The sequence below is a fragment of the Liolophura sinensis genome, chromosome 11 (assembly GCF_032854445.1).
Source record: "Liolophura sinensis isolate JHLJ2023 chromosome 11, CUHK_Ljap_v2, whole genome shotgun sequence".
Classification (NCBI taxonomy): domain Eukaryota; kingdom Metazoa; phylum Mollusca; class Polyplacophora; order Chitonida; family Chitonidae; genus Liolophura; species Liolophura sinensis.
The window spans coordinates 5,764,493-5,825,815 of NC_088305.1; the positions used below are offsets into that span (position 1 = coordinate 5,764,493).

Here is a 61,323-nt window from a genome sequence, read left to right on the forward strand (position 1 = left end):
ATTCATTTGACGCTCGTATTTGATTTATGGTACACGTATGCATTGTTTTTACAGCCCTTTAGTTTTCGTGTGCCTTTGCTTGATTGCACCCTAATTTCTTACTCTATATACTGTCTTAGTTTTTTTTTTTTTGGTAGTTCTTGTAGATTTCTCTTGTAGAGCCTTCCGACCCGGAACGTCCATTTTGGTTGACGCCAAGATTCAGCACACTGAACGTATTTATGATGCTGCCTCATTAATATATCTACGGGACACAAAATTGTAAAAGTATGAGTGTGAGAACAAATGTCACAGAGAAAGGTTCTAAATGGCCGGTGTACGGCATGAAAGAGATAAGTGCCTAAATATATAACCGGTAAAGACAGTAACGGCTCACTGATTAGGTGTTGTCCGTGTAAAACGTCAAAAAAAAAATACCAGCAGCCTAATCTAAGATGGTGCACAGAACCGAACATGCCGTAATAGTGACAGAATAAAATAAAATATATGAGGGCAGACAAAGTAAAGACGCATACTGATAAACCAACGGCACTAAGTGTACAGCTGCATTTCCCTCGTCAATCTTGTGACTTACGCAGACGCCTACACATGGACCGATGACACTATGCGTACAGCCCCATTCCCATCCTCAGTCTTGTGACTTACGCAGACGCCTACACCTGGACCGATGACACTATACGTAGAGCTCCATTCCCATCCTCAGTGTTGTGACTCACAAAGACGCCTACACATGGACCCATGACACTATGCGTACAGCCCCATTCCCATCCTCAGTCTTGTGACTCACAGAGAGGTCTACATATTGTACTAAGTGTACAGCTCCTTTTCCCCTGTCTCTCCCCATCCCTCAAGTTTTGCGATTTACAAAGTTGAGCGCACAATCCCGTGTGATAATGTACATTCTATGTCGCGACGGGATGGCCTCGTTATACAACGCGTCTGCTTAAAAATTTAACATGTTTTGGCGACGTAAATTACGTCTGTAGATTGTCCACTGCCTACAGTTAGCTACATTTAGATTTCAGGCAGGAAATAGAAACTCTGAACTAAGCCCAGATCAGCACTCAGACTCACGGTACATTCACAAAGAACTGCCATTATTAATTTAATAAGACTTTTAACACACTTGCCATGCACTCGACCCGACAGTAACGTATATGACGGATATAATTAAGGACGTATAGCACAGAGAGTAATGCCAAGGCTGCGACGACCGTGTGTTAGCCGGCAAATAGTCACACGTAACTGGTGAAATATGGCTACAGCATAGAAAGTAAAACCAGAGCAGCGACGACAGTGTGACAGCTGGTAAATGGTCACGTGTACCCGGTGCATGAAATACGATCTCCTCGCAATATACCCCAGTGAGGGTTTTATTCTAACTGTTCATGTAAATGTATAAATAGTGTTAATTTACTCGCCCTCTAGCACTATGGCTTAAGCAGAAATAGGTACAAAAATGCAGTGGCGTTAATTGCAATTTATTATACGTCACTGGTATAGAAATACCCACAATGCTGGGTTGTCATTACAATTAACATACAATAACATTAAAACAATGCAAAGGGACCAGGGCCTGTACTTATCAAGCGCCTTCAGGCTCAAGTCGCAAATTAAAACACAGCTACAAATAATATGCTTTACTCTAGAAAGTTTGCACATTTGTGAACTTGTAAATTTGCATATTGATTCTGTACTGCAGGACATTGTGCTAACCACAATCTGGGTAGTCTCCTGTTCTCAATTTGGCTTTTACCGGCCCGGATAGCACAGTTGGTAGAGCGTCCGCTTCGGGACCGGTAGATCCAAGATCAATCCTTGATCGAGTCACACCTAAGACTTTAAAAGAGGAAGTTGTAACTTCCTCGCTTGGCGTTCAGCATGAAGGGGATAGTGCAACGACTGGTTGACCCGTATCAGTATAATGGCTCGGGCGGGGGCCGCTTACTTGCCTTCGGTAAATCGTCTCAGTGAAGCAGCACTAAATAAAAGAGCAGTGGAAATCCGTGCTGCAACAAGGAGGCACATTACACGTACATGCACCCTAATGATTCCTTCGTCGTCATATGACTGAAAAATTGTTGAGTACGACGTTAAACCCCAAGCACTCACTCACTCACTCATTTTGGCTTTTTAAAGCCTCACAATTTATGACACTTCAGTTTCTCGTTAAATACGGGCCCTCGGAATGCTTGGTCGTGGATTTGTCATGGTGGTATGTTACTTTACTGCTACATGTGTACATCGTTACGGGATCGTCTATGCTACTTTACTGCCACATGTGTACATCGTTACGGGATTGTCTATGCTACTTTACTGCCACATGTGTACATCGTTACGAGATTGTCTATGCTACTTTACTGCTACATGTGTACATCGTTACAGGATTGTATATGCTACTTTACTGCCACATGTGTACATCGTTACGGGATTGTCTATGCTACTTTACTTCTACATGTGTACATCGTTACGGGATTGTCTATGCTACTTTACTTCTACATGTGTACATCGTTACGGGATTGTCTATGCCACTTTACTGCTACATGTGAACATCGTTACGGGATTGTCTATGCTACTTTACTGCCACATGTGTACATCGTTACGGGATTGTCTATGCTACTTTACTTCTACATGTGTACATCGTTACGGGATTGTCTATGCTACTTTACTGCTACATGTGTACATCGTTACGGGATTGTATATGCTACTTTACTGCCTCATGTGTACATCGTTACGGGATCGTCTATGCTACTTTACTTCTACATGTGTACATCGTTACGGGATTGTCTATGCTACTTTATCGCTATATGTGTACATTGTTACGGGATTGTCTATGCTACTTCACCGCCACATGTGTACATCGTTACGGGATTGTCTATGCTACTTTATTGCTACATGTGTACATCGTTACGGGATTGTCTATGCTACTTTACTGCCACATGTGTACATCGTTACGGGATTGTCTATGTCACTTTACTGCTTCATGTGTACATCGTTACGGGATCGTCTATGCTACTTTACTTCTACATGTGTACATCGTTACGGGATTGTCTATGCTACTTTACTGCTTCATGTGTACATCGTCACGGGATTGTCTATGCTACTTTACTTCTACATGTGTACATCGTTACGGGATTGTCTATGCTACTTTACTTCTACATGTGTACATCGTTACGGGATCGTCTATGCCACTTTACTTCTACATGTGTACATCGTTACGGGATTGTATATGCTACTTTACTGCCACATGTGAACATCGTTACGGGATTGTCTATGCTACTTTACTTCTACATGTGTACATCGTTACGGGATTGTCTATGCTACTTTATCGCTACATGTGTACATTGTTACGGGATCGTCTATGCAATCTATGTCATGCGTTTTCTTGATACTTTTTTTTCACCACGTTTTGTTTATGGCTTCAAAGCACTCACGTGAGAGGTCATGTATAGACAATGTAATTATGATGAGTTTCCTTATAAAATGCATGATTATGAAAGGTTGCCAGTTCCATCAATGAACCCTAGTTATTCAAAACCGTTGAGCTTATATCAAACCATCTTCATGAACAGTTGCGGTATGGCCACTTAGCGAAGTTTCAAAAGTTGCTCATTCACATTGCCATCGAGCTGATACGCCATATTTATAATCTGTCTAGATCTGTCATTCACTTACGGATGATCGTGGGTTTCACCCGGGCTCCGGTTCTTCCACCTCAATGTTGGTCGTCGTCGTGTGAGTGAAACATTGAGCACACGGAATAAAACACCGGCTTGTTTCACATCAGGAGTTCACAGGCCATTAGACCCAACTGTAGTGCGGATAATACAGCAGTCTACGTAAAGCACTATATTTATTTATTTGACTAGTGTTTTACGCCGTACACAAGAATATTTCACTTATACGACGGCAGCCAGCATTATGGTGGGAGAAAACCGGGCAGAGCCCGGGGGAAAACCACGACCATCCGCAGGTTGTTGCCAGACCTTCCCACGTACTTAAAGCACTATAAGATAACGTATGTATGTTTGTATTTATATATGTATGTACCCATGCTTTAGTTTTTACCTCGCACTCAACACCTTTCCAGTGATATGGCCACGAGGAGTCATTAGGTGTGTGTACGTATATAGTGTCTTCTTAAGGTAGGGCGACTGCATGCTGCCAAAGTGCTGCGACCGTTGAAGCGTCATGCCGAAGACACAAGACATGACACCCCACCCAGTCACATTATTCTGACACCAGGAGAAACAGTCCTTTTTCCTTACTTTAGCCTCTTAGTTCTGAGCGCTAAGCGAGGCAGCGACAAGTACCATCGTCAAAGTCTTTGGTTTTTATCCGACCAGGGTTTAATCTCACGTCTCTCGACATAACATGGGAGTGACAAGAAAACTTGAAAATTGTAAAGAGATAGCTTAAAAGGATGCAGAATCTATTTGGATTGCCTGGTGTGAGAAATATGTGCTGAATTTTAGGCATGGTACATTTATTCAAGCGTGACCAGGTTTTCTAGGTTTTACCCAGTGAACCTATCTCCACTGTCGGCCCACCGTCGTCGATTCTGTGTCCCTTTAAAAATAAAGATATCAACTGGATGAAAACATACAGTAACATTTGTTGGCCCTTTTCATTGTTAATTCAGTGTTAACTGCAACCCAATATCATCTTTAAAAAATACTACGTAATTAAAAACACAAAACACAAACACAAGGAGTATGAAACAATTATAAATGGTTTACGAACAGATCAAGGTTACGTACAAGTTAAGGATTGGGATACGCGTTTGACCACGAGGAGTCTACGGTTTGTTAGACGTAATCAATGAACTGTGTCAGAGAATAGATGAAGCGTAAAGTACCGATAAAGAGGCGGTAGGCCTATATTGTCAAGGCTCATATTCCGGTGGCTCCGCAGGTTAGAGCGTCAAGATGCGTAAGTTCAAACTCTAACTGGGTAATGTTTTAAAATCAGCTGACAAAGAGCTGGCAAGTTTCCTAGCTTGGCATTTGAGATAAAGCAGCAAATTTAGTTAAAAAAAAACCTGCTGCAAACAGCCTGTCCTGATATAACAGAGATATTGTTTGAAGCACCAAATAAACAAAAACCCAATCGAAGCACTTGCAATGTATGGGGAGGCAAAAACGTACACAGTCGACAGGTTACAAGTTCAAACTCCAGTAGCGTTTGACGTGGAATGTCGTTGACATTTGGAGATATGACTTTATGGCAACGTTCCTTAGCGACATAACTTCGTCGCTTTATGGCACTGTACATGAGCCATATACGACCAATTTGCCATTTTTGCATAACATGGGGTTTTATGCAGGGCACAAAAAAGTAATCGAGTATAGGATTAAACCAAACTTCTGAATTACGTTCTTGGGTGAGCTTGGATGTAAAACATATTGCAAAAATACTTAATTTCTGTCTTTGGTTTTTAAACTGAGATGTCAGCCTGGCGTTGTCATGAGGTTACTCGAAAACCGGAGATTGGTTCTTGCCATATCTTGTAGGCACTTCCATTGATGGTTAGTGTACTAGCACAGAAAAATGACCCTGGAGCCTCTCACCAATGTGGTCGCTATGAATTCAAGTCCAAATACTGGCTTTCCCTCCGGTCCTAATTGGGAAGGACCACTGGCAACCTGCGGATGGTCGTGGGTGTCCTCTGGACATTCGAGTGTAGAAAACGGCACATGCGCTGTATAGAATATGCGCAGAAGAGCATTTTGTACGGAACTGCCCAGAGCTTATACTAGCAGTGACCAGTGAGAGTTTCTATAGCCGGATTTACTCTGTGGATCGTGCTGGGGTTTGAACACTGATGTCAGCTTATGTTACACTCGGTCTGGCTGTGCCACCAGTCTTGTCACGGCACCAATGTAATGGTACTAGGATTTACTCTGTGGGTCGTGCTGGGGTTTGAACACTGATGTCAGCTTATGTTACACTCGGTCTGGCTGTGCCACCAGTCTTGTCACGGCACCAATGTAATGGTACTAGGATTTACTCCGTGGGTCGTGCTGGGGTTTGAACTCTGATGTCAGCTTATGTTACACTCGGTCTGGCTGTGCCACCAGTCTTGTCACGGCACCAGTGTAATGGTACTAGGATTTACTCCGTGGGTCGTACTGAGGTTTGAACTCTGATGTCAGTTTATGTTACACTCGGTCTGGCTGTGCCACCAGTCTTGTCAAGGCACCAATGTAATGGTACTAGGATTTACTCCGTGGGTTGTACTGAGGTTTGAACACTGATGTCAGCTTATGTTACACTCGGTCTGGCTGTGCCGCCAGTCTTGTCACGGCACCAATGTAATGGTACTAGGATTTACTCCATGGGTCGTGCTGGGGTTTGAACTCTGATGTCAGCTTATGTTACACTCGGTCTGGCTGTGCCACCAGTCTTGTCACGGCACCAATGTAATGGTACTAGGATTTACTCTGTGGGTCGTACTGGGGTTTGAACACTGATGTCAGCTTATGTTACACTCGGTCTGGCTGTGCCACCAGTCTTGTCACGGCACCAATGTAATGGTACTAGGATTTACTCCGTGGGTCGTACTGAGGTTTGAACACTGATGTCAGTTTATGTTACACTCGGTCTGGCTGTGCCACCAGTCTTGTCACGGCACCAATGTAATGGTACTAGGATTTACTCTGTGGGTCGTGCTGGGGTTTGAACACTGATGTCAGCTTATGTTACACTCGGTCTGGCTGTGCCGCCAGTCTTGTCACGGCACCAATGTAATGGTACTAGGATTTACTCCGTGGGTCGTGCTGGGGTTTGAACTCTGATGTCAGCTTATGTTACACTCGGTCTGGCTGTGCCACCAGTCTTGTCACGGCACCAATGTAATGGTACTAGGATTTACTCCGTGGGTCGTACTGGGGTTTGAACTCTGATGTCAGCTTATGTTACACTCGGTCTGGCTGTGCCGCCAGTCTTGTCACGGCACCAATGTAATGGTACTAGGATTTACTCCATGGGTCGTGCTGGGGTTTGAACTCTGATGTCAGCTTATGTTACACTCGGTCTGGCTGTGCCACCAGTCTTGTCACGGCACCAATGTAATGGTACTAGGATTTACTCCGTGGGTCGTACTGAGGTTTGAACACTGATGTCAGCTTATGTTACACTCGGTCTGGCTGTGCCACCAGTCTTGTCACGGCACCAATGTAATGGTACTAGGATTTACTCCGTGGGTCGTACTGGGGTTTGAACACTGATGTCAGCTTATGTTACACTCGGTCTGGCTGTGCCACCAGTCTTGTCAAGGCACCAATGTAATGATACTAGGATTTACTCCGTGGGTCGTACTGAGGTTTGAACTCTGATGTCAGCTTATGTTACACTCGGTCTGGCTGTGCCACCAGTCTTGTCACGGCACCAATGTAATGGTACTAGGATTTACTCCGTGGGTCGTACTGAGGTTTGAACACTGATGTCAGCTTATGTTACACTCGGTCTGGCTGTGCCACCAGTCTTGTCACGGCACCAATGTAATGGTACTAGGATTTACTCGGTGTCATCACTATACCGTATACCAATATATGAATCAGTCAATCAATCAATCAGTCTCAACTGTCATTAATTATTGTTCTCAAACTGATCCTATATAGACCCTATATGTCAACAGGAGAGGTTGAGCCCAAAAGTCTTACTCGATGAACCCATGTTTGTTTCCTCCATTGGAAAAACGACCATGCACCTGAGCGGGAGTCCAGAAAAAGAAAAGGTCGTTAGACTTTGAAGAAAAGGAAAATTTGAGTGTACACAAAGTCAAATTTCAAATCTAATTTTAAAAAGAAACATGTTCTGCTTTATTTTTATCGATAAAGGCTCAACAGGTATTTCCTCCGAAAATAATAAATAATGTATGATAATGTTGATAAGATCAATTCCACCCGCAGGCGGCTCATTGGAATGGCGAAATTATTACTGTTTCCAGGAAACATACATGTACGTCATTTTGACCTCACAGACAATTTCTCACTGCCTTTAGACTACTGGTTTGCTTGGAAATAACAGGGGAAGAATTGCCTACTGAGCACTTTGCCAGATACTGAGAAAATATCTAAGCGGCACAGCGCCCTCTTGCGGCCATTCAGGGAAGCAGAAACAATCGCTCTTTGTTATTGTGGTGTCAGAGAAATGACGTGAACCACGTGTTCTCATTTACAGGCAAAGAAAACACTCATATGTAGTTTGTATCACGTGAGAGACAATTAAACAGTGACAAGCACAATAGTTTAGTTTATTTTTTTTTAAATTGTTCCATCCGAGTAAAATGGTTTTGAAAGATTTGCAAGGCTGAAAAAATTCGAAAAAAAAATTAAATCAAATTATTTTCATGAACATGTCTAATATAATTGCCGTTTGTGTTTTGTTTGCCTTTAGAGTAATACAGTGTCGTTATACACAAGTGGACGCACTCTATTTAGTTAAAATGTAGGTACAATGTAGACAAACTCCGAACACAATGGACAATAAGACCTTAACTTTGCGTTTTGGCTCGTTCGGTCAAATTATCGGTGTTTTTGTACACTTAGACATGTATCAATGGCTCTCTTGGTTTCTACTGGACTCTGAGTTAACTCTTAGTGTCTAGCTTTCGCAATGCTGAGTCGGTTCTTAGAACAGATATCTTTATTGAGACGGGGTAAAGTGTCGCGTCTGGTCTCAGGTATCTACAAGGACCGAGGTGTCCAATGTTATGAACAGTCTAATGTTCGAATCGTTGAAGTAATCAAGCAATCACTCAAGTCGACATTAAATTAATTAAACAGACGCAGAACTGCACCAAGAACGTTTAAAAGCAAGAAAAACACTAACCCAAAGCACTAGTGTATGTCGGATGAAAGAACAATACGCGCTGTGGAGTAAAATAGCTTGATTTATTTTTTCGAATCTTTCTGCACTCTGGTATTATGCATTTGAAACCTTGGGTTCTGCGGAGATCTTTTTTACCATATTGAGACCAAAGGTGAAATACGGTTCCCGTCAGTTTGACGGCTAAGTGAAGTAAAGCTTCCACCTGGTTGACGACTAAGTGAAGTAAGGTTCCCGCCAGTTTAACGGCTAAGTGAGGTAAGGTTCCCGTCCGGTTGATGACTGTGTAAAGGAAGGTCCCATGATTAAGTCAAGGAAGGTTACCGTCTGGTTCACAATTAAATGGAGTGAGGTTGTTGCCTGGTTCACTACTAAGTTAAGAAACGTTCCTGCCCAGTTCACGAATAAGTAAAGTGAAGTTTCCAACTCGTTCACGACTGTCAAGTCATGTTCCCGTCTGGTTCACGATTAAGTTAATAAGGTTCTCGCCTAGTACACGACTAAGTAGAGTATGGTTTTCTTCTGGTTCACGACTAAGTAAAGTAAGGCTAGCTGGCTTGGTTTATAAATAAGTAAAGCCAAGTTTCCGTCTGGTTCACATTTGTCCAAATCCAGGACCCGTTTTCTAAGTGACTACAACCCAGTACAAAAATGCTGAAGCAGTGATGCTATATTTTCTCGCCAAAACTTTATTTTACATTTTTGAAGGTAAACATCTCAAACAAATACGGGTACATTTTTGTCAACGTCAGTGTACAAAGAGCTACATAGAATAAAGTTTTTCCGTGGAACTACAGAATACTGTATCATTTCAATAGACGAACACTTAGCTACATGTGTTTTATAATAAGAAAGGTGATACTATTGATACAAGGTGATAAAAACACATCTCCATTTTTGCTATTATATGTATTTGCACATTACCCCTTGTAGCTGAAATACATACTCTGGAATCATCTTGCCAGATTTGAATAGATCGCGTCATTGTATTCAAAGAACAGCAAAGTGAATATAAATTGCACAACGTCGAGTTAACTTGAGACACACGATCGTCAATAAATAAGTGAAATAAAACGGTGATGCAAACAGATGTTCCAAACGGTAAGCTGCCTGGCGTAGTAATTTAATTTACTACCTCTTTTGAAGCGAAAATCGTCATAACCTTCTCATTTACGTGGAGTGGCCTTAAATGAAAATCCGCACTGGCTTATCAATGTAATTAGGAAACAACTGCGGTTAGATACAATAATGTGTTGGATACAATAACGATACAAATCCCTGTCCGTGCGAAAAACTCCCAAACTAATCCCAAGTCCCGAGGGCATTGTCGTAAAATCTGTAAGGGGTTCACTTTTCGGCGGAACGTTTACTTGTCTGAAAAAATAAAGAGAATATGGTATTGATCAGAACTTGTTTAGACAATTAAGTCACTTTCGTGAACGCCATTGACAATGATTAATTATAAGGAACTGACGCATGCAATGAGAACAACGACAACAATGGAACACACGTTAAGATGAGACAACCACAAAAAAGGAAATAAACAGTCAAAATTTAAAAAAAGAGAGAAATAATAACAAAGAAACGTGTCAACAATACTGATAAACTAAAACTGATATTATTAAAATTTAAAAATAATAATAAAGGAACGTGTAAAATAATATTGATAAACTAAAACTGATATTATTAAAAATTAATAATAATAAAGAAACGTGTAAAATAACGTTGATAAACTGAAACTGATTTTATTAAAATTAAAAAAATAAAGTTCAATGTAGAATGGACTGAAAAGAACGGCATGAATTATCTTAGGCATTACAATAGCAACAATAACAATGTTTTTAACAAACTTGACAAAGTTTACTCTGACTAATTACTGTAATCAAGCCAATGAATTAACCATTAGGCGCCGTTGCCAGCGAGTTCGACTGTCGTATTTAGAGTTAATATTTCATTAGTCATGATTAAAGACAATCGTTATACGACACATAATGAGGGGGAAGGATCATCGGAAAACGGGGATTACTAAACACTAGTACTGGGTAGGCCTTTTGACGAACACGGACGACAAAGCCTATCGGATCATGGAACCTTGTGATAAAAATCACCCGAACAGTAGTTCACACAAAACCAGTCATGCTGCCAATATAATGACAGCATGCCGATCACGCTGTGCTTGTAGAGACATGATCAGTTGTGAACTTGCCAAAACGAAATAAATTGGAGGAATAGTGGAAGTTGAAAAGAATATACCTGTACCCTTAATCCTAATATAAGTCACTTCTTACTGAATGTCTAAACATATATATACCATACACCTGGAATTGTCATTTGACTCTTCCTTACAGACACGCAAAATGATTTCGTAAATTTTCCCACAATTAATGTTAGTGCTCAGTCCCATGTTTCTCACCGGAAGTGATTGATGGATGTGTATTTGAAAAGTCATGTGTTATTACCCTCCACAAACGAGCTCTTCCAGAGAAAGCCAAAGTCGTAGATCTTGCCGCTTGAAGGACTTGAATGTTTAGATGACGAGAACAGTCCCAAAAGGACAAGCATGAAAAAATTCTAAAAAAAAATCGAACTATTTTTGTGGACGTAATTTATTAGAGAACCTTGTCTCTCCACGACAGACCTTTCGAAACTGTCTATTCTGTGCTCCGTCGAAAGACACCTGATTTTATGCTCCGAGTGAAAAGTGACGGCACCCATGTTAGTCAAAAAATAAAATACTTCGGCAAACCGGTACAAAGTCCAGTGGTCGAAGTGGAAGTAATATTGGAACTGAATAATATTCATATAGCTTATGCAGAGGCAGAGTGTGTCGGCTGCCGTGCTTCACATTTCCAGCCAAATATAATACACTTCATAATACACTTATAACATACATACCTAAAGCCCAATCTCAGTCAACGAATTTGGCAAAATTTGGCCAGTATTCACGTTCCGGATTCGTTCAGTCACAGCACGGAGGTTATATCCTATCTCCATGGTCACAGTAAGTTTACTTTATAACGAGCGTTAAATATTTGAGTTTTAGGACGATGTGGAACGGATTAAATGTATGGCAGCACTTAATCCGAAAGAAACACTCTTACCATGGTAAATCAATGGATCCTTACACAGACATATCCCTGACACAAACAATCTTACCATGGTAAATCAATGGATCCTTACACAGCCATATCCCTGACACAAACAATCTTACCATGGTAAATCAATGGATCCTTACACAGACATATCCCTGACACAAACACGCTTACCATGGTAAATCAGTGTATCCTTACACAGCCATATCCCTCTCACAAACACTTTTATAATGGTAAATCAGTGTATCCTTACACAGCCATATCCCTGTCACAAACACTCTTGCCATGGTAAATCAGTGGATCCTTACACAGCTATATACCTATCACAAACGCTCTTATAATGGTAAAGCAGTGGATCCTTACACAGCCATATCCCTGTCAGAAACACTCTTACCATGGTAAATCGGTGGATCCTTACACAGCCATATCCCTCTCACAAACACTTTTATAATGGTAAAGCAGTGTATCCTTACACAGCCATATCCCTCTCACAAACGCTCTTATAATGGTAAATCAGTGTATCCTTACACAGCAATAAACCTGTCACAAACACTCTTACCATGGTAAATCATTTTATCCTTACACAGCCATATCCCTGTCAGAAACACTCTTATCATGATAAATCAATGGATCCTTACACAGCCATATCCCTGTCATAAACACTCTTACCATGGTAAATCATTTTATCCTTACACAGCTATATCCCTGTTACAAACACTCTTACCATGATAAATCAGTGTATCCTTACACAGCTATATCCCTCTCACAAACACTCTTACCATGGTAAATCAATGGATCCTTACACAGTCATATCCATGTCACAAACACTTTTATCATGGTAAATCAATGGATCCTTACACAGACATATCCCTCTCACAAACACTCTTACCATGGTAAATCATTTTATCCTTACACAGCCATATCCCTGTTACAAACACTCTTACCATGATAAATCAGTGTATCCTTACACAGCTATATCCCTCTCACAAACACTCTTACCATGGTAAATCAATGGATCCTTACACAGCCATATCCCTGTTACAAACACTCTTACCATGATAAATCAGTGTATCCTTACACAGCTATATCCCTCTCACAAACACTCTTACCATGGTAAATCAATGGATCCTTACACAGCCATATCCCTGTTACAAACACTCTTACCATGATAAATCAGTGTATCCTTACACAGCTATATCCCTCTCACAAACACTCTTACCATGGTAAATCAATGGATCCTTACACAGTCATATCCATGTCACAAACACTTTTATCATGGTAAATCAATGGATCCTTACACAGACATATCCCTCTCACAAACACTCTTACCATGGTAAATCATTTTATCCTTACACAGCCATATCCCTGTTACAAACACTCTTACCATGATAAATCAGTGTATCCTTACACAGCTATATCCCTCTCACAAACACTCTTACCATGGTAAATCAATGGATCCTTACACAGCCATATCCCTGTTACAAACACTCTTACCATGGTAAATCAGTGTATCCTTACACAGTCATATCCATGTCACAAACACTTTTATCATGGTAAATCAGTGGATCCTTACACAGTCATATCCATGTCACAAACACTTTTATCATGGTAAATCATTGGATCCTTACACAGCAATATCCCTGTCAGAAACGCTCTTATCATGGTAAAGCAGTGGATCCTTACACAGCAATATCCCTCTCACAAACAATCTTATCATGGTAAATCATTGGATCTTTACACAGCTATATTCCTGTCATAAACACGCTTACCATGGTAAATCAATGGATCCTTACACAGACATATCCATGTCAGAAACACTCTAACCATGGTAAATCGGTGGATCCTTACACAGCCATATCCCTGTCACAATCACTCTTATCATGGTAAATCATTGGATCCTTACACAGACACATCCCTGTCACAAACAATCTTATCATGGTAAATCGGTGGATCCTTACACAGCCATATTCCTGTCATAAACACGCTTACCATGGTAAATCAATGGATCCTTACACAGACATATCCATGTCAGAAACACTCTAACCATGGTAAATCAATGGATCCTTACACAGCCATATCCATGTCACAAACACTTTTATCATGGTAAATCATTGGATCCTTACACAGCAATATCCCTGTCAGAAACACTCTTATCATGGTAAAGCAGTGAATCCTTACACAGCCATATCCCTGTCACAAACACTCTTACCATGGTAAATCAGTGTATCCTTACACAGCCATATCCCTCTCGCAAACACTCTTATCATGGTAAATCATTGGATCCTTACACAGCAATATCCCTGTCACAAACACTTTTATCATGGCAGACCAGTGCGTGGTTAAGCCGATGATAGTCTATGATGAACATACACGCCAAAACCCCACTTGTCTTTCTCTTTAAATTATGCGGTGTGTGAGATAAAAAGAAAAATGGGGTTAGTGAACAGAAAAGTTCTAGAGAAATGGTGTATGTGAACAGTTATAGAATATGTGTTGGAGACAAATGAAATAAGTGAGGAAAAAGTGTGCAAAAATGTACAGATCTTGGGATGAGACACTTGAAAGGAGTAAGGAAAATGTGTGAGCAACTGGTGTGGTGAGAGAATTGAAAGAATAAAAATAAAGTGTGCAAGAAAATGTAGGAGGTGAGACACTTTCAAGGAGCAAGGGAAAAGTGTTGAGCAAATGGTGTCGTGAGAGAATTGAAAGAATAAAAAAGTGTGCAAGAAAATGTAGGAAGTGAGACACTTTGAAGGAGCAAGGAAAAAGTGTGCAAGAAAATTTATGGACAGGTGTGGGGCGAGATACATGGAAGAAGTATCTAAAAGGTGTATGGAGAGGTGGGGTTAGAAGGAAAGTAGACGGAAAAGTGTGAAGTGATTGTAAAACAAGGATCAGGATAGGAAGAAAACATGTCTTTCTGACAACTGAAAAAATCTTCAAACTTCAAACCCAGCAATGGGTACACCGAAAATACGCATGGTACATGTACGCCCCCTTGCGCAAACCTGCATTCGTGCACACACAAATAAAAACTATAAGTTTCAGGTTTGCTGACGTTACTTTTCGTCTCTTTCATATTGCTAACAAGGTCTGAGTGTTTTAATTATATTACCTGCACACTTAGGTAACAAAAAGCTTGCAAAATGTCGGGTAAAATGTGTTTAACGTCATCAGATTTATTTTGTAACGATAGTATTATTACTTGGCGGAGTTTAATTGAGATGCAAATATCGAAATAAAAGACAAAAATCTTACACGCTAGCCTTTTCAATGGCCTCTCGGACGGTTGGGGTAACTTTGGGTCTACTTTTAATTACCATATTGTAAGCTAGTTTTAAAATCGGTGAGTTCAGAATTCATTCCAATAAAGCTCGGATACGGTTCGTTTTAATGTTTTTTGAAAAAACAATAAACGCCGGGGATTCCAAACGTATATTTATGATTTACTTTAAATGCTTTTCTTTAGTGTGATTTATTTCACTTTGTTTTTCATTTGAAGAAACAGTACCATATACATTTTAATAATTTATACTTTTACACTAAATAACGTTACATAACATTAAGAAATCGATATCTTTTTATCTAGGAATAAATATGTGGTGCTGTTTAAATGTAGGACTGCAGATATTCAATCCAAAAAAAAAATAATGTGCTCGTGTTTAAAAATATCTTGTGTGAAAGCATGCCAAATACACATGTGACGTCATAAACTGATGACGTCACCAGAGGTACTCACTGTTCTTCCAGCACACGTACGGCATGACGCGATTTTGTGAGATTCTCCTGTAGCAGAGTCCCTGAGACCCACGCTTAGCGTCAGAGGGAGGAGTGTCGTCTGGGTCAGAGAGAGAGAGCAGGAGAGTAGGGGAAGACAGACAAAGAGAAAGATAGAAGGGGAAAAGCTGCATTCTTCCTCAAAAACTGCCAAAAAACTAGGCGACGCTCTAATCGATGTTTTTCATACAAGGAGAAAACTCTCGCGGAGATGTTGGATCGCTTACCAAAACCTTGCATGCTCCAGTGCACATAACATGTAGCCAATTTCGTTTGTTTGAGGTCGAACATGAACGGGGAATGCAAGTCATGTACTGGTTTGGTTAGAATTTATAAACAAGCTGAAGAAGGCAGCGAAAGGATTTTTAAAATGATGTGGCTTCTCTTAAATGTCCTCCCATTCAACATTTTGCAGAAAAGGTCGGAAGTGGCTAAAACTTTTATCTTGTTCTGTCTGACAGGTTGTCCTACCACAGCAGAAAGAAGTGACACGTTCGTGGCAGTTATAAATGGAATCGGACAGAGCCGTATTCACAGCCTGGGAGGTGGATGAATTCCATCGGCGTAAAACTCCCGCTAAATAAATAAAGAAAATGAATTGAACACGCCAATCGTCTCTTGCAAGCATACGTCTACATCAAACGAATACAAATTGACCCCATCCAAGACAAAATTCTTACATATTGTTTCAAGCTATCCCTCACTTGGTTTATCAGAGACCCCATTGTCCACATACCTAACAGAAAACATCATGTTTTGGCCAAATTTTTGCAAATCTCCAATTTTAAACGTGAATGTGCTTAAAGTGATTTTAATTCCAGTCAGAAGTGGGTATTCAGCCGCATGAATCCGCCTGAGACAGACACATGTGAGCAGACTGCTAAAGCTAGATCAGAAAATAAATCTACCAACAGCTATCGGATTAAGAGTCGATTACGTCATATGCAAACTTCCTTTTAGTGCCGTGTTTGGAACACTGCAAAAGACGAACTCACAAAAGAGTTCGATGATCGAAGAGCTTAAGGAATAAAAGGGGCAGTCTTCCGAAGTTGTGAGGAAGGTACGTTATCCACCAATCTGAAAACGTCCATTTCCTCTTAGCTGCTGGGTCCCCTAGTCCAAGCTAAATCTGTATGCGTTTGTCATCAGATGGAGAATTCTTTCCATAATCAAACCTTACGTTTACTTCACCTAGGCCGCCTGTAAATAATGAATGCGAGTGGGACGTCTAGCGGTGAAGCGACAGCGGGCTCCGCAGAAATCGCACGGTGATACAACTCACTCTGTTAGGAGTTAATCAATGAAGGCCATTTCCGAGGAGTGCACAGTTAATGTCTTCAATTACTGACAGACGTTGTTTATCATTTAGCTAACGGGCTAGGGGCTGATTCAACGCAGATCACGAACGACGTTAGGGCAAATGGTGACGCTCCTCAGAGAGGGTCTCGTGACTTAAAACTGACAGAGCACTTCCTGCCCAGTCTGCTGATGTGATATGGTAGTGTGTTTTTTTTGTTGCATATTCCAAAGCTTTCGCGTCAGAATGTAGGACCCTACTAAATGCTGACCAGAACTGAGCTCATACTGAGGACTTTAAAGCATTCACGTTTAAAATTTGAATTTTGAACTTTTTGGGGGGTAAATTGTGACAAAGTGTCATTTTTATTCTGGGGTTTATAGACCGTGCAAATGTTGAAAGTATGGCGTGTGTAGGTGTAGGTACGTATTATGAACAAGGCGAACGGACTATTTATTTCATCTACACAAAGTGATTCGTATTTGTTTCATGGCTCCATCTCCGGTGGGGCGTGGGAAGGTCTGGCAAAAATCTACAGATGATCATGGGTTTTGAAAGCTTGAAAGTATCTCAGATCACCTCAGGCCAAGAATGTACTGAACAGTATGTTGTGAGGTAGACATTCATCATCATGCAATAAAAGTGTCTTATCTGAGAAGTGCACGGGATTCTGCTTAAGTCATGGTGCTAGAGTGTGCGCTATTTGTAACTATTCAAGCATTTACATGAACAGTTAGCATACCAACTATAACTGAGGTAAATTGACATGAGGGGATATTGCACAGGCTACGGGTGACCAGCTATCATACTTTTCTCTCTATGATGCTGTCTTTTATGGTTTGTTCGTTGTAATAAAGTATCATCTGGAGGCGATTTTGCTAGATCTTTCACAAAGCGGCGTACGACATTTTCTTATCGTACGTTTGTCGTATGATATTTTGTACGTCACTGTTACGAGTGACGCGTCATGCTGTGTCCGGTTTCTCTGACATGGCGTATGCCATGGCCTTGTACGAATTCCATATTGAAAGTTGCCTTACAGAATGACATCAGAACAAAATAACTGTGGCCGTTTACGTCTGTTTCCACTCACCTTTCAGATTAAATAATATATCTATTTATTCAATTGGTGTTATTCTACTCAAGAATATGTCGCTTATACGACGGCAGCCGAATTAAATAAAATAAAATTATTTGTTGTCTTTTCCTTTAACTACTGAGACATGCACAGGAAAGAGGGACGACATTTCCAAAACCCCAGAAAAGGTTTGAGTGTAACGACTGACAGTTACTTTGGGTAATCCACAATATCCAGGGCCACGCAAGATTCCTGTATATAGACGGAGTTCTCTGTCCGATGATGATGGAACTCTTCGACGGAAGTGCTAATGGCCATCACCCTTGCACACAGACAAATAATTTTGACAACGCGCAAGACATAACATTACGTAACAACATTTTAACGCTCTACGAGATAATGGCAAAACACGGCGCATGCGTGACAATATCTATCCCTGAGGAGAACTATCGCTGTTACCATTCGTGACAGGCTTTGTCCTTTAGATTCTTATAACTGCAACAGTAATTATGTATAAAAATATAGAAACAAATTCTAGTGATTAACAGCATAGAAATGCATTGCCAATCACACAGTAAGCGAAGGGATAACGGGATAAAGGAATTACCCTGATTTAGCTGCGGATGGATCGAGGAATAGTTCTGACTTCTCCGGAACTCATTTTCTTCTGTCAAAATCTACCGAGAAACTCAGTTAACGTTCTGACTAATTATGGTTTAAACAGCTTTCAGCTGATAAATCCTAAGTTGGGATTTTGAACATTTTTGCTCCCTGAAATTATTCTGTTGGTGTTAGTCTGAACACTTTTACGTACATTAAAAAAAAAAGAAAAAATGTGATAAGGAGCCTTACTTCCTCTCCAGCAGAAGAAAGGACGGACTTTGCCATTTGAACGGCGCCAGCACAGACCCTGTCGCCCCCGCTTGTCGGCCTTTACTTCTTTTGCTTCCTCATCGCTTGGCAAAATTTCGGAGTTAAGTTTTCCTTCCACAACCAGCTGAAAAGAAGATGATATCGCTTGAATTTGTATATCCATTTTATTAATTATTGTTCTATTAACACATTACTATAATACGAACTTGTCACTTGCACGACGGTGGTGAAGTGGATAAAATCCGAGGAAAACCATCGTGCTTTGACAAGTTACTGGTAAACTTTCTAAAGTGACGTTCAGATCTCCACACCATATTGGTGGAACACGAGTGGTATTTAACGAACTTTACACTGACACACCAGGATCGTCGACCGCTTATTGTAAACAAGAGGCTCCCGTAACACAGAAACCTGTCACCAATGCGGTTGCAGTGTGTTCAAGTCCAACTCATGCTGGCTTGCTCTCCGGTCGTACTTTAGAGGTCTGCCAGCAACCAGTCTGCCAGCATACTAATTAAACATACACACGAGCGACCATTTGCCAACTATCAAGCTGTCCTCGGTGCTCGGGCTGTACTCTTCCATGATGTATGTCTTTTATATTCTTTCCTTAACGCTGAACGTTGCTTTAGGAATTTATTTTGCTATTACTGACCGTACATCATGGTTGACGGCAGGTATACTAACGTCTGTTACAACGCCCTCAATTCATCACTACATGTGATCGTTGCATGTTCTACCGGGGTTCTTTAATAACCACTTTACAATGAGCTGGCTACGTTAGGAACACGTGTTTCAGTTAATGACATTATTTCATAACATAATTCTACTGCAGTTTTGGGGGCCCTCCGTGGCCGGAGAGTTAGCACGCCAGGGCAACACAATGACTCAGGAGCCTGTCACCAATGCGGTCGCTGTGAGTTCAAGTGCAGCTCATGCTGGCTTCCTCTCCAGCCGTAAGTGTGAAAGTATAGCAGCAACTTGCGGATGGTCATGGGTTTTCACCAGGCTCTGTCCGGTTTCCTACTACTATAATGCTGGCCGCCGTGGTGTAAATGAAATATTCTTGAGTAAGGCGTAAAACACCAATCAAATAAATAAATAAATAAGTAATGCAATTTTTGTAACACTAGGCACACCATAACGCTGTAAGCCAGGCGCTCGATACCCACCTCTTGAATAGAGGAGAGAATCAAACTTTTGAAGGCGTCTTCAAGTTCTCTTGTATCCATATATTTCGGCCTCTTGTCTGCGGATATTTCAGATTCACCCTGCAAACAGATAGAAAACAGACACATTTTACATTGTAATGCTATTAAAGACATATGGGATAGAAACATAAGAACTGAGAGTTAAACCAGAATAGCGACGAAAGTGGGACAGTTGACAAATAGTCGCACGTAACCGGTGAAATACGGCCTCTTCTCAACTTACCTCAATCAGGGTTTTGTTTCTAACTGGCTATGTACATGGATAAATTGGTGCAAAGGAGGTCATTTCATGCAGTTTGGTTTTAAAAGTAATAGTGTAAGCATCTGTTGTTGGAAATCCAAAATTGCACTGATGTTTAAAATTAATATAAATCAAGGTAAGCCATAGAAACTTTATTATTACCGACAGTGGCATAAGTCACAAATCTTTAGTGCGGTGTTAAATACTAATCAAAGAATAATTAGGAAATAAATAAATAAGATTTACAAATTTAGTAATAAAAAGAAACTCTGCAATGTTTCTAGAAACGTTGAATTTAATATTTTATTCATTTATTTGATTGTTGTTTTAACGCAAGACTCAAGAATTTTTAACTATTATGATGGCGACCAGTTTTTGGGGGTGGAGCAAAACGGCCGGGTTCGGGATAAACCACAGACCTTTAGCTCCCTAATGGCGAACTTTTGCTCATGAGACGTGCAAATATGGCCGCCTTATTGATGAAAGACAAGTAATCTTCAACTAACACCAGACTGTGCAAACGGCCAGTTGAGCGTCTCCATCGCTTACTGTTACCAAGGCCCCACAAGAGGTGAAGACCGCCGTCGTATATATTAAAATATTCTTCATATAGTATTTAGTATGGCATAAGACAACAATCAAATAAATAAACAAAAAAGCAGTGAGAGTGGGTAAATCTACCAATTCCATGTCAAAGGCCGGATTTGAACTCCCACCTCGTGTGTCTTAGCCATTAAAAGGCAATCGACAGTCACGTCTAATAAACTAGAATTAACATTGCTGCATTTTTGTTTACCTAATTCTGCATAGGATATGGCTTCTTTAGGGAGCGTGTAAATTGCTAGTATTTATGCATTTGCATGAACAGTTAGAATAAAACCCTGGCTAAGGTAAATTGACATGCGGCCGTATTTCACCGGCTACTTGTGAACATTTGCAAGCTACCACAATGTCGTCGCTGATCTGGTTTTACTCTCTATGCTCTACGTCTTTAATTATATTTAACCACTCGACCAGGGCCCGTTCCCGTTAGAAGGTTAAAAATTACACAAGTGCATGAAAGCAATACATATATAGGCCTACCAGGCGAATTTTGCAAAGCTGAATTCATATCAACGCTATAGCATATATTGATCGAGTATAGCTGATAGTCATAGTTGCTTGGTTAACACGGTAAATGTAACCCTAAGTCCCCTATGATGAAAGCCATGTGATCCCTGTGGGGGATTAAGGGGATGCGCATTCCGCCACAATACATCATTAATATTTACCTAGTCTATGAAAACTCTGGATCATTAATTCACAATGCCTGAATGGAGTTAAAAGGGGGTTTAAGATAAAAGTCACGATGCCGTTTGATGCAGGCCATCATTGATTTATAAACACGTATGTACTTTTTTACTCCAAAAACGAAGTACATGTACATATATGTGTATATATGCTTGAGGTTTTACGTCGTACTTAACAATTTTTCAGTCAAATGAGTCATTAGTTGTGTGTACATGCACTGTGTCTTCTTATCACAAGGCGAGTCTATGCCGCCAAAGTGCTGCCGCCACTAAAGTATCATGTGGAAGACACCAGACAAGACACCTCATCCAGTCACACACTGACACTAGGCCAACGCTCACAACTTTATCTCTCAACGTCAGCACCTTATCTCTCCACCCATACATCCCTCTCAACACCTTATCTCTCCACTCATGCATCCCTCTCAACACTTTGTCTCTCCTCCCATACATCAGTCTCACCACCTTATCTCTCCTCCCATACATCAGTCTCACCACTTTATCTCTCCACTCATACATCCCTCTCACCACCTTATCTCTCCACTCATACATCAGTCTCACCACTTTATCTCTCCACTCATATATCACTCTCACCACCTTATCTCTCCACCCATACATCCCTCTCACCACCTTATCTCTCCACTCATACATCAGTCTCACCACTTTATCTCTCCACCAATACATCACCCTCAACACTTTATCTCTCCACCCATAGATCAGCCTCACCACTTTATCTCTCCACCTATACATACCTTTCACCACTTTATCTCTGGCCCCGTATATCAGTCTCATCACTTTATCTTTGCACCCATAGATCAGCCTTACCTTTTTATCTCTCCACCCATACATACCTTTCACCACCTTATCTCTCCACAAATACATCACCCTCATCATATTGTCTCTCCTTCCATACATCACTCTCACCATACATCAGCCTCACCACCTTATCTCTCCACCCATACATCCCTCTCACAACCTTGTCTCACTTCCCATACAACACTCTCACCACCTTATCTCTCCATCCATATATGCAACTCTCACCACCTTATCTCTCCACCCATACATCACTATTATCATCTTGTCTCTCGTCCCATACATCCATCTCACCACCTTATCTCTCCACCCATACATCACTATCACCATCTTGTCTCTCCACCCACACATCACTCTCACCACCTTGTCTCTCAACCCATACACCTCTGTCACCACCTTATCTCTCCACCCATACATCACTATCACCATCTTGTCTCTCCACCCACACATCACTCTCAACACCTTGTCTCTCAACCCATACACCTCTGTCACCACCTTATCTCTCCACCCATACATCACTATCACCATCTTGTCTCTCCACCCACACATCACTCTCAACACCTTGTCTCTCAACCCATACACCTCTGTCACCACCTTATCTCTCCACCCATACACCTCTGTCACCACCTTATCTCTCCACTCATACATCACTCTCACCACCTTATCTCTCCACCCATACATCCCTCTCACCACCTTATCTCTCCACTCATACATCAATCTCACCACTTTATCTCTCCACTCATACATCCCTCTCACCACCTTATCTCTCCACCCATACATCCCTCTCACCACCTTATCTCTCCACTCATACATCAGTCTCACCACTTTGTCTCTCCACTTATATATCACCCTCACCACTTTATCTCGCCACTCATACAGTCGTTTATAGCATGGAGAGTAAAACGACAGTGTCGTAAGTGGTACATTATAGCACGCATTTTGTGAAATCCAGTCTCGTGCCAATTTACCTCAGGGTTTGATTCTAACTGCTCGTGTGAATGCTTACATTGTAAAACCATGACTTAAGCAGAAATAGGTATAAAAATTCGGTTATGTTAATAAGATTTTATTACAAGTCACAGGTCTAAAATTACGTGATGCTTACCTCTTCTCCGCTCATAGGGGCGGATAACACTTGGGCAGTTAAAAATAACGTCACAAAAACAGATACAACGATCGTCGTCTTCACTTCCATGTTCCGTCTGCAATAATAAAAGTAAAAACAAACCATGTACAACCAGATGACAAAGATCAGATTAATACCTACCGGAAACTGTATGAAGCGGAATTTTATGAAAACAGCCTGAAGTTGGGTTTTATTGTTGTATTTTACTTATTTATATATTTCATTCGCACTCAGGAATATTTCACTCATATGACGGCAGCCAGGATTATAGTGGGAGGAAACCGGACACAGCCATGGGGAAACCCACAACAATCCGCAGGCTGCTGTTTCCATGGGCACGACCGCAGAGGAAGCTAGCATGAGCTGGATTTAAACTCACGGCGAAGGCATTAGTGACCACATAGGTTATATAGGTATAGAACAAAATAAAAAGAGTAGATGGACAGTGACCCTCAGTGATAGCCAGCCCATCATTTAATCATTTCGTGGGAAGGTCTTGCAACAACCTGCGGATGGTCGTGGGTTTCCCCCGGGCTCTGTCCGGTTTCCTCCCATCATAATGCTGGCCGTCGTCATATAAGTGAAATATTCTTGAGTACGCCGTAAAACCCCAATCAAATAAATCATTTAGTCTGAAAACATGTGTTATATAAGAAAATGTACATTTGATAAATGTTGATTAAATATATTTGTAATTCAATGGCCTCAGACTTTTGGCCTCAGATATTGCAGTTTAAAATGCTTTTAAACTGTGGATTTATAAATAAATGATCAACTTCCATCCTGAAAACGGGAACGGAGAAAACAGCATTAAATGGGTTATAGAAACCCCCAGGATTTTTTTTATAGAAGTGAATTCCATTTCAAGCGTGAACTGGGTGAATAGAGGTTTAAACATCAGCTAAAAACTCGGCCTGTTTGTCACATAACCACTGAATGTGTTGTGCACGCAGACCGGTAACTCCATGTAAAAAGTTCAGCGTTTTGAAGACGGGCGTTGACGGAAAAAAGACAAAAGATGTTGATATTCCTCGACAGAATTTAGTTCCCTGTAAAAATGATGGATTTATTTAAAACTACCGGAAGATGATAAATTATGCAAAAGCGAATATCTGGAGGCTCCACTGCTAACAAAACGTTCCCGAGTCTGCAATGGACGACAAAATAGATTCTTTGTCGATTCCTTCCGAACTTGCTCTCAATAATTCAGACTTCTGAGCGTCCAGCTTACCTTTTTGCAAAGTTCCATTTGGCTTTATTAAGTTATTTAGTAAAGGTGAATATTTCTTGAGCTCAGTGTTACCGCGTTATTGGAAAGGCTCACGCTGTGGTGGAACACGGTGGGGGGTGTGGTTACTTGTCAATCATTTACACATCCGCATATCGCTTACGTCTGAACACCATACAGCTTACACAGTAATGAAGACTATGCCTTTACCCTCGGAATCCGCCATTTTGTAAAATTCATTTTCATCTTCCGTTAAGTGTCAGATTTTGGATTTTACACTCTGTCTCAAATCATATACTGAATCATTTGCCGTCAAAAGGATATATCGAGTCAAAAACCGAGAAAAGTAAAATTACAAAGCCGCTCTTGTTACAGTTCTTAGCAATACACTGGATATTTCAAAAGAATAGAATTTTCCGTACCGGTTGTATTTGATTTTTGTTTTTTTTTTGTTTTTGTTTTTGTTATTTGCTTTTTCATTAGACAATGCAAATTAGCACGGCACGTAACACCGGCTAGTTTTTCCAGCCTAAAGAAATAGATCCGAACTGTCAATTATGAACACGCAAATGACCAATCATAAGCAGTATTGTTGCAAATAGGTCAACCGGATGTCCACACATACATCATATTATACAAATGTTCAATCTTTCTGTGACGTCATGACGTCACAATTGCTTTCGCCAAGAATGGAATAAAAAGTAACGTAATCCCGAGAAGGGGTGGTGAGACATCAGATGTGTTGGATCCATCCGTTTGGGCAAAAGCTGTTTTTCACTCCTGCTTTTGCGATGACCATTATTGGACAAACTGGTAACGCTGTGCACGAACACGTGTATAAATGAGAGAAAGAATATCAATCCAGCTTGTACCCGAATGGCTGCTGCACTGGACAAGGCACAAAACAGATAACACAAAACAAATACGGTCTAAAGGCCAATACGAGTCGATGTATATCGGACATCAACCAAAATAGACGTTCCAAGTCAATAATCGCAAGGCCAATTCCTCCCCAATTCCTCCCCAAAAAACAAAAAACAAAACAGAGGCCTACTTGTAGTACTGCATAAATGAAACAACATACCCAAGTCACAAAACATGACACTGCGGTATACTCACCCTGAATCGAGCATAACTTGCAAATTGGCCGAGCCTGTTTCTAGACCAGTGATTCTATTCTATAGATCATAAAGTGAAGCATCCGATAACAGTTCACGCCCTCAACAGGTAAAGAAAAACAAATTCAAGTCCCTAAAATTTCTTTATTAAAACATGTCAAACGCCCGGAAGCAGGACCTTTGTAACATTTTACAAACACCAAGTGTTCCTTTCCCAGCTCATCATTATTACGTCACATTAAAGACAGTACGACGTTACAATAGAAACTGATACATTGTAAAAGTGTAGACGTTATGTTACAATCCATTCTTGGCCGAGGTCTTTCGTCACATTGGCGTCACTTCACGAGATTAAAAAATATGCCGCCTCCCCATCAACATAGCTGTCTCTTAAATTTCTTTATACAAATAATTGTAACGGAAGGCAGTTACCTAAAAACAGATTTGAGGGATGTCGGAAAGACATATGCGTTTAACGTTAAATGTGTTCTTTGTCCACAACGTTTTATGTTTAAAACATTTAAATCTCAAAATGTGTATTATACACAATATCATGTTATGACGCAAGAAAAAAAAATTATAAAAGTATTTGAGATACCGGTAAGCTTTTAGAATTGATACGGGCATATAATAATACCCCATTAGACCAAGGCGGCGAGTTTAGCAGACTGAGATACATGTGAGCAGACAGTTCTAAACCCTTGACCGCAGCTAAAGGGCCATATATTGACTTTGTATTTGTCTTTAATTGTTTAAGAATTAAATGACTGTTGTGCTGGTAGATTGGCTTTAGTTCGGAACATGACCTGACTGCGTGTATATTTTCCAAATAATTATTGAACTGCGCATATAAGGAGTCACCCCGGGGGGTTTGGGAGCCATGCCAGTGCGGTCATCGAGTAACCTGCCCCTCCCTACAGATCGCTTCCAAACACCAGGCCATGAATATCATTTGCATGACTCAAACAACCATCATGGGCATCTGAGAGATCACAGGTGGCCCGACCGGAAGGTGGATCTGTTTAATGCCCTTTGGGGGTTTTGGTGGGGGTAATAAGAGAGAAAAATACTCTGTACCGATTGGTGTGAACACCTTATTACAGGCGCGCCAAGTGTTAAGTTTGACAAAAAGCTATACACATATACCGGCTGTTGTGAACACCTTATTACGGGCGCGCAAGGCGTTAAGTTGGACAAGATCCTATACATATATACCGGCTGGTGTGAACACCTTATTACAGGCGCGCCAAGCGTTAAGTTGGACAAGATCCTATACATATATACCGGCTGGTGTGAACACCTTATTACGGGCGCACCAAGTGTTAAGTTTGACAAGAACCTATGCATGTGTACCGGCTGGTGTGAACACCTTATTACAGGCGCGCCAAATGTTAAGTTTGACAAAAAGCTATGCACATATACTGGTATATACGGGCGCGCCAATCGTTAAGTTTGACAAGAACCTATATACATATACCGGCTGGTGTGAACACCTTATCACAGGCGCGCCAAGTGTTAAGTTTGACAATAAATAAATAAATAACTATTTGTCAAATGATCAAACATAACCGACGAACTCCGACCTTGACAGTTTACATCAGGTAGGGATTTATTGTAGTTGTTCTTGTAAATGCTTAAATAGTAGCAAATGTACACGTCCCTTAGCACCATGTCCTAATCAGAAATAAGGCGCAAAAAGCAGTGATGTTAATTACAATTTATTACACGTCACTAATAAAGAATTTCGCAAATGCTGTGTTGTCATCGCATTGTGGTTCTTTAAACCGTCGCATAATTGTGAATATATGACGGTTATCAGCCTTTAAAATAAAAATGGAACAAAGCGTATTTTCCCCGTCACTTAGCACAATTACTTCAGTCTCCAGGGTCAGTCAATATTAAATTACAGACATTTTGCCCTTGGCGACATACTTTGTCCACAGTGTCATACCTGCCGTAAAAAAACTACCAATATCTAATTCAAGAGTTTCGATTGTGTATTTGGTACTACATAGTTTCATCATTAAGACCTATACAAAGGCCAGTATCGAGGTGACATTGTAAAGTTCTCCCTTTACCGAGCCGCTATCTGATATGAAGAATAATTCATTACGCCGATTTATTTTTACCAGCACCGCAGACAGCACGACCAGACTTGCTACCAGCCATTCCGTACTCGCCATACAATTCCGTGTGTGAGAAATTATAAAGTCATCGATTCCTCCCATCACAGGAGTAAAGTTTCGCAGATGGCGCCACCGGAGACTCGGCTGTGTCATGGACGGCCTGATCACGAGAGACCATCGGACGAGTGTTTTCATAAAGGTTCACGCTCAGTTTGAACAGTTTGCCACTTGTACTGAGGAGTTAGTCACGCGAGTACACCTCACACTTTTTTCCTAATAACCTCTCATATTCTATTTGTTGGAACTTGGGACTTGGGACATTGGAACTTTCATTACTGACTTGCCCACCATTCAGTATGCTCTCGACTCACGGATTAGCCAATCAATGTTCAGAAGTGAACTGGTAGACGCTCTGGCAAGGTGCCAACGGTAAAAATCCGTCTTCTCATCTGTAGTAATAACATGAATGCAAAAATGTCCGATTTGACATGACAAAAGTAGGCTGCCAAATGTCACGGTTACTTTTCAATCATAGTCAACGAGCCAAATACTGTACTGAAGTGAGTCTTTCTTTGTTTAATAAATGTGATGATAAAACAGCATTTTTGTAATTCTATATTAGTGACGTCTTATAAAATTGCAACAAACATCATTACATTTTTCTTTACTTAATGTTGCTTAAGGTTACATGAGCGCATTGATTTTACTGGCTGTTCATAGAGTAAATTTGTCAACCCCCAAAATATATATCCCTTAACTATCGCAGGGTGTCATGCCATACCACCCACAAGCAGCATGTACTTTTCTCTAAAGCGTATCAGCTTAGTATGACCCCAGTTTTTGAACCGTTGTTGTTGGAAGTGAAGTCATGGCATTTTGTCATCTTAGTAATCTCTATAGGGTTGGGTAGTATCACGGAGAAAAAGGTTAGCAGTTGTATCCAAAACATACACCATTCTGATATATTTTAAGTGGGTGCAAGTAACAATGTCGTATCGACACACTGTAATGTCTGTGAGATATAGTTATCCAATCAGTGCCCTAGCACTGTTCACTTCCGGGGCAAATCTTAGACCCAGTTGCACAAATTACTCATGTGTATCCGGCCATTGTGCTAGGATGTGTTATGAGTTGCTATGACCTTTCAACCGTTTCCGGGTCACACAGCTGATCAGTCCAGTCCTAACTCATGGACAAGATGACTGGACGTCGCTCCCAAGTTTGCTACGTTGTCCACATTATCGTGAAAGAAAGTACAGGGCACTGGTTTATCAACCGCTGACTATTCCTAGTCGTCATCGGCAAAACTAAATTGGCGCAATGTCATTAGTGGAGAGTACACCAGAAGCACAAGTATGATTTATCTATTTAGTTGATTGGTTGTGACAACACTACAGCAAACGAGATCAAAACCAGATCAGCGACGACAATGTCATAGTTGGAAAATGCTCACGTTATCGATTAAATACGGCTTCTTGTCAATTTTACCTCAGTTAGGCTTTTATTCTAAACATGGGTTAAGCAGAGTTAGGTAAATATACACTGATGCTAATGACGTAAAAAATTACCCAGCATGCACACAGGGTGAAAGTAAACGTTAAACACACAGAAGAGATTATACATGCCTGGGAGACGGTCAAACAAGCATTCTTTGGGACAGGAAGTGAAAATCTCTAGTTCTTCAGCTCTAAATTTCTAATATCCATTTATGTCTACTACAAGTATTTTTAAATCAGCCCGTACATATCCGCATCTTAAATTGGACCTCCGACAAGTTAAATGTCGTATCGCAAAATCATAACTTACATGATTACATTTTGCGTGCACTCTGGCAGAGCTGTGGCAAATCGTGAAAAGCAACTCGCACCAGAGCCCCGAGGAATACACACATACAATCATGATGATATTATCTACCAGTGTACACTCTTTCCAATCTATTACCATATCATTAGTATGACTAATTTAGCCGTGGCTATAGAGAAAGCCCGCTTCCAGTCAGTCCGTCACACCCGGCTGGATTGCACATGCGCTCTGGGACAGGACAGGCTGTTTGAACTCCCCGGAGTGACGCAAGTCAATCGGATACCGAGCAGTCACGCGAGAACATCCTCATCGGACGAGCTACCAGTGCTGTTTGCAATCATTCATAGAACGGATCGCCAGGGCTTCCCCTCGGCAGGTTATATCATATATCTGTGTTTTTGTTCTATCCAATTTGCCTGATGAGCTACCTTTAACACCACTCACCTCTGGTTATAACGTCATTTTGCGCAGATCACGTCTGTGTGACTTACAATACGGGATGAAGTTTGTCCGAATATATCCAGCTGCAAGCATGCGCATTTCAAAACATCACGCAACGATCGAGAACAAATTGAACAATTAACATGCCTCAGGACGACAGCAACATCGACATTCTCCAATGTATAAATGCTCGTCTCAACTTAGCACAAATTCGTCGAAACACAGCTTACATGTATGTGTAATAAACAGTACTTATTATTTACTTAAAGGTGAAATGTCGGGATATCCTTAACCGATAGAAGTGATATTTCACTCAGTTAGATATCACTTTCACTATCATACTTTGATACGTCACACTCAGTTATCATCTCTACGTCTCAATCGAAATATATTTTTGGTATTTAACCTTTACTTTGCAATGCCATCTGTATGGCTACGTAGAAGGTTGAAAATGATGTTTTTATTTGATTATGGATTTGTTATAATAGTACAGAACTGTTTCGTGCCAAATAAGTGAGGCGACGTATCCCCTCATCCAATAAACCGGAACACGATCATAAAAGCGAAGAGGTATAGTTTCAGTTTTAACATTATCAGTTACCGTCTCCCGAATAACAATATAACGAATGGTCCTGCATGTAGTCTGTTAAGGGTAAAAACAACCCTACAGTGACGACTGTAGCACAAAGGTCTGTCACAGTGAACGACTGTAGCACAAAGGTCTGTCACAGTGACGACTGTAGCACAAAGGTCTGTCACAGTGACGACTGTAGCACAAAGGTCTGTCACAGTGACGACTGTAGCACAAAGGTCTGTCACAGTGACGACTGTAGCACAAAGGGTCTGTCACAGTGACGACTGTAGCACAAAGGTCTGTCACAGTGAATTTTGTGATGGTGAGATGCTGATGCGATACATGAACATCCATTTCACACGGTAACTTATATATTTATGACTTCCTTTTCCAGGGAGACGTAGATGAAAGGGCCAAGTTTCCCGCCAAAAACCTTCCTGTGCTCAGGTTTACTTCGGACCGACCAAGAGTTGATAAATCCTTCTTCAGAAGAAGCCTTATACGGCGGGTGCGAGCGCGTTAACAAAGTCAAGCTCTTTGCCGCTTACGCCGCACGCTGATAATGACGCTGCGACCACGGTAGTTTTGAGAGGCAATCGCTGTGATAGGCCAGAAATTAACTCCTTATCTTTGCTTAAATATCCGATTCTGTAGGATATTTTGTCTGAAATGTTACTTGATCAAGATTTTTCCTAAGGATATTAGCCAGTCTGCGTTTTTCCTGTTTTAGAGTTTGTGCCCGTACGTAAATGCGAGGTATCTTTGGGAGGTGAAAGAGTGGTACAACATTGTTCTGACTAAGCGCGTGAAGCCTGTTTTAGTCAGTCATCATGAATTTCATACGTTTCTTGTAGGCCAGATATTCATTGTGACCATTGTTGAGTCGAGACTCCACTCGTGGTATTTTTGCTTACATGGTTTTACACTGTACTGGTGTAGAGGTTTCATAACAACGATTGGTATTCGGAGTTGCCAACCATACTGGGCGTTCCGTGTCAATAATCGCCAGGCGAATGGCGAGGCTCAATCCGTGATATTTTGCCTACAAAAGTTTTTACACTATACAAACTTTAGAATTCATAAAATACATTGGTAAACCAAGATAATAAACGTTCATTTCGATAATCACAAGGCCAATTCCCAAGACACTGTTGCACATAAACGAACCAAAGGAACTAAGAACGCATATAACGTGTGAAAATTAGGGCGGGTTTATGTAAAGGAATGCAGCCAAATATTTTCCTTGATGCCGGAAGCTCATTTTAATGAATGTTTCAAGCACGCAAATTGAATTCCTATCCAGATAGTTGCAGCATGGTGGGAATTTCGTACATTGGTATTAATAGGATGATGGCGATAAGAGTGGGGAGTCCGACATTCGTATCGCACTCGTAAACCAAGTCGTTTCCCTGTCATTAGTATAAAACTTTCCCCACGTCGCTATCAATAAGGTTGAGTTTGAGACAGTACTAGACCACCAAATAATAGAACAAATGAACTGCATTCAAGAACATAACCAAAATTAGTTAATAGAAAATGAAGGTGGCTGCGGATGGTCATGGGTTTCCCCCGGGCTCTAACTGTTTTCCTCCTGCCATAAGGCTGACCGTCGTCGTATAGGTGAAATATTCTTGAGTAGGTCTAGGACGTAAAACATCAGTCAAAACACCAAATAAATCATATAAATTTAGATCAGGAAAGATACAAGTTCCTGAAATCAGTCTAATCTTTCCTCATGGACGACTGTGGGAGTCACCTTATGGAGGGAAGTTAAGCCCACGGACCTAATTAACCCATGTATTTGCGTGATGAAAAAGTGTTTTTGGCAACCAATTTGTGAAAAAAAGAAAGCCCTGAGTTATTAGAGTAATGAATTAAAACGTCATGGCGTAATCTTCATGACATGAACATAGACAAAAATTATAGACTTCAGGGATCTGTATTCTAGGTACTGGCATTTTGGGGGTAGGGTATAGCTGGTAGGAGAACAACAATTCAATTTTGGGATTTTACTTCTGAGGGATTAGGGGAGGTGGCGCTTTCTGTGATGTATGTTGTGATAGGTAAAATATTTTAGAGAACTTTGTGAATTTGACCTCGTGTCTTGTGAATTTGACCTTGTACCATCTGAATTTGACCTTGTACCTTCTGAAGTTGACTAACAGAGGTTTATATTTTATGCCGAAGTTACCAATACCCTTCAGGAAGAACACAATGGGAACGTGTGTGAAATGGTAAGTTTAATTGTTGTAAGAACACTTCAGGTCATGGACTCTTCTTGAAATCAGAGTAGCACATGCGCAGTCAACATTACTTCTACGGATTTCTAACGAGGTTCGTGGTTGCAAGGTTTCTGCCTTTATACGTTGCAACAGAGCTAAACAGCATCATACAATCGCAATTTTCGCTTTGTTTCACTTAAATCAGACAGTGAATCGGCAGGCGGAAAGATGGATTTGTGAAGTTTTATAAATGTGGCTCGTAAAAGATCCCCTGTGTCTGCATGTGACTCGTCTAAGGAATTGATGCCAACTCAGGCAATGTATGCTGACTTTCTCACTCTGTCTCCCCCTGCGGACATTCTTAAGACATCATCGTTCTCATTGCCAACAAAAACAAGACTAATTTGCCTGGATGTTTCTCATTCCAATTTCTTCACTGCACGTTACGACCCAATGTGATTTGTTGTAGCCTGTCCTCTCGTCGAAATCCACATCCCACAGTGGGGGTGGGGATCGGTGGTGTAATTTGGACGGCATTCCAATATGAACAATGGCATATTTTCACAATGGCAAACATAGTTCTGGTCATTAACATGATATAATTATGGCCTTTCATTTGCCTGATTCGATTACCGCTGCTCTGATTACGCAACTGTATTTCACTGCTGTGACTTGTTGAATCTAACATAAGCGCAATCACCGATGAGAAGCGAGGAGGATGCAAAAAGGAAAAGAGGTGTCCACTGGATTAATGGTCAAGAAATAGGATCAAAAAGGAATATTTATATGCAACTGTTTCTTACATTTTTCATGACAGTGTTCAAAAACGGGAACGAATTTAAATTAAACTATTCTGTTTTTTTCGAGTTGGTAACAAATTGTGCAGCGTAAGAACGTGTATTATTTGGTTGTATTTGGAAATTCTACACCTCTTGACAGACTAGTACTGTCCTTGTGACAGTTGGTTTTATCTTCTGACACTGTCATCAGCAAGGACGACGAGCAAAGATATACCGAGCTATATTTGACTTGCAGGTTTTCTTCTGTTACGATATTTTCCATAAACCAGCCACCGTCACCGGCTCTGTGACTTAAATGTCATGTGATGTTAGATGTGATTACCGCACATCACTCTGAGTAATTCTAGGCCAGTGACGTCTAATAAATTGCAGTTAACATCACTGCATTTTTTTTACCTAATTCTGCTTCCGCTAATGGTGCTAGAAGGCGTATAAATTGCTACTCCTTATGTACTTACATGAGCAGTTAGAATAAAACCCTGACTGTGGTAAACTGACAAGAGGTTGTATTTCGCCCATTACGTGTGACCATTTGCCAAATATCAAACTGTCGTCGCTGCTCTGGTTTCACTCTCTATGCTGTACGTCTATCGCACTGTCGTCGCTGCTCTGGTTTAATCTCTATGCTGTACGTCTATCACCCTGTCGTCGCTGCTCTGGTTTTACTCTCTATGCTGTACGTCTGTCACACTGTCGTCGCTGCTCTGGTTTCACTCTCTATGCTGTACGTCTATCACACTGTCGTCGCTGCTCTGGTTTTACTCTCTATGCTGTACGTCTATCACACTGTCGTCGCTGTTCTGGTTTTACTCTCTATACTGTACGTCTATCATACTGTCGTCGCTGCTCTGGTTTACTCTCTATGCTGTACGTCTTTAATTATATTATATTACTATTAGGCGATAAATCCAGCCATAAGAAGTAAATAAATGCTGCTTTTATTTCCGTGGCATCTGCAACCACGGAACCAACCAATGTTACCGGAACAATTTAATGACTGAACGCACCGAGTTAAATTCTAGGTAAAAAATTTTAAAGAAATATGGCTGAACGCGGTAAGAAATATGATACAATTCAGTGTAACACGTACTATTTATTTATTTATTTATTTAAATGGTGATATGTTTGCTGTTTAACTATGTTATACTTGAAACATTTCTATTTATTACAGTTCGAGGAAACTGCAGTACCCGGCGTAAACCACCGACCATTGGCAATTTTCTCACGGACATTCTCACATATGACGTACAGATATGCAGATATTGGTGGGAGACAAGTGGTCTTTAACCAAAGTAAGACTGCACAAAGAGCCACGCGAAAGTCCTCGGTCGCTTAATATCATCAGGTTTTTGGCACTTTAGACAATATCACAAATAAATATTTGTAATGTCCTGAAAAAAACAAACCTTTCCATCGAAAAATACTCCGTGTTTAATTTGAAAGAAATTCTGAATGAATGTGCTTGGTGTAATGATTTCTGGGTTACAATTCGGGCGTTTGACAGCATTCATCAGCACATATACACAGTGGCAATTAGGAAAATATGCCGTCCAACTGTTTATCAGACACAAACAATGCAGGACATATCACTTAACGGATGATACGGGTATTGTGAATGGCGTTTGAATGGCGGTTAAATATACATGAATATGATTGGGTCATTCCTCACGGGAGGTAACTTGTCTACATTTATCTGTGGACAATAGCTTCCTGATCTGATCCATTGAGGGTAATATCAGCTCTGAGCAACAAAATATCTACAACGGCCGGGATACAGGTTATTTACAGGTCGCAATGTACAATGTCAGTCCCCTACGGAGTCGAACATTTGTCATGTGTATGAAGACACCTAATAGCGCAGAAGTTTACAGTGTAAAAATGACAATTTAAAATGAGTTTAAAACTGCGATTCGAAGAAATCGCTGTCTGCGAGACCATTCGGAGCTCTTTGAAACTCTTCGGGGGATTCCGATGGGCGGTCAAGCCTACTCTCCGGAAAATTAGATCAATCATATCATTTGTGATATTTCTGGTTGAATACTAGTGCTTCTGTTATTGATCGTATTATATAGTTTTTCTGTAAAACAAACTTTGTTACTAAACCCGGAAAGTACTTGAAAATATTTGTTAGAGTATTATCAGAATTATTCGGCAACGATCGTTTTCAGACACTAATCCTCTCAGTTTGAAGCTACGCTGAACGTGCCACGTGATTCGAAATCATTTGCAGCTCATCGAGGGACATCGACAAACGTGAAACACAGAGCGTGTTCAGAGCGTCTGTATGACGGGTGCGCGATCTTCTATAAACATGTCAGGCAGCTATAGCCTAACTCTAGTCAAACCTTGGGTTGTAAAAGACACATGTACAACAGATCAGCGAAACACCCTCGTTTAACGTTAAAGCGTGTTGATGAATTTAACCGTCATTATGGTATAAAAAAAATCTCTGTTCGCCAACCGCCGATTGCTTGTGACCTCACTCAACACAGCGTTTCGGGTTATTTGGTTCACGTAACAAAATAATATGAAAAGTGGATGTGAGTTGCCAATTCAGACATTTTGATCGATTATTTATGTCTTGTCTCTCTGTTACAATCAACATTTTGTATAATTCAGAAAGTATGTACCTCCACAACACTTTTTAGACCGTTAGGCGCTAACCGGTACGTCGTTTAGGAATGATTGGATGGAGTGTTATGGTGTAGACTATAGCGTGTTTAATGACAGTACACAAAGTAGCGTACCTCATTAATTTGACATGTTTAGCCGGGGGACGTTCTCAATTCATTTGACTGACACATTCCAATGATGACAGGGATTGTCAATGGAAGAGTAGATAAATAGATGAGTCCTGGCATCGACACAGCACGCTTTAACAGGTAGTATCGGAACACCTGACTTTCGACAGGAAAACGGTGATGTTCACGTCCACTAGAATATTTAAATGATCTAAATCTTCAAGCAAAGCAAGTAAATGCCATAAAAATATTGGTGGTGACATTTGGTGATACCTTATTTTAAAAGATGTCATCCTTCCAAACAAACAAACCTCAAAACACCTTTCTGAGATCTTTTGAACTCTTAGAATTTAAAAATAACAAGTGGCCAGGGCCTCGTTAAATCGTTAAAGAGAGGACCGGTCAGCAGCTGGCAGAGTTGCACAGATTAAGCTGTGTTACCGTTTTAAAACTCTTCACTTGATTTCTGCGCCAAACTCGTTTTGTCATCCTGATAAAATGACAGCTAAGGTAAATAACTGTACCTGACTTTGCCCCGTCAAACATCGTATGATGAAACAGTTAATAGCACACTGAAAAAAGTAGTCTTAATGTTAACAGAAAGACTGTTGTCTGAATAATACTGGAATGTATAATATAATACGATGTCATATTCAAAATAATATCCAGCTAGTCTCATACAATGTTTAGATTAAAGTGACAGGATAAGTGTGTTACACCTAGCAGAATAATCTTCCGCGATGAAGAAATATATTCTAGCGTCACTAAGATAACGAAAATGACTGTTAAATTTAACAGACCATTTTCTTGGAGACTGATTCGATGATTTAAATTAATTTGGCTCCACAACAGTAATCACCGCTGAACTTTTTGTCATTCCAGTGTCCGTACTATTCATTGTGTTGAATGTGATCGCCAGTTTTTATATATGACCATCTGCCAATGGCGGTCAAAGCGCAAATGAGATACATATTTTGATAGCCGCAAGTTATGTACTACCCTTAGGCCTATATACGGTTTGGATACTTCTTTAATTCATTCGCTTATACAAAGTTCCTGGCATCTTTCCTTCAACATTGAAAAAAATACTTATCTTTCCATGAATCCGTCTTAATTTTCTAACTTTATTTAGTTTATAAGTTCTTTGGAGTCTTGTGGTCTTGCAATTATTCACTCGGGATGACATCTGGTATATATCCGTTTCAGCGCCTAGATACTTATAACCCCTGGGGAATAAATAACTCAATGCACGGTGGTCGGAGGAAATCCACATGGTTTTGGTGATGACATGATCTAATCTAAAACCACGCGATATGATTGGTCTGTGTAAAGTAGTTACACTGAGGAGCGCCTTATAGACTACTTAGACTCGTAACTTTGCTGAGGTGGCAACTGGAATGATACGAATAAAGCATATTTTCGTTTTCGTCGCGTTATGCTCAGCACTGAAACGTAGCCCACAGCATAGAAAACAAACGTTTTGATGTGATCAGATGGTATTTAAGCTGAAAGAACTATTTAGTAGGTATTTACTCCTTTCGTTCTTTCGTGTAGAACGTCACTCTTTTCGGTGCATCTGCACTCACAAAACACTACGTATGCAAGCGCTGGAGATTTAGAACAGAAATAACCAACCTAGTCGCCTCATAACATATCAGGCATATCAAATGTGACGCGGGGATGGGAAAACCCTAAATTTACTAACAATGTACAAAAGCCCAAACTGTTCACGTGAAGCTTTACTCTCGATATTTAACATTGAAATCAACCTGATAATGACTTTATCTCTGAGTCAATACAGGTATATCCATCTGAATGGCTCTCTGTAAACCACAAGCATTGCGCATGTCTAGTATTAAGGAGTACCTGACCTGACAGCAACGTATGTGATATTTCAAGGTTAGCAAATTGCATCGAGAAATAAAGTGAAATCATCTTTCTTTCAAGAAAGGGAGCGCGTCATGGACAAACAGTTTGAGGCGTTTGAAGTGCGGGTTCAAATCAAGCCCTGGGCCAGGGATTTCCCACTCTCAATAGTTGTGGGCCCTTGGTGACAATAATCGGTCGCGTATTGCCCAGCCGTTCGCGTAGTCTAACATTTGTTGAAGACCACACGTCCGCCATAAATATTCATTTGCATATACCTAAGAATCATATGTGGGGAAAGTTCGTCAGTAACTCGAAGAAGTCCGGTGGTTTCCCCAGGGCACTCCAGTCACCTCCATCAACGCTGGAATAGTTATTTGTTGGAATATAAACAAATGCGCGAGACGTTTGTTGAATGAAGTACTGCGTTGTCCTCAAAGAGCAGAGTCGCGAGTTCAAAACCAACTCTTACCTCGAAAAGTTTGTTGTTGGAGTATACTTAGTTGCTTTAAGCATATGGGGAAAATACGACGGTTTTGTGTTCTTTATAACCTACCAATAAATTCATGGGGGCAACAGAGGGCACAGGAACCCTGCTCATAGCACAAGTCATGTACATGAAGAAGGTGCTTAAGATCAACTTAATTGTTTGAGTCATCAAGAGGTTGGTATCGTCAGCTACTTACCTGTGGCTGTACGATCTGTAGGATGAGATGAACTTGCAGGCGATGTTCCCTGTACAGAGCTCCTATTGGGGTCTCAAACCTCGGGACTTGTCGGATTGAATTCTCTTACTAACAGTGGATGTGTGGACCTGCTGCCTTATATACAGATGCAGGTCGGAGATGGGTCATTGGGAAATGCTATAACACTGTGTCATCTCCCCTCCCCTAGTCAATAAGGCGGGGCAGCATCCAACGAGGACGCCAATCAGAGATTTGTATGTTCAGAATACGCCGCTGCTGCTTGGAAACCACGTGCTCTCCTTTCATTCTGATGCTGCCAATGATACTGCTTTACGTTTTACATGGGTGGGAATAGAGAGAGGATTGACAGCTGAATGTGGTTACCGGCCACTGCTTGATTGCTATTATTTTGCCTTCGTAAATATGCATGTATGTTTCTTTTATGCAACAATGGAGTTTGAATTAGAATACTAGATTCGGTGGAACCTAGTTCACAGTGTGCGTTTCAGCAGGCTGGGTAAACAGGACAGACAGGAATGTCTGCTTTTTTGTATCAAATGTCTCAAGTTAAAAAGACAAAAGCGTGACGTGTTGTTTACCATGCTGACAAGTTTCAACGAGTGGGAGTCACCCGACATGCTGTGGGAAAGTGACAAACAAGAAGCAATAACGTCACTACCCCCACCGTCGTAATTCTCGCCCACATCCCTTGGGACTCTCAGGGGGTAGATACAACATTAGACACTGTCGCCCGATCTAGACACACATTTTGTTCACAATATATAACCTGGAGTATTTGGTTTAGTTTAAAAAGATTATTTCACTTATTAATGCGGATATATTAAATGAGAGCTGGGGACCTCCGTGGCTCAGTTGTTTAGCGCGCTAGCACAGCGTCATGACCCAGGAGCCTCTCACCAATGCGGCCGCTGTGAGTTCAAGTCCAGCTCATGCTGGCTTCCTCTCTGGCCGTAAGTGGGAAGGTCTGACAGCAACCTGCGGATGGTCGTGGGTTTCCCACGGGCTCTGCCCGTTTTCCTCCCACCATAATGCTGGCCGCCGTCGTATAAGTGAAATATCCTTGAGTACGGCGTAAACACCAATCAAATAAATAAAAAAATAAATTAAATGAGAGCTTCAGGGATGACTTTCTCTCCAAGCCTACTTGAGAATGTCGGCCAACAACCTGCGCGTTAGGATGTATCCGCGTGTTACCTTGCAAGCTTTCTTGATTTTTCTCTAGCTTATGTTTGGTCAGCTGTAATATTTCCTAACAAATAAGAGGCCTCAGTTTTCCCTCAGGAGGCTTTGTCAGTTGAGATTTTCCCTCAAGGCGGAGCTCGCCGAGCCTCAGTTTTACATCAGGGGGATTTGACACTTGGGGTTTTCCCCTCCAGGTCAACCTCGATGAGTTTCAGTTTTCCATCAGAAGGCTTTGTCAGTTGTCAGTTTTCCCTTTAAATTCAAGCTTAGTCATCATTAGTTTTCCCTCAGGAGGATTTGTTAGCTGGGGTTTCCCCTCAAGGTCAAGCTTGATGATTTTCTTCTTTCACTTAGAAGGTTTTGTGAGTTCGGATTTTCCTCTCAAAATCAAGCTTGTTGGGCTTCAGTTTTCCTTAGGGTAGTTTTTGTCAGTTGGGATGTTCCCCTCAAGGTCAAGCTAGGTGATCATTAGTTTTCCCTCAGGGTTTTTTGTCATTTGCATGTCATGTTTCTGAGATTTCCCGTCAAATTTCTGCCAGATTTCCACCAATCATAACATGTTATCACTGTATATCAATAAAATATTCTTCAGCACATTGAAGCATCGCCATTCAAAAAAAGGCATATTGAGATTGATTTTATTTCAATATTGCGTAATTCGATCATCGTTCCTCAGCCATTTAGAGTGAAGCAATTGTGCAGTACTGCGGCCCAGTGTACCTTGTCCCGCCATCCTCTGAATTTTAGTACATTTGTTCTTGGTTAGACCACGTTTGTGGATAACTAATGTTTTCTAAAAATCAAGAACCCTGACGTAAGCTGTGAGTTTTTGATTACGGGCTCAGTAATAAAGATGTTAAAGTGAAGTTGTTTAAATAAATAGCTTGCTTGGTTCACATCTATTTGTTGGTTTGCTTCAAATCGCCTAGAGGAGCCTCCGTGGCTCAGTTGGTTAGCGCGCTAGCGCAACGTAATAACCCAGGAGTCTCTCACCAATGCGGTCGCTGTGAGTTCAAATCCAGCTCATGCTGGCTTCCTCTCCGCCCGTACGTGGGAAGGTCTGACAGCAACCTGCGGATGGTCGTGGGTTTCCCCCGGGCTGTGCCCGGTTTCCACCCACCATAATGCCGACCGCCGTCGTATAAGTGAAATACTCTTGAGTACGGCGTAAAACACCAATCAAATAAATAAATAAATAAATCAAATCGCCTAAGTAGTTTGCTTCAAATCACGTTTGTTTGTTTCAACTCATATGGCTTGTTTCGGTCAAATCAAGATATTGGTTTGCTTCAAATAACCAAACAGGTTTGGTTGAACGAAACTTGAAGCTCGTTTAGATAAAATTACTTTACTGGTTAGCTTCAAATCACGTTACAGATTTGTTACAGCTTATGCATTTGCTTCGTCCAAATCAAGTTATTGGTTTCCTCTGTATCACGTTACTGATTAACAGCATGCAGTTCGTTTGGTTCAAATCAAGCCATTCGGTTGCTTGAAAGAATGTTACCGGTTACTTCAAATCATGTTAACGGTTTGTTTAAAATCAAGCAGCTGGTTAGGCTCAACTGGTTTCAATTATGTTACTTGTTTGTTTCAACTTCAGTTATATGTTTATCTGTAATACGAACACGCGTGTACTGGAATTCAAAGTCAATTTTGATTGGATCATTGTTTAGTGTAGAAGTTTGGGAGAGACGAGATGAACGTGTATTAATAGAAATGTAAGGACACGAACGATTTCTGGACACGACAAGCTCTAATATAATTACATCTACCCATGCAGCCCGTATACGGGCAAATTGATTAAACTTAAAGAAAAGTATGTATGAAATGAAAGATCTCTAAAAACTGTCCAGGAATATAGCTGGATTTTATTTTTTTACAATTTGTCTTACCTAGTAAAATGCATTTGAATATTTTATCCTATGGTAGCCTTTTCCGACCAAAATGTACCAGTGACGTCACATAATGTTTTCGTAACTTAACACACATTAGCCTGCTACATTTAATCATTTAAAATGCATTTACATATAGATCTATGAATACACTCGCCGATTCGACCTTGAAACGAATTATTTCAGGCAAAAAGTAGAAAATGTAATGTAACTGATACCTTTTGGGTCACAACAGACCACCGTAGAATCGGGTCTTTCAACACAATTTCACTCGGTGGGAAAATTCCAAAAAAAAACAAAAAAAACAACGTGCACAGCACTGCTCTTTACTTACCTAGGCCTATAGAATATAATTAAAAACATACAGCATAGAGAGTAAAACCAACACAAAGACGACAGTGTGAGAGCTGGTAAATGGCCACCTGTAACCGGTGAAATACGTTCTCTTGTCAGTTTACTTCAGTCAGGGTTTGAAACTTACTGTTCATGTAACAAGTAGCAAATTACATAACTTAAGCAGAAATAGGTTTTGTTTATCGACAAAGCTGAAATAGCATGTGATCGGTGACGTCTAATAAATTGCAATTAATTGTCACCATATTTTTTTATACAAAAATGGAATGTATACTAGTATTTATTTATTTATTGATTGATTGGTATTTTACGCCGTACTCAAGAATATTTCACTTATACGACGGCGGCCAGCCTTTTGGTGGTAGGAAACCGGGCAGAGAAACCCATGACCATCCGCAGGTTGCTGTCAGACCTTCCCACGTACGTCCGGAGAGGAAGCCAGCATGAGCTAGACTTGAATTCACAGTGAATGCAATGGTGACAGGCTCCTGATCCTTGTGCAGAGCTGGCATGCCAACCCCCGGCCTTGGAGGTCCCAGTGGGACGTACAAGTTGCTGCTGCTGTTGATGTCATGCATCTTAACGAACAGTTAGAATAAGAGCCTAACTCAGGCAGATTGACAAGAGGCCGAGTTTCATCATTTGCCAACACAGTCGTCGCTGTTCCGGTTTTACTCTTCATTCTGCAGTCTTTTATATTGTGTTATTGGACGGGTTTGCTGGCTTTAATCAACATTTTGTTTTGTCTGTCGATGTAACAAGAGTACAAATACAACGACTCACATCATACAGAGTTATATCAACGAAATGCCATTTCTAATCAGCTCTAGTGTGTTGCGAATGTTTTTTACGAACACTGACTTTTTGCGACATGCGCACTGGAGTATCCGATCCACCGTATTAACAACACCGATTAAATCAGCAATCAGCAGCCACTCATTTATAAGGCTACTGGTCACCTCGGAACTAATTCATACCACAGTTAAGCGTTAATAAAGGCGTTCATTGTCACTTACTTCCAGGTTTACGCAGTTAAAAGGTATTTGACATAACGTCCCTACAGCGTTTCATTATTTCCGACTTAGAGTCATTCACGCCAATGTGTTACGTTGTGTAACATTTCCCCTCTCTGTGGTGTTTAACACAGACAAAGATATTTAGTGCCTGGAACACCCTTTTTTAATGACTAAAACAGTGGTGACACGAATATAAACTGGCTTCAGTGAATGTATATAGCTTTAAGTTGCACGTTGTTGTATAACAGGAAAAAAAGAGTAAAACGGAACTGAAAAGTGTTCTTATACGAAGATGTCATCAGTTGTCACAGTTATACTGAGTTTCGCTTCTTGATATGCACGGTTCCTTGCGCTGGGCTCGATTCATCACCATTTATACCATACACAACCCTCCTTCTTAATTCGTATCGAAAGTCATTTGTTTATCGACATAGCTGAAATGACATGTGGCTCGTGACGTCTAATACACTGTAATTAATATCACCATATTTTTATACAAAAATGGGACGTATATTTATTTATTTATTTATTTATTTGGTGTTGTACACCGGATTCAAGAATATTTTCAAGAATATATTGTTTTTTTACAACAACACATATCATACAGAGTTATATCAACAAAACGTCCTATCTAAATCAGCTTCGGTGTGTTGCGAATGTTTTTTACGTACACGGACTTTTGGAGACATACGCTCTGAAGTATTCGGTCCACAGTATTAACAACACCCGATTAAATCAGCAGCCACTCATTTACAAGACTACTGGTCACCTCGGAACTTATTCACACCACGGTTAAGCGTTAATAAAGGCGTTAATTGTCACTTACTTCCAGGTTTACGTAGTTAAGAGGCATTTGACATAATGTCCCTACAGCATTTCATTACTTCCGGCTGACATTCATTCACGTCAATGTGTTACGTTGAGTTTCCGTACAAATGTACCTAATCAGTCTTAAACCTTTCCCTTGCGGTATAAGTTCGCGGGATCTCACGCGTGATTATGCGATAAAGACCCACTAATCTGTCTTGTCTCAGATGGAATCTCTGAACAAATGATCAAAGCCGCTGACAACCGGACACAAAGCGACACGTGCAATTTGTCACTATATATGTAGTTAGCTCCACGAAATTAAAATATTAATTCATTACACGCTAGTATTTATTAATTGAGTTGTTCTGTTGACAATGATGTTAACTGCTGACCAGGAATTGCCACGCTATTACAGGCCCGGGACGCTCTCTGATTCCAGTTGACGATTGTTTCACGAAAATATGAACAAATGAGTATGGCGTAATCAACGTGGCCTCAGCAACTTTTCATCCGCAGCGTTGTGAGGACTGGTTTGAACTAGGAAACAGCATAGTTTTTGATCTGAAACTGTCAAACGAGTGACATATATCAAAGGAGAGGAAAACATAAAAATGATACAAAATCAAATAAAAGAGCGTTAAAACTTATTTGCAATTATGGTCTCTTTTAGAAGAAAATGATATTTAAAACTATTTTTATGTGGTGGTTGTTTGGGGGTCACCTCTTGGTATTTATCATCTTTTCATAATAGCCTTCTGAACTAGGATGGGATGTATGTCTAATAACTTTATTTGAATGTACAAATTGTTGTTTATATCCAAACACGTGTATTTAACTTAAATTATGATAATAGTTAGGAATATATTAAAAATATAAATATGATCAAAAAGTTGAACATGTTTGTTAGCTGAAAAGACCAAATTTTAATGCAAATATATATATTTTTAACGTGTGTTACATCCTAGTTTATAGCATTATTACGGAAAGACAATATATACCGAGAGGTGGTCCCAAATATCTATCATACAAAAATTATTTTCAAGTCTTCTTCTCTTTAAAAAATATTGAAGATTACATTTACAACTAACTTTTCGCACTCTTTCATCTGGACTTCACGTGATTTTTATGTTATCTTCCGCTTTAAAACACAAAAGACCTATAAGGTGGAAAGGTGAAGGCTATATGGAAAGAACAATCTTTAAAATGACAGAAGTAAAGCCAATGCAGTGCAGGAAATAGTCAAACGACAAAGCTGTTCTGCTCATGCAATCAAGTGACAAATCTATTCAGCTTAGTCAAACGACATACCTCTCAGATCAGTCAAACGACAAACCATTCAGCTCAGTCAAACGACAAATCTATTCAGCTCAGTCAAACGACACACCTTTCAGCTCAGTCAAACGACAAACCATTCAGATCAGTCAAAGACAAATCATTCAGCTCAGTCAAACGACTAAACCATTCAGCTCAGTCAAACGACAGACCTTTCAGCTCAGTCAAACGACAAACCATTCAGCTTAGTCAAACGACAAACCTTTCAGCTCAGTCAAACGACAAACCAATCAGCTCAGTCAAACGCCAAACCTTTCAGCTCAGTCAAACGACAAACATTTCTGCTCAGTCAAACTACAAATCTATTCAGCTCAGACAAACAGTAAACCTGTTCAGTTTAGTCAACCTGATTTCTTCCCACACAGATTCGTTGTAGTCATCTATTAAATCTCATAGTGTTTTTAGAGATTCATATACCACACACGCCAATTTTGTATTTATATTGGCCGCTTGTATTGCATCACCTTTCGGTACTACATCACCCTGTGTCAATAGTGTCAGTTTGAAGGGTGTTTTAGCCTTCTGAGTAAGTCTAGACCAGTGATGTCTAATAAATTGCACTGCATTATTTTTTACCTAATTCTGCTTAAGTCATAGTACTAACGGGCATGCAATTTTCTACTATTTAATTTTTTTCCATGAACATTTAGGATAAACCCTGAGTGAGGTAAACTGACAGAAGGCCGTATTTCACCGGTTACGTGTGACCATTTGTCAGCTATCACACTGTTGTCGTAGCTCTGGTTTTTCTCTCTACACTGTACGTCTTGACCCATGCAATGCCTGGAGTACGATACCCATGCCTACCGTTTGAACCCATGCAATGTCTGAAATATGTACCCGAGTCAACGGTTTGGATCCATGCAATGTCTGAAATATGTACCCGAGTCAACGGTTTGGATCCATGCAATGTCTGAAATATGTACCCGAGTCAACGGTTTGGATCCATGCAATGTCTGAAATATGTACCCGAGTCAACGGTTTGGATCCATGCAATGTCTGGCAGTAAGAATCTCAGTCTACAATTTGAACCGAAATCTACATTTTCAACCCACACAAGTATATCCGTTCGAGCCCGTGTATATCCTTTGAACCTTATAAATAACTCACCATTGGTCGAATATATGACTTCATTAAGCGATGGTATTAAAAAGGTCCGATTCATGTTTAAAACTGAAACACAAGTACGCTGTATGCACAAGTATGCAGTATGCACAAGTACGCTGTGTGCACAAGTATGGTGTATGCACAAGTATGCTGAATGCACATTTTAATATTACCGCTTAGCACAATTAGTGATGGTGATGATGTGATAACACAGTGATCTTTAAATGCTGATTTGATGATTTCACATTAACGTTTTTATCTAGTTCATTAGTGTTTTGTAAGCTGACGTAAAATTTCGTTGTCAGCTGGTTTAATATTTTTGTGTTAGTTAGTCTAACATTGTTTCTTTTGCTTATTTAATATTGTTCTGTAAGCAGATGTAAAATTGCTTTTCAATCGGTTTAACCCGGCTGAATTCATTCGCCTGACACATTCTCTGCGTCTGTCCGTCATTTACATTTGCACGAATCCATCCTAATATGGTACTTTATATACTTTCTTAGTTCTTTGTTGCTTTGTACTGAAAGTTGTTCTGGAAATGACCCTGCAGACCATGATATAATCGCATTGTCAGCTGGTTCAACACTGTTTTTGTTAGCTAATCTAACGTGGCTTTGTAGGTTGGTGAGAGTTGTATTGTTGTGTAATTGTTTTCTGTCAGTACCGACCTTGATTACTGTTGACAGTACACCTTTTCCCTCACATTGCTAGTTTTCATTTGCAGAAGAATTCGTAAACTCAGTCGGCTTGCTCCGTGATCTAATGGTTAGAGCGTACGTCTCGATGTCGGGAGACCCGGGATCAAACCCCGCCCGTGGACATTAAAAGTGGTACTTAATAATGCCTCGCATGGCGCTCAGCACTGAGGGGTTAGAGCAAGGAAACTGACCGGTGTCAGTTAGGGTGTTGTGTCTGATGTCTTCGGTATGATACTTCAGTGGCAGCAGCACTTTTGCGGCATAGACTCTGTTACAAGGAGACACAATGTCTGTACACACAGCTAACGTCCTCCTCTTCGTCATGTGACTGAAAAATTATGAAGCGCGATGTTAAACCTCAGGCATACGTACATGCATACACTACGTGCTCTGAGTGATGGTAAATTTGTTGTAGTTTGACAGATTTGTTCTGTATTTCCAACAGAATGTATTTGCCAGTTGTCCATAGGGTAATATCGTGCTTCTGTAACAAGATCTGCTCTACCATCACTCAAAAGAAAATGATAGTATGTTTCGCTTAACAGACTAGTTTTTACGGAGTATAAGGTTTGTACTGATCATTTCAAGTTTGTGAAAGGCCTATGTTTGGATAACAAGCCTGAAGGTGAGCTCTGATCGCAGCGCCTTTTCTGCGATGCCAAGCAGGTGCTCGCTGTTGGTGGTCAAAGTGTTCCCACAGGCCGTGTAAATCAATTCCACAAATTAGCGGGAATAGCATCCGGCGCTGAGGGTGTTTATGAAGACAAGACTATTAGGTCGTCAAGGTCTAGCGTCAAGGGAAATAAGAGGGCCATGGTAAAAGCTACAGCCCTGCTAGTACGGCAAGGACGCCAGAAAACGGCATGCTAATTAAGTCTATACGTTCTGGGCTTTCGGTGGCAGCAATATTCGGATTTCTATGATTGGATTCGTTGGTGTTCAGAAGCGTACATAACTTAACGACGATAAAAACGTGATCGGACGGCCAAATGGTACCGGTGAGATTCCAAACATGGCGACTTACGACAGCAACCGGTTGTGCTGGCGAGCGGATTGAATGCGCCAAGAACGCACATAATGCTGGCTACAATATATGGATGGGGATTTGGATATATGTTCGTATGACTAAGCAATTAGTGTAACATTAGTGTAATGTAAACATAATGTGTATATAATGTATATGTATAAATATATACGTACATTTTATAACAAAATGAAATTGAAAGGACCTGTGCGGGCTGGGTAAGAATTTGGGCCATTTCAATGAGTGAGTGAGTGAATGAGTGCTTGGGGTTTAACGTCGTACTTGACAATTTTTTAATCATATGACGACGAAGGAATCCTTAGAGTGCATGTAATGTGCCTCCTTGTTGTAGGACGGATTTCCACCGCTCTTTTATCTAGTGCTGTTTCAATGAGACGCCTTACCGAAAGCAAGTAAGGCGCCCCACACGAGCCATTATACTGATACGGCTCCACTGGTCGTTGAACTACCTTCTTCATGCTGAATGCCAAGCGAGGAAATTACTTCCTCTTGTACGGTCTTAGGTGTGACTCGACCCAGGATTGACCCTGGATCTACCACTCCCGAAGCGGACGCTCTACCAACTGTGCTATTGAAATGCTACCATTCCAGTACTTGGTATGAACTCAACCTTTAAATGAAAAGACAACAAATAATACATTACCTTAGATACTTTTAGGAGAGGGATAGAAACAGGTCAATGTCCAAAGCCATTTTTTCTGACGTATATTTTGTCTAGTGCTGTTTATTCGCCAAAGAGCGCTATTTGCGAAAGCCAACTTGAAAGTTCAAGAGGAAATGCACCTCACTGCAAAAATGCCATGTATGCATGAGGCCCAATCATTTTTGATTATTTAGTTTCAATGCAAAAACACATGCCCACCTCTTGATTTCCGTACATTATGGTTTTGGTTGCAGAGGATGATTTTGGTAAAAACTAGAAAAAAAAACCCACCCACATCTCCTCCGACGTTCACTTATGTGCCGCTATTAGCAACACCAACAATCCAGGTCCAAGGGGTTCAAATCCCGCTGTTTAGTTTTAACCAATTCTTTCATTTCTTAATTTCATTATTTTAAGGTGTTCTCTTTGTATTTTAAACTTCTTGCCTTTAAACTTCTTAGCTTTAATACAATAAGGGGCTTGGAGTTAAAGGTAATATGTGTCTAATTGTATCATGTGACTCGTTGAAAAGGTATATGAAACCTTTGCTGACACTTATTTACTGATCGCCTATCTCGCCGTGTTACAGATGCACAAATGACTCATTTTTCCTTTAGGAAGTTCTCACGTTCACACACGTTCATCGTTCGTCCACACTAAATTACTTTTTGTGAAACTTTTTTCAGACGTCTGTGGCATAGTAAATGTGTAGTAAATATATTTGACTAACATTTTTTGACAGGTCACATGACACAGTAGGGCATTTTCACCTTGAGCGATAAAAAAGTTCGAGCTCGAGACTCCTCTATTACCAGAGAAAATGTGTGTCAATCCCAGTATACCATTCGCCGTGTTATAAAATACATGTGACGTCCAGCTATAGCCTAACACAATATTTGTACGTCCAACGAGTCCTCGTGATATCACATTTTCATGAAAATGTAACGGGGAACAATTCCTGCCAAAAGTCAATCGGATTCAAGCTTTGTAATCTGTTGTCTTTTGGGTGACCTTTTGGGAGCTAATTGGTAATGTAATACTCATGTATTACAAAAGACTAGTGGTCAGTCCAGCTTGGACCCGAATCACCATTATGAGACAAAATGCACATGTACCTCATTGTGGTGTAAATATGTGACTTTAAGTTCAGCATACACCGGAGCTTAAAATTCAGCCCGTCGTGGCCGAGGGAATTAGCACGCCACCACCGCGCAATGACCCAGGTGCCTCTCACCAATGCGGTCGCTGTGAGTTCATTTCCAGCCCATGCTGCTTTCCTCTCCGGCCGTACGTGGGAAGGTCTTCCAGTAACCTGCGGATGGTCATGTGTTTCCCCCCGAGCTCTGCCAGGTTTCCTCCCACCATAATGCTGGCCGCCGTCGTATAAGTGAAATATATTTGAGTTCGGCGTAAAACACCAATCAAATAAATAAATAAATACATTAAATAAATAGTGCGTCCGGTTGTAATGGATAATGTATGATATTACAAGTAATGTCGATTCCAGCGGACTCGTAGTCGCTATTTCATTTACATGAAGACTTGTGACACGATGCAGTCATTGATTTGAGTTGAATTGGGTGCTGACCTCTCGAAAATGCCGAGCTTTAGGCTAAGACCGCTCCAACAATCTCACAGTGCGTATTCCTACATGTATAGACATGCGTACTCACCAGATGTAGTGCGTTTTACCCCATGTATTGACAAAATGTGGACACCGTCTGTGTGCAAGAAAGGGCCCTTGATCTAAATAGCTAAATGTACATCTGATCAACCGTACGTCTTTCTCAACATGACTGTTTTGGGAATCACGTGGACATTTTTGCCCTGTTCAATTGCCAAGTAATTTGGGCATTGACGCGGACTGTCTGGAAGACATCAATACATCCGGGACACGGATGAATATTTAAACATGTCGAATGAATGTTACAACCGACCAAGTCTCGTGTAAGGGGTAAAGTGAGAACTTTTTTGTGTGATTTTCGGAGAAAATTGCTAGTTTTAATCTGGACTCTTATCTTGGTGAAGTCCCGAGAGACTTGACCGTATTACCACATGCTTGTGATGGAAGTCTGACATCGCACGCCCATCCTCTTCTCACTTGCGATTATTTCTTTATAGTTTCTTTACCTTTGGGATTTGAGCAGACTGAATTAGGTAACAGAACATAGCAAATTGGATCGCGTTTATTTCCTTTACCACTTTAAATAAGCAAAGGAGAGAACCTTTATGAAATCGAGCAGAACATTATCGTATCCGGTAGTGCTTCTCCGCTATAGGCTTTCATGATGTCACAAGATAATGGAGGAGATTGCAAACCGAAAACTGATCATTTTTTGTACAGTTTCATTGGGCCTATGATGCCTGTCCTATAATGAACTTTCAAACATGTTTATATGAAAGCCTCTGCGGATGGTCGTGGGTTTCCCCCGGGCTGTGCCCGGTTTCCTCCCACCATAATGCTGGCCGCCGTTGTATAAGTGAAATATTCTTGAGTACGGCGGAAAAAACCCATCAAATAAATAAATAAATAAATAAATATAATAACCTAAACTACGCGTAGTTTTCTCCATTATCTTGATGCAGCCATGTAAATTAATAATCAGTTTTCATTCCTTATAAATGTTAATGGCGAACAGTTTGTTAACTTATTATTAATATTTAACCGATCACTAAATATAGTGATCGGTTCAAACATTCACCGTTAAAACATTAAGGCATAAAAATGAGTTATTCGAGTGTGCTGTTGGGACGGTCGTCGGGGTGGGGGTGGGGGTTGTAGTGGGGATGGGGGGTGTTGGTGGAATGCTGAGGAGTGGTTGGATGGCGGGGGCTGGGAGGGGGGGGGGGGGCGAGGGGTCATTCGCTCCCAGGCAGTTCAACGTGAACATTCCCGCTCCACCAGTACTTGTATTTCTTTCAACTCACCTTACTTTTTATTTGCTGTTTACGTTCCGCCAAATGTCATTACCTGATTCCCATTCTTAAACCAAAAAGCTATATATATTACAGGGCCTCGCTGGATCAGACGAGAGCCTTACCTCGCTTTGACTGCCATGTTCTTGACCAATGGATTCGCGGGTTCGAATCCAGATTACGTCGCTGTATTAAATCAAGCTGTTTCGTCTGTAATTTACAGTATTCCCGAGGTATATGTACACGTCACAGAATTTGCACGTGTAGAAAAGACCCAATCTTGTAATAATGGAAACAATTAACCGAAAACATGCAGTACTCAGTTATTGCCCAAATATTATACATTTCAATTGCCTTAACGTAACACTTTTTAATTTTAACCAAACACAGTCTATAAAATAAGTGTTTATCTGATCACATTTGGAATTTTGACTGAAAACAAGCCTTTGTGTACGAAAGGGGCCCTGATGCAGATAGCTAAATGTATATCTGATCTTCCATACATTTCTGTTTGCCTGGCCATTAGGTACGTCTTTCTCAACTTGGATGTTTAGCGAATCACACGGACTACTTTTTTGTCCTGTTCAATTGCCAAGTGATCTGGGCATTGACACGGACTGTCTGGAAGACAATACATCCGGGACACGGATGAATGATTAAACATGTCGAATGAATGTTACAGCCGACTAAGTCTCGTGCAACGGGTAAAGATTTTTTGTGTGATTTCCAGAGAAAATTGATAGATTTAATCCGGACTCTTATCTTGGCGCAGCCCCGAGAGACAATAAAGGAGATTGCAAACCGAAAACTGATCATTTGTTATACAGTTCCATTGGGTTTACGATGTCTGTCTTATAATAAGCTTACAAACATGTTTGAATATAGGCTAACAGAGAAAAATGTGCTAGTTTTCTACATTCGGGCCATCGAGAAATTCCTCTTTGGCCAAGCGGTTGTGCAGATTTTATAGACTTATCATTTCCATTGCTTTTAGTTTTTACATAATGTATGAGGGTAGAACCGGTGCCGATTCTAGTCGAGTCGTAGTCGTTATTTCGTGTACACGATTTGTGACACGATGCAGTCAATGATTTGAGTTGACTTGGGTGTTGACCTCCCCAATATGCCGAGCTGTAGGCTATGACCCCTCCAACCTCCCCACAGTGCGTATTCCTACATATGTACTTTGCATCACCAGATGTAGTGTGTTTTACCCCGTGGATTGACAAGGTGCGGACGGGTCATTGTCATTTTTATTGTCAGTGATAATCTAAACTACACGTGGCTTTCTCCATGTTCTTAACACGGCCAAATACATTAGTGATCAGTTCAGCGTACCGTGGACTTTGTCTCTCCAGTCGTCTTGTATTCATTTCTTATAAAGGTTAATGGCGAACCTTTTGTTCGCTCATTATTAATATTTTACCGATCACTAAATATACCGTTTAAACATTAAGGCGTCAATATGAGTTATACATGTGCGCGGTCGGGGGATGCGGGTCATCCACGCCCACGCATTTCAATGTGAACGTTCCTGCGCCACCAGTCCCCTTATTTCTTTCAACTCACCTGATTTTTTATTTGCTGTTTACGTTCCGCCAAATGTCACCATGTGATTCCCCTTCTTAAACCGAAAAGCTATATATCACGAGGCCTTGCTGGTTTAGACAATGAAGGCCCTACCTCGCTTCGACTGCCAGGCTGTTGACTAACAGAAAAATGTACTATAGTCGATCTCTCTTAGCCAGCCGCCTATATTCAGCTCGTGTAAAATCAGTCATACTCGCCTTTAGACCCGTAACAACACAGGCGTAGATATACTGGAAGTTCATATTCCTGCAAGGAAAATAAAGTTAGAACAATTTTTTAAGTCCATAAACTCGGTCTCGACAGAAAGAAATCATTGCCTCGGGTGATTATGGGTTAAGTAATTATTTGGAATCCAGTGGCAGGCTGGATATTGGGCGGAGCACAACATATTTTGTCGGAGGGCGACACCATTTGGGAAGTTTAAACTTGAGGGAGCCTTTACATGGTAAAATGACGTCAATTCATTGAAGGACCCGTTTTTCACAATCAACATGTGAGAATGACCTCATTGACTATTAGGAAGGCCCCCCCCTGGATGTTAGAAAATTAAAGCGATGCGTCTGTTCGAAAAGACAGTGTAGGCTGTGTTACTATGTGGAATGTGCTCCGACTGCTTGTTGGTTCAGGCATTTTAAAACAAATTACTCTCAACGTCCATTATCCAGCATGCAACTTGGTTTTGAATAATTATGACGTCACCCGAAACAATGAGTTCTTTGTGTCGAAACCAAGCTGATGAAGGTTAACATTATGAATCAGAAAAAGTATTATAACTGCATTTTCTTAGCAATAAATGGACGCTCAAAATATCAATGTGTATAGTATATGCAAGTTTGGTAACGAGTATGGTTGATTTTACAGACAGCTGAATACAGGCGACTGGGTTAAAGAAATAGACTATAGCTTTCTACACCCGGGCCATCGAGAACTAACTAGCGTTAGTGCAGTTTTTATTAACTTTTCATTTTGGATACTTTTACCTTTTTTTTTTTTTTTTGCTTAACCTTTTGAAACAAAGATTAGGAACCATTTTTATGCTGGTATGTTTCATTTCTTGGGTAATTCCAAAGTATCGATTACGGAAACGGATGTGAGCCCAGACTTCACCTATCCACCCCTCGTAACCCACATCCCCGACCTGCCACATCCCCCACTGGCTTGTCCGTTAACAAAATCGCCAAAACATTTCTGAAGTTATTGTAAATTTAGTTGGAATCCATGTCACTTTGTGCATGAGATTGATTATTTTCTGTGGATACAAAGTACAATGTTTTATTCATATAGTATTTCAGCATTTTTTTAATATTGTTCACGTATGTTTCTTGATAATGCTCTTACTGCATGCCTCTAATCGGTATTTTCTAATCCATTATTTGTATTTATTTGATTGTTAAAGTCGTACTCAAGAATTTCCAAGGTGGACGAAACTGGAGTTTCGATCATAAACAACTTACCTTTGGCAAGTTACAGACAAACTTTTCCACAAATGGCACAGATATACAATCTCCAGATTGTAGTGTCATTGATGGCTTAGTTATTGTCACCAATGAGTGAGAGCGGGTGAAACCACAAATTCCCTTTCCAAGACCGGGATTAAACTCGTACCGTGTATGTCCTAGCGATTGGATTTATTTATTTATTATATTTTATTTCCCCAAAAATTTAGTCGAATCGGCAGCGAGAGCTCGATTCCAGCCTGCGATAGTATTGGCCAAGGGACCATCGCCTGTTGTCGAAGACAATTAACGCTAACATAAAAACATAAAATAGTCGGGTAGAAAAAAAAGTGCGAAAAGCTAGCTGTAAGTGTCAGAGTTGCCTTATAGATATATTTCAATTTTTTAAAGAGGAAAATGATACTTTAAAATAATTTTGTATGGTGGGTATTTGGGACCACCTCTCTTGATATATATTGTCCCCACATAATAATGTTATAAAAGAGGATGTAACATATGCTTAATAAATATATTTTACAAGAATTTGGTCTTCACAGATAACAAACTTGTTCAACCTTGATTTTGATCATATTCACATTTTTAATATATATATTATATGGACATCACAACAATTTTGCATTCAAATAAATTTAATAAACATGCATTACATCGTATTTAGAAACAAGACAGTATATACCAAGACGTGGTCCCAAATACCCACCGCACAAACATATTTTTGAATACCCTCTGTTCCTGAAAGAAAAAGTCGAGAAAAAAAATATATAAAAGAAAACACTTAGAAATAAGTTTTTACACCCTTTCATGTGATTTCTCTTTCTACTTTAAAGAACTGGGGTTTTACAAGGTGATGAATGCCCAGATGGTTTTGTGCACGCATGGATTCATTTTCAACCATCCAAGAATTAAGCTGTTAGCAATTGCGCTGAAGCTGCAATCACACTGGCGTACATGCTGACGTTCCCTGAACAGAAAAACTGCGCTCTATAAACCCCGTTATCCGCTGGCATCTTTGCTTAGCGGGACTAGGCTGATTGAAGAAGACTACCATTTCCGTACGAGTGCTCTTGTTCAGGGAATCCCTGCTTATCCCGCTACGTTCACCATCGGGGCGACTTCCGGTCAGACAGCCCATGGAGCGTGGGGAATTAAAAAAAGAGGTGTCCCGGTTATCTGTACACTCCCAGGTCCCGAAGACTCGCCTACTCCCCGGAGAAGTCAAGTCTTGGAGAAAGGCCAAACGCTGGGAAAATTTGGCCGTCACGTCTAATTGCAATCGTTAGATTGATCAGTGAGCTGGAGAGATCACGTGATCTCCTTCTGATGCGAACAGACGGACAGACCAACATGTATTCTTTGCTGATGAACAGTTAATGAATTTCTGTCCATAAAGTCCCAGAGACAAGATTATTTACAGTACCCAAAAAAGCATTATCTGTTGAAAATTAGAAACTATATGCAAGGGTTTATTTCAGTCATCCTTTTCGACTCTCTCTGGATAAACAACTGCAAATCGTTTGGATACGACAGGCTCCGGCATCACCAAGCGATCTTAGACTGAAGTCAAAATTTCAAATCACTTTAACATTGTTGTTTGTTACGCAACAAGGTCAAAATATTGTTTGACAACGTAAATTCTGATTAAGTTATTGAAACACAAATGTCTGCTAAAATAACGGAAGGGAACATACCAAGTTTACTGAATGAAAGTTTCACTTAAGTCTAAGATCGGTTCGTGATCCCGGGGTCAGGCGTACAAAAGTTGCGACGTCACGAGTTTACCGTCAGCTTTAAAACATGAAATAACTTACATTTATGCACACAAACTTTACTCGGATGTATATAACTGTGTTCAATTGGCAATCCAGTCTTTAAACTAAAAACTCATATGCACTTTGTGTCACATGGGTGTCTTTGTAACATTAGACGGCCGGGCTTAAAATGATCTAAATATCAGGAATTTCGACAGTTATGATGTATACCGTGTGAACTGCGGTGGTCTTATCCCGTCCGGACTGCCCACCCATTTACCCGCGAGGCGTTGGAGAAGTCAAAAGCCAATTAAATGCAGAAGTCAAATTTGGAGTCTAAAGCAGTTTTCTCCTACCTTGCAAAATGTTCTTATCAGAATGCTCCAAAACATGACCCTACTACTAGACACAAGAACGGACAGAGATATTTAGAAAGGTTCAGGTGATCACTTAGTTAGGTGATCAGTTTATGTAGTTATTTAGTTTTCATTGGTGTTTTACGCCGTACTCAAGGATTTTTAACTTACACGACGGCGTTCAGCATTATGGTGGGAGGAAACCGAGCAGAACCCAGGGAACGATGATCAATTAGGTACAGGTGATAAGCTTGGTAGGTGATCAGTTACGTGATAGGTGATCAGCTTGGTACGTGATCAGTTAGGTGAGTGGTCATTTAGGTGGGTGAGGTTAGGTTGGTGATCAGTTAGGTGTAGGTGATCAGTTAGGTGTAGGTGATCAGTTAGGTGTAGGGGATCAGTTAGGTATAGGTGATCAGTTAGGTCGGTGAGTAATCAGTTAGGTGTAGGTAATCAGTTAGGTGTTGGTAATCAGTTAGGTATAGGTGATCAGTTAGGTATAGGTGATCAGTTAGGTATAGGTGATCAGTTAGGTGTAGGTGATCAGTTAGGTCGGTGAGTAATCAGTTAGGTGTAGGTAATCAGTTAGGTCGGTGAGTAATCAGTTAGGTGTAGGTAATCAGTTAGGTATAGGTGACCAGTTAGGTATAGGTGATCGGTTCTTCTAGCCTAATTGTTAGAGCGTCTGCCTCGAAGCCCAGAGAATCGGGATCAAACCGAGGTCAGGTCATGCCAAAAAAAACGAAAGAAAAAGGGCGGTACTTGCTGCCTCGCTTGACGCTCAGCGCTGAGAGGTTTGAGCGAAGGGAGCAGGACTGGTTGGCCTGGGGTCAGTATAACGTGACCAGGTGGGGTTTCATGTCTGGTGTCTTTGGCATGATACATGAGTCGCGGCAGCACTTTGGCGGCATGGATTGGCCGTGCCACAAGAAGACACAGTCTAAATATATCATTATCACAAAGATCGCACCTTTCAGGCCCCTGATTCTTTGCGCTGCAGTTATGTACCAATGTGGTTGACGATTGGTACGCGAATGTCTGTGTGCAGGCTTATATAGATCCAATGAAATACCGTTCGGTTCGTTTTTAAATCTGTTTCTGTCCCTCAGAACTACGCCTAAATGTACAGGCCTACAAGGTTTTGGTCATTATTCTTTTGGTACTCAATCTCCACGTTTCACTAGCTCCGTTGTTCGTATTTGTTTGGTTAGTGTATTCAAGAATATCTGACGTCAGATAGGTTTTTGAGTGGATTAACCCATCAACCTTCAGCAAGTAACTGACAAACTAGTCGACGGCACATTCGCTCCGATATGATGTTGGAAATCACTCCAGTGCAACGATACATCCTTACATTTACTTTTCTTAAGAGTAGTGCCAGAGTTATGCAACCTCGCCCCTATCGACCTGTCGGTGTCTCCTTTGAGTGAGTAAGTAAGTGCTTGGGGTCTACTGTGTCTCCTTTGAAAGCACAGACCTCCGCAAATATACGCACTACAACTTTACCGATCTTTATTCCATAGCAACCTACCCACTAGAGCAGCAGCACTCCTTCAAGAAAAGTAGATTTAAGGATGTAGGACTGCACCGTAGTGACTTCAAATCATATCTGAGCGAAGATGCCGTCAAGGACTACTGACAAACATGCCACACGCATATTGGTGGATGGCAAGTTATACCCAGTTTACTTCATGTATATATACGACCACGCAAAAGAACACTGCGAAGGCTTTCGGCCGCTCATTGTCACAATGCCCCGATACCAATGGAGACACGTGAAATATAGAGGATTAACTGTTTGCGGTTGAAATTTTAAACACACTGCACCAATTTCTGCACACTTTATTTATGACTTTATTTGATTGCGTACAAAGCACTGCAGAGCTGGAAAGTTGCGTCGTATGTATGTATGTACGTATGTATGTACGCATGGTTATGTGATTGGGGCTACACGTCGGACTTAACCAGTTTTCAGTCATATGACGAGGAGTCATTATGTGTGTGTACCTATACTGTGTGTTCTTGTGCCAGGAGGCTGCCGAAGACGCCATACATGACACCCCACCCAGTTACATGATACCTACCAGTCCTGATTCTTTCCTCTAACCTCTCAGTGCTGAGCGCCAATTAACCAGGATAACTTCAGCAAATAACAATAATTTTATCTAACGGACTTGTCCAATTGCCTGTCGAATTTCACGTAAAAATTTTCTACTGTATACCATTTGTTGCGGTTGCGCTACGAGCCAAAATGGGACAAATGGGGATGTGGATTGAGGAAAGGGTGGGAGTTAGCGCCTTTAAATACTTTTAGAGAGCAGATCCTCGCATAATTAAGCGAAAAGCCTAAATAGTTTTAGGCATTTCGTTCCTAAAACCGTTACCATCGCCCTCCGCAAACAAAACGTTCAGACGAGTTATCCCCCCACCCCGGAGTTCACCTAGATCTTACACCATGCCGTTCGACAACGCGGTTTCTTAAATCAGATCAGCCGTTTTCACCCAGACAGACATTGTGAGAGTATCATGTCCATTTTAGCGCTAGAACGTTTACTTTTTTTCAGGACACTTTATTATTACCATAACTCGTGTCATGGAACAAGATTCAATGTGGCTTCCACTTTTTTCTTTTTTCCTGTTTACTTCACTCCCGCTGCAGCCGTGCTCAAGAATTTTTCACTTGTATAACAGCGATCAGGTTTATGGGTGGAGCAAACCAGAGAGCCTTCCCTAGGTAGTTTTCTTTTCAGTAGCAGAGCATAGACATCATGTGCATTAGATCACCAACAACAAGGATTCACCTGTCAGAATCTATTTTAAATGTACCTGTTTACGTATGAAGTTGTTAGAAACAAGGTATCAAGTTCAACTCACCATAACTAAATCAACAATTTTTTTTACCTACACAACAGCAATCGGTTTACAGATGGAGGAAACCCAAGTGTTCGGACTAACCCACCGACCTTCACAATGTACCTGTCATACCTCCTGACTAACGCACCGACCTTTACAATGTACCCGTCATCTCCTATTCCAACCTTCACAATGTACTGGTCATACCTCCTGACTAACGCACCGACCTTCACAATGTATCCGTCATGTCCTATTCCAACCTTCACAATGTACTCGTCATACCTCCTGACTAACTCACCGACCTTCACAACCTACCTGTCATACTAATAAGCAACCTTCCTGCTGACCACATCGGCCTATGCACTAGGTAGATATATTAGTAAGGAATGCATTTTTTTTTTTTGCCGTTTTACACCAATCTTACTGTTCTTGTACTTTAGAACTGTTCTGTTGTCAACTACTAGCCATTACTTACATGTACTGATAATGTCCCTTCAACATTTACTAAATTAACGCCTGATATGCCAGAACAAAAGTACAAATAATACACAATACACACCAGTGTACTGGACAGTTTTTTCTTTATTCGGCCCTATATTTTTACAGTTTAGAAACGCAGCTTCTGGAAAAACCATCTGTTTTTGCCAGTCTTGTATCTGTAGAAAAATAAAAAAACATATCATTAAGTACATGTATATTGATGAATTTACGAACTTAAAATTTACTGCTTTGTTCCCTGGATGGATCTTAGTATCCCATCTTCCTGATCATAACCGCCATACTGAATGAAACAGTTACAGCATTTGACCACTCCTTACCCAGGAAACATACTCTCAAGTTAATTTGTATTACACTAGACTGAGGGAACGTTTTAACACGAACAAAGGTGGTTAGGATTACTGTAGTTCAAAACTGGAGTACCTCCGAATAAATTACATGAAAACACTACCAGCCTTTGCTTCATACCAGAACACATCTACATCATTTTGAAATGCATTGCAAATACACCAGTACATGAAGTTGATGGCATCTGTTCATCAGAACAAAGGAATCTGTTATCTCTCTA

The 61,323-nt window shown here is 40.7% G+C and overlaps 2 protein-coding genes across 3 annotated transcripts in view; both read right to left on the reverse strand.

Moving 5' to 3' along the window:
* Positions 1 to 9,513: 9,513 nt before the first annotated feature.
* Positions 9,514 to 39,349, reverse strand: LOC135477971 (uncharacterized). 2 transcript variants are annotated; one of them, XM_064758208.1, is made up of 6 exons: positions 39,235 to 39,349; positions 23,609 to 23,705; positions 20,122 to 20,220; positions 18,929 to 19,073; positions 15,664 to 15,762; positions 9,514 to 10,206 (listed from the first exon to the last, which is right to left on the reverse strand). In XM_064758208.1, the coding sequence occupies exons 2-6, from the start codon at positions 23,696 to 23,698 to the stop codon at positions 10,199 to 10,201; spliced, it is 441 nt and encodes a 146-aa protein (XP_064614278.1). In that variant the 5' UTR covers positions 23,699 to 23,705; positions 39,235 to 39,349; the 3' UTR covers positions 9,514 to 10,198. The 2 variants fall into 2 exon arrangements, with proteins under 2 accessions (XP_064614278.1, XP_064614279.1); XM_064758209.1 differs by lacking the exon at positions 15,664 to 15,762.
* A 21,470-nt stretch (positions 39,350 to 60,819) lies between these two features.
* LOC135477536 (large ribosomal subunit protein eL27-like) overlaps positions 60,820 to 61,323 on the reverse strand; it is a 9,282-nt gene continuing 8,778 nt past the window's right edge. The window contains exon 5 of the mRNA XM_064757677.1: positions 60,820 to 60,913. Coding sequence (XP_064613747.1) covers positions 60,865 to 60,913 — 49 coding nt within the window. The 3' untranslated portion in view covers positions 60,820 to 60,864. The remainder of the gene's footprint in view (positions 60,914 to 61,323) is intronic.

Excerpts from the sequence above, each read along its gene's own strand:
- LOC135477971 (XM_064758208.1), bottom strand. The coding sequence starts at position 23,698 with ATGGAAGTGAAGACGACGATCGTTGTATCTGTTTTTGTGACGTTATTT. Across the intron at positions 20,221-23,608 it reads CCCCTATGAGCGGAGAAGAG|GGTGAATCTGAAATATCCGC; the intron begins GTAAGCATCACG and ends ATCTGTTTGCAG. Across the intron at positions 15,763-18,928 it reads TTTCTTCTGCTGGAGAGGAA|ACGACACTCCTCCCTCTGAC; the intron begins GTAAGGCTCCTT and ends TCTCTGACCCAG.